The 72089-nt window shown below is 35.2% G+C and overlaps 3 protein-coding genes across 3 annotated transcripts; all 3 read right to left on the reverse strand.

The window, feature by feature from the left end:
- Window positions 1-358: 358 nt before the first annotated feature.
- Window positions 359-2533, reverse strand: LOC114167591 (Eukaryotic aspartyl protease family protein). Its single transcript, XM_028052697.2, has one exon. The coding sequence runs from the start codon at window positions 2352-2354 to the stop codon at window positions 957-959; it is 1398 nt and encodes a 465-aa protein (XP_027908498.1). The 5' UTR covers window positions 2355-2533; the 3' UTR covers window positions 359-956.
- A 1768-nt stretch (window positions 2534-4301) lies between these two features.
- LOC114166627 (uncharacterized) lies at window positions 4302-7831 on the reverse strand. The gene is made up of 3 exons (XM_028051381.2): window positions 6914-7831; window positions 6488-6585; window positions 4302-5015 (listed from the first exon to the last, which is right to left on the reverse strand). Exon 3 carries the CDS (start codon window positions 4989-4991, stop codon window positions 4605-4607), a length of 387 nt encoding a protein of 128 aa, XP_027907182.1. The 5' UTR covers window positions 4992-5015; window positions 6488-6585; window positions 6914-7831; the 3' UTR covers window positions 4302-4604.
- A 4865-nt stretch (window positions 7832-12696) lies between these two features.
- On the reverse strand, window positions 12697-27027 carry PRMT6 (protein arginine methyltransferase 6). Its single transcript, XM_028059576.2, has 13 exons — window positions 26621-27027; window positions 26474-26539; window positions 24392-24460; window positions 23865-23900; window positions 22950-23015; window positions 21342-21410; window positions 17381-17458; window positions 17059-17137; window positions 15804-15898; window positions 14436-14520; window positions 14058-14254; window positions 13187-13305; window positions 12697-13108 (listed from the first exon to the last, which is right to left on the reverse strand). Exons 1-13 carry the CDS (start codon window positions 26864-26866, stop codon window positions 13066-13068), a joined length of 1248 nt encoding a protein of 415 aa, XP_027915377.1. The 5' UTR covers window positions 26867-27027; the 3' UTR covers window positions 12697-13065.
- Between the last annotated feature and the right edge of the window lie 45062 nt (window positions 27028-72089).

The raw sequence follows: 72089 nt of genomic DNA on the forward strand, positions 1-72089 counted from the left end.
CATAGAGTTTGTTTTCTTACTTATAGGGTTAAAAAAGGGTTTCTAACCATACTTAAAAAGGTTATTCGGTCTTTGCATTTGTTTAAACATCAACCTTTTGATTTCACATTAGTTTTTGCTTTCTCAGCTGCCTTCTTTGTTCCTGTCGTCTTGCAAGATTCTCTTCTCTTCAGTAAGTCACTTTACACTCTTTTCAAGTGTATATTCAACTTGTTACCTTCTTCACTTAATTACATCTCTTTTTTAAGATCTCTTTCAGCTGCATACTTTAAGAGCTCGTTAATTAGAGGATGATAAGATATGTTGTCTTCGAGAAAAAAACAATCACTTCCTTTTTTATGAAAAAAAAAAAACCTCGTTAGTAAAAAGAAAACGTACATGCTTAAATTCCAAAATAAACTTAAAAACAAAGGTAGACCCAAAGCCCAGAATCACTATTACAAAGGGATTAAATAAGAAATTAAACTACCAAAAAGTCTGCATGCATTCTTAAATATTCTTAAATTATGTAAGTGACGGATTCAAACGTCTCAAACGATGGTGAACTGTGATTATTCAATTCCTGCACCCACCACCTTTATCTCTCTCTCAGAAGCTCACTCCTAAACCAGCAACATCAACATCAACATCAAAGCATGTTTTTCTATGTACACTTTTTTCTGCGTCGACCGAAAAAGCAACCTTTTTTTCTACTATAGTTTTTCCATGCTTCTTTTGACCACATAATTAGATTCCCCGGCGATGCAGCTCTGGTGAATTGCACTGGCTAGCATTACACTAAAATTAAAGAAGTGGAAAAAATTGGCAGTGACACTGAGGAGTTTAGTTATTTTGAGAGGTATAATACATGAATGAAGCAATGAAAATGAAAGGAGATGAGATGGGTAGGAGAAAGGAAAGGCGAAGACTTAACAAAACTCAGATGGTGGGTGCTCAAGAATCTTTGTTTCCCTAATTCAACAGACATTGGGTCCAAACCCCACAAAACCATTGTCACCATCAACCGAAATCTGAATACCCTCTTGCTGAATATTCCCTATAATGGAAAGCCCCGAAGGCGAAGCCGCAAAGGCAAAACAGAAAGTTCCGGCATCATCAGCCGGAATTAAAAAGTTTCTGGCCGGAAGGGTTAAGATCTGTCCACCGGAAAAGTAAAAGGAGACGGTGGGCACCCGAACCGTCACAAAGCCGTTCAAATCGTAGCAGGTGTCGAAAATGGAGAGTCCGGGTGCCCGAGGCAGGTTCGTGGTCTGCGCAAGAAAAGCGTCCCGGAAGGCATGGTAAGCCACCGTGGGAAGCCTGGTGACGGCGGTGCCGGTGTCCATCACGGCCCCTCCGTCGCCCAGATCAGTTACCCGGAAAACATCCTCCGATATGTTCAGCCGCGAGCCGCCAACTCCGAGACCCGAGAGCCCAACGTAGTAGAAGCTGGGGAAGAAGGGGTTGGGAATGAGTGGGACCCACGCCGCTCCCAGCGGCAATGCCTGCCGTCCGAATTGGAGCGAGCCGGAGGAGGCGCTGCCGCGAGAGAGCAGACAGTAAGCGAAGGCGCCGCCGGTTTGGCCACCGAGCTGGCCCACGAAAGACATGGGCCCGGCTCCCAGGCCCAAAAGCCCAGCCGCTCCCACGAACATGCCCTGGTTCCATGTGCCGCAGCCGATGGCCGTGTTCCGGATGAGGGTCCGCCCCAGCGTGATTGTTTCGAGCGCAAGCGTGCCTCGGGTGTAGGAGCCGTCGCCATAGGCCACCTCGTAGCGACACCTTCCCTGGTGGCAGCCGGCGTCGTCGAGCTGGTCGCAGACGGAGGAGGAGCAGGAAACGCCGGCGAATGAGGCGGAGAGGGCGGGGTTGAAGATGGGATCGGACTGGTTGTAGCAGTGGTCGCAGGGCTGGCACTGGACCCAGACGATGTCACTGCCTGAGTCTATGACCATGTACTGGTAAGTTGCAGGGCTTCCGATTCCTATTCTCACAAAATACTCTCCGCTACCTTCCTCTGTCCCCGAAACGACGTCGGATCCAAAGGACGCTTCTTCCGCCGCTTCCTCCTTGTAAGCATGGCTGATACTGATAACGATAGAGGATACCCTTTTGACGTCGCGTTTCATTCGTTGGTTGAAGCGGGTGGTGTGATCCTTGGCAGGGGTGGTGCTGATTTTGTCTCTGTGAAGAACCTGAACTTTCCAATCTCCCTGCTTTTCTTCTAACTCTTCTGTTTCTTTAGATGGGTTCTTGAGTTTAGTCGCTGCCATTTCTTCCTCCACGTTCAGCTGTTCGAAGTGGGAAGAAGCCAAGGAGCTGCAGATGGTTATGGTTAGAAGCAGGAAGAAGAGAAGAGTGTTGACAACGGCCATGGTTGTTGGTTGGTTGGTGAGGAAGGACTCAGCGCTCCATATTCACTTTCCGTTGTTCTTTCATTATATTGTTGTTTCGTTTTGGGGGAAAATGGTCCATTATGCAGAGAGAGAGGAAGAGTACTGTTATAATTGAAACCAAAAGTACACACATATCTAGTGTAAAGTCCCACATTAATTAATGTTAAGGAAAATGTTAATTTGTGTTTTTAAAAGATGGTTGATAAAACAAGAAAATGTGTGATTGATTAACAAGCCGACAGGAAAATCCTCTGCTACACGTGTTTGTGTTGTGTTTGTGATTTCCAGCAAGATGCCACACACAGACAAATTGAGGCACAGACATACCTCGTAAATCATGTTGGTTTTTTTTTTTTTCTTAAACCACTCGGATGAATATGCAACGAGGGGAAGACGACAAAAATGTAACACACAGTACAAGTGTGAAAAAAAGTCCATCCTCTATCTAATTCCATGTAGTTATACATTAGTGTGTAGTAAGAACAGAGGAATTGAAAATGATTTGGGTACTTTCGGTGGGGATGTTTCATTTGAATTGAATATATATAAAAATAAGGAGAAATAGGAACAGAGGTTAACGTTGTGGTAGGATTTCAAAAAGCACGACAGAGTGCGGATTTTGTGCATTGTTTGTTGGGCATAATGCCTCTTCCTGCTTCACCATCATTACTATTTTTTTTTTCTTTTCTACAATTTATGTCATTTTCGTATTTATACTAATAAGTTAGTGAGAAGAAACAGAGTAGCTGTCAACAACTTTGACTTGATATAATGTAATAAATATAAGAAATAATATTAAATAAAAGATAACTTTAACAAAATTTCAAATATGATATACCAATAATTTTGTTAGTCCATCAAGCTCATTTAACTTTGGATATTTAAAGATTAAAAAAATGTGTCTTTGGAAGTAGAAAAAATAATTGACATTCAAAACAAACTTCTTCTTTTTAGATGTACTAATTATAAATTATAGATAAAAAGAAAAGAAAAAAAGTTTCAGAGTAATTAATTCATGTAAACAGTGAATTACCTTTTTAATGTATGTAAAGTGTTTATTTTTTTAAAATGTTATGAGATTGGGTAAGATTCCTGTTACCACTATTTTTTTCAAATAAGTTTTCACACTAATAACGATTTTAAATTTTTTTTTTCTGTTTTAACCAAGTCGAATTTTGAGTGAAATTTTTTTTTTAATAATGAAATGGTCTGAGAAGACTTCGATTTAAATTCTTTTAATTTGTTTTCATTATTTATTTAAATATATTTTTAATTTGTTTAAAGTAAAATGATTTTATAATTTTATTTTTTTTATTTAATGACTTATTTTTTGTTTTTTTACTTAACTAATTTAATGTTTAAAATTAATTTTATTAATTAAATACATGTTCATTTCATTATGATCAAAATAAAGATTATTGAAATGAAAATTATTGATCAATCTATATGAATCAAAATTTTATTTCAGACCCTAAAATGCATCGTTTATAATTAAGAATGTAAAACTACCGTACTCGAATTCATAATAATAAAATGGATCAATCAACTAAAAATAAGTCAAAAAATTATTTTTACTACCATAAAGTCACAATCAGATAAATATTCGTTGATGTCTTATTATTTACCTGCACTCTATTAAACATTTTATATTAAGTCATCTCAATTTTATTAGCATAATATTCAATTAATTAAATTTTTCTAAACATTAAATTAGTTAAATAAAAAAATAAAACATAAATCATTAAAATATAACAGCATAAATAGTATAAATCATTTTACTTTAAACAAATCAATAATACTTAAATAAATGATAAAAATAAATTAAAATGAAGTTCACAATTAAAAAAGAAATCTAACACTAGTCTTCGCGCATCTGATAACTTAAGACCTAAAAAGAATCTAAAATGATCGTTCCTAAGACTTCAGTTGAAACAGAAAAAGAAAATTTTAAGTCTTCATTGACGTGTAAACTTCTCAGAAAAAAGAAAGAGAAAAGTACAAATCGTCAAGCGTAATACAATTTCATCTCTGACAAATATGATAACACTATATAAATTAACCGTTTCAAAGAGTCCTATGAAGAAGCTCCCATCGGGATGCAAGTTAGACTGAATTTTACACTGATATGAAATCAATTCAAAACTTTAGAAAGAAAAAACTAATATTCAGGGTACAAAACATTTTCCCCTGACGATCACTCAAACATATTCTTAGAAGAGAGGAGCAAAATCAAATTTTTCCCTTGTCTTCTTCCTTCATCTTCTTCTGCCACCTTCTCTTCTTGTAATCCTGCAACATCTGGGGCATCTTCTCCATCAACTTTGCAGTGTTCTCCCGCTTCTCGGCAGATATCCTATCACATTTGTGTCCTTTCCTCCTGGTCTTCATCTCCTTTCTTTCAGGATCATAGGGCCAATCTTCCCCAGTAAGGAGCACTTCCTTTCGCAGTCGGGCACGTCGTCGAGCACTGATACTCAGTGGCTTCCATGCCCCCAGGTCCCAGTATCCCCATACTCCCTTAGCAAGTTCATCCTTGTATTTCACTAACTTCTCACGCCAAGGATATTGATATTCTGCTACTGCCTTTGCCACCGAACCAACACCCTTGCCCGCCATAACGTAGCAACAAACTCTTTTGCTCTACACATGACAACAGCCACTCAATCAAGCAAATCTACAAACAACTTCTAGGCAAACATGTTTTCTATTTAAGACCAAATGATTACATACTACATTCATATCGCTTATTCTCTGAAAATAACATGTATAACGAGAGAAACAAAAAATTCCAGAGATCGGAACAACTGAAGAAGCAAACAAAATCCAATTTAGGTCATGATATCAAAACAGAAGAGATCGGATCTAATTCATAATTGAAGAAATTGGCTGTTTGCTCATTGCTAGGGATTTAGATAAGCCCAAATCCATGCTTTTATTTTTTTCATTTTCTTCTGCCATTGGTAGTTTCTCACCTGTTGATAATTTTGACTTTAAAACTTAGCAACCAAACAAAATAACTACTGAGGCCATAAAAGAATAAGAAGAAACAATAGAAGAATAAATATCAAATCATAACTCATCCAACAACTACCAAAATCCAATGGATGGGAGCTTGTTGAAATTTGTAATTCTTTTATAATAGTTATAAGTAAATTAAGAAATTAAACATTGAATTAAACATCTTCAACATATATCGGTAATTGACAGTAACCATGGAAACTCATCAGCCTTAAATACTAAAAAATTAATTCAAAACTTCATTCAACAGTAGTGACCATGTACAATTGCTGGCTGCAAAAGCAGATGACAAAAACATATTACAGAATGCTTCTCTCTATAACAACATACAGGTCTACTTAACAAATACTTAATAGCAATATGACATCATACAACAGCAACAACATTGCAACTTTGCAAGGCGTAAATAGAACACCAGATGTTGAACCCCAGTCCTGAATAAGAATGTGTTGTGTTTAAATAACCGCAACTACAATCTATATCATGCATTCGTAAAAGGCTAGTGGCCCCAATAACCAACGCAACATTTCCTTGTACAATCAGAGCCCAGTGAACACCATTGGCAATTACAACATTTTGGTACAAATCGTTATATTGATAATATTTACTCCAAAAATCAGACACTCAGACCACTGACAAAACTTTGCCTACGAAAATAAAAATAAATTGCCACCATATAAATGCATGAAATTTCCATAACATGCAAACACAAACAATAACTGTCACCAATAATAAAAATAACAACAATAATAAATGATTAATAACAACCTTAACAACTAGCTTTACTTCTAACTCTAGCATACTACTATAGCACGACCAGAACCCACTACAACTTCAGAATGTTTCATAAACGAAGATCGAAGTAAAAAGGGGTCAAAATTATTAGATTTAATCAGATTAGTCAAATCAAAGTTGCATCAGCAACGACAGTTTCCCTATTCCCTATTTCATCAGTCTAGAGGGAGCAAAAACGAGATATACAAATGTAACTTCACAAAAGCAATATCAAGTTAAAAGTACAGAAAACATATTTCACTCCATCAAGTATGGTTAGAGTTTGAAATATGATTAACAATGAAGGAAAAGACGCATACCAATACCAACGAATTGATCGCATTAGAATCACAGCCAGGCTTATTCGCAGGAACTTTGGGAAGACCAGTCACGTTTTCGCCAGAAGCGTTTTCCTTCGCTGAAACGACATTAGCATCAAAGGAAAGGAATGAGACAATCAGAAGCAGAAAATTAAACTCGGCACCAGCGAGTACAAAAAAATTAAGGTCGTAGAGCAACAGGAATCACGACGAGATTCATCGAAATCAAGGAAACGCGATTAAGAAAATGAAGCGGTGATGAGCTACTTTCTGTGTTTGGCGTTATTAATAGGAGCATAGATGTTTGCGTTAATTGAAGGTGCGTGGTGATAGGAGCGGAAATAAAAGAGAATGCGAAGGATGGATGAAAATAAAAGGCATTGAATAAGGAAATGGAAAGAAGAAAGTGAGAGAGAAGGTAGTTACCGAGAGGAGTGGAGGCGGTGCTGCGGTGGAAGAGATCGGTGAGGGGAGAGAGAGCTCCGATCTGATTGTGAGGGAGGTGATGAGCGGTGCGAGAGAAGGAAGGGAAGGTTCTGGAAAGTGAAGAAGAGGAAGAAGAGAGCAACTTAGACTTGGACCCAAGACATCGTGATATGGTGATGAATTCTGGGAGATTGAAGGAATGACGATTTGAGAGAAGAGAAAGTGACAGTGGGGTTTCGCGGGCGTGCGGAGCCAACGCGATGAACGGAGAGGATCTTGTAGGAGGAACACCTAAGCTGTTGTTCTAGGTTTCGGATCTCTCCTGTGGTATTAGCTAAAAACTTTAATTTTTAAATGATGATAATTCCTAATTTATACAATGTAAATACAAGTGCATTCTTTAAGATTTTTTAAATATGAATAATATTACAGTAGTAGTAGACGATAACAATGTAATATTATTAAGTTAATATATAAAATAAATGATATTTATTAAAAAATCTCAATTTGAGAAAACCTTAACCCTAGATTTTTCCAAATCCTACAAGAAGATGGACAAGTATTACGATTCGAACCGAATCGAATTACCCAACACAAGATCTAACAACCCGGACAAGGTTTCAGAAGGATCACACCCAAATCAAACATGTGAATCTCTAAAAATAGATCCAGAATATTCCTCCACGGAAACCCTAAAAACGGATCTCGTCAACCGATAGGACCAAAATTGGGACCGGTCGATGCAGAAAATGAAGACCTAGGCAAAGGCCGAGTCAATTGGAGGGATGGCGGCAAAATTGGGGGAGGAATCGAGGGAGGGAGGAAAAGAAATCAAGATCAGAAAAAAAAAAGCGTGGCTAAAGACGAAAGGGGAATATCGATTGGAGGGATGGCGGCAAAATTGGGGGAGGAATCGAGTGAGAATATCGATTTGTATGAATTTGAGTTAAATATGTGTGTTGTTTTGAGTGGATTTAAAGAATAAAGTAAATGAATTTAAAGTATAAAGTGAATAGATTTAAAGATAAATTTTATAGAAGTTAGTAAGTGATTTAAGTGATGTAATAGATTAAAAATATTATTTTAATAGATAAATGGTTAAATCATTCCAGAGGTTCCCATATTTGTAGCGGATTCTCAAGTAGGTCCCCCAATTTTCATTTGACTCAACTGGGTCCCTAATTTTGAAAAACAGCAACAATTCAGCCATAACCGTTAACGACCGTCAATGATTGTTAAATGAACAGTGACTGGGCATGCTGAGGTGTTGTTTTTTATTGACGTGGCTTGATCAAAATTAATTAATAATTAAGTCTTAAAAATTAAATTTGAAAAATGCATAATAGGAGAGGACGAGAATACGAAAGGACTTAGAGTTTTCAAATTGATTTGGGGGAAACCAGCAAGCTAGGGTTCTTGTGCGAAGAGAAGCGAAGCGAAGCGAAGAGAAAAGAAGGGGGAGAAGCTGCTGGAATTGAATTGCATTTGAGGTTTTGGATCATCTGAATCGCGATTTGCTTTAAATAGAATGGCAGAAGGTGAGTTTCTCTCTATAACATTTGAGAATTTGGGAATAAATTTTTCAGTGCATGTTCTGATGTTTCTTGTTTGGGGAACCAGAGTATTGATTGTGGTTTGTCAGTGTTTAAATATGCTTTATTTGGCCCACCATGTGTAAATGCTTTTGCGTTGTGGTCCCCCATGTTTAAAGTGTTGTAGTGGTGTCTTTTTCAGTGTGTTTTGTATTTAATATATGTTTTATATTTTTTTTTCAGTATTTGATTAATATATAGGTTTATGTATTTATCCGTATATGTGTTTGCGTTATGGATGAGGAATTTGAGGTGGTTTTTCACCATGGAGGTAAATTCATAAGTGATGGGAAGTTGCGGTACGAATATGGGAAAGTACTAGGTTATCGTTCGACCCAGACATGTGGAGCTACTTTGTTGCTTTAAGCGTGATAAAAGGGCTTGGGTATGTTGGAGAAAATAAATTATGGTTCTTAGTTGGAGGTTCTTTAGTATTAGATGACAGATTGCAGCTTATGTGTGATGATAGTGGTGTGTTGCATATGGTTAATATCGCAAGACTGAATGGTGAAGTTCATTCATTTGTGGAACACTCATTGTCTGAACCCCAAGTCATTGAAATGTTGGAGTATTATCCGGATGAACCTGACACACAAGAGGATGGTGGATCACGTGTTTTAGGTGATTGTGTTGAGGGTAAACCTCAAGTTGAGAATCAGAGTGTTCTTGTTATAGTAGATGGTATTGAATGTGAAGGTGGAGTTGGTGTTTTGGGAGATGTTATTGAATGTGAAGGTGAATGTGATATTGAGATAAGGGAAGAGGGAACTCAGGCTGATATTAGTGTTGTTTTAAGTGACGATTTGCAGTGTGAAGCTGAAGGTGAGGGTGACATGAGGGAGGATGGAGTTCAGTGTGAAGTTGAAGCTGAGGGTGAACTAAGGGATGTTGGAGTGAAATGTGAAGCTGAAGTTCAAGGTGAATTAAGGGATGTTGAAGTGAACTGTGAAGCTGAAGCTGAGGGTGAATTAAGGGATGTTGAAGTGAACTGTGAAGTTGAAGAAGATGTGGGGCAGACTAAGATAGAAGAAGATGGTGATGTTCACAGTTGGACTGAGTCTAGACCAGATGATAGCATGGATGAGAGTACTGACAACCTACTAGATGTTAATGTTGATTGTGATATTGATGATGAACTACGCACATGAGCTTCTAGCAAGAAATTCAGGATCAACAGTCAAAGTTAATGTTGAGGAGAATGAAGGGGAACCAATATTCAAGAGGTTTTACGCATGTTTGAAAGCATGCAAAGACAGTTTCATTTCATGCAGACCTATAATTGGATTGGATGGGGCTTTCTTGAAAGGGAAATACGGAGGTGAGTTGTTAACAACCATTGGTCGAGATGCTAATGACCAAATGCTGCCTATTGCATATGCAGTAGTGGAGGTTGAGAACAAAGATTCTTGGTCTTGGTTTTTAGAGCTACTTACTGAGGACCTTGGTGGACCTGTAGTGTGTGCATCCTATACATTTATATCTGATCAACAAAAGGTACATTCAAATTCAAGCTCTTATCCCACATTTATTTGATATGAAAATTTTTAACCTATTATTTTATTTATGATATTGTCAGGGCCTGCTACCAGCCATACAAGAACTCCTGCCTGGAGTTAATCAACGTTTCTGTGTAAAGCACTTGTATGCCAATTTCAGAAAGAAATTTCCAGCCAAAAGTCTAAGACGTCTTATGTGGAGAGCAGCTGCAGCCACACACCCACAAGCATGGGAAAGGGAGATGAGGAATATAAAAGATGTGAACGAAGATGCATTTAAGCATCAGATAGTAATCCCACCCAGGTAATACAATTTCTGTAAGACCCGTGAAAATTAGTTAATTAAATACTTAATTAATTAATAAATACGGGTAGGAAGAGCCTTTATGACATTAAATATTGTTTGATGTGGCATGGAAAAGTACTAGCTCAAGTGGTTGAGAGTACTTAGTTATGTTGAGAGGACTTGGGTTGGAGTCCTATGTATGCCTGTTATGTGTTATTTGATTTATTATCATTTTGTTAATATATTTGTGAATTGTGAGTGATATCATAATTACAGGAATTAACCTTTATTTTTGCCAAATGTAGCTTGGAGTGAAGGTGAAAAGGTAGAGAGAACCCTAGCAGGGGCAGCCAAGAGGGTCTGAAAAAACACCTTGTAATTACCAGTAAATAAGCATTAAACACATAATAAAGCCCAATTTTCGTTTTATCTCTTTAGACCAACATTAGGAGACCTATAAAAGGCAAAATCTGGGAGAAAGAAGGGTTTTCTACATTTTGGTATGTTTTGGCTTAAAAGGAGAACGAAATTCGGATCGGGAGTGCCAAGTTTTGGGTGCACAAGAGGTGAATTGGGAGAAGGCTTGAGGAGAAACATCTTTTTCTCCTCAAGCCTATTGTTTTATTTATGATATTGTCAGAGGGCCTGCTACCAGTCATACAAGAACTCCTGCCTAGAGTTAATCAACGTTTCTGTGTAAAGCACTTGTATGCCAATTCCAGAAAGAAATTTCCAGCCAAAAGTCTAAGACGTCTTATGTGGAGAGCAGCTGCAGCCACACACCCACAAGCATGGGAAAGGGAGATGAGGAATATAAAAGATGTGAACGAAGATGCATTTAAGCATCAGATAGTAATCCCACCCAGGTAATACAATTTCTGTAAGACCCGTGAAAATTAGTTAATTAAATACTTAATTAATTAATAAATACGGGTAGGAAGAGCCTTTATGACATTAAATATTGTTTGATGTGGCATGGAAAAGTACTAGCTCAAGTGGTTGAGAGTACTTAGTTATGTTGAGAGGACTTGGGTTATATATAACTCTAAACAAACATCTTTAGTATAATAATTGATTGTTATATTTCTATATTAACAAGTTTGAAGCTGAAATATAGAAATAAGAAAAAGAAAGTTTTATATCATTCTTAAACCTTAATTCTCAATTGGACACACACACACATAATATATATATATATATATATATATATATATATATATATATATATATATATATATATATATATATATATATTAAACAAACTAACAAAAATAATAAAAGCGAAAATTGTTTTTCCTTAAAAATTCCTTAAGTCGTCATTTGTTTGTTCTTGATGATAGTTAAGTTGCCCTGTTACTTTAATTCAATCCAGAAAATATAAAAGCTTTTAAAATTCTTTCAAATTTTTCCTTTAATTCATGATCTGGTTCAATACTTCTAGTTGTCCGTTGGGGAAATTTCAAACTAGAAAAGCGCATACTCTCTGTTCATACAGTTTTAGTTTTTCTTAATCTGATTTTCTTATCACAAATAATTATCGTTTTTTCCGATTTAATAATATAATAACGAGTTAAAATAGTTCGTACAGAATCATAAGTTCAACTATCCTCACTTTATAAATTAAAAGAACTTTCTTCGATCTTAAATTCAAAAATAATAAATCTATGAGAAATTCTCCTTATTGGCTAAGGCCAAAATGTCCTTTGCATACACATTATCAGTTTGCAGAACGTAAAGATTGAAGCAGACAAGGGTTGGGATGATGGAGGTGCTTAAAGACACAAGGATGGGGTCCTAAGTTCAAGCGTGAAGTGATAAAGGTAAAGTGAGCAAACTATGAAAACATGCACATATACGAGATACAAAGTACGAATTTGTGGACAAAATTTGGACAGCAAATGACGAAGAATTCTAATACCCTTCATTGTGTGGTGTACGATGCAACTGCATCACTTTATATGAAGATGTGGAACAAACCAAATTTAGATTTCCTATGTATCCCAGAATTCAGTTACTGAAACGAAAAAACAAAATTCCAAGCATATTTTTGGTTCAGTATACGCTCCACAATCTAGTTTCTAAAATGTTGAAACTAAATTTCAAAGCTTTAATCATAAAACTTCCTTCACTCTGCAAACGTAAGAACCTGAAACTATAGTAGTCTAAACTTCAAAGATTATTTTCCAAGAGTATAGCCTAAAATATGGACCCAATCAAACTCAAACATTTAAAGTTAAGTTTGGGGGACCAGCTTCCTACATCTCAAAATTTCAGCAACACCCTCTTTCATTTCGGAAAAAGTACTCTGGAAAGTGCAACAAATTTCCAAATGAAAGTATGGTTAAAGATTGAATTTTTTAGTCTTAGAAAAAGAATACTAGTTTCATCTTAAAATGGGTACACCAAACATGGAAACGATGCTCAAAGATGATACATTGAAGTCTATATCAAGACGTACGCGATGTACAGTTCAAAAACAGCTCTATGTTACAATAAGAATCCAAGAGATATTAAAACGCGAAAGCCCCACGATAAAGGCTTATAGTAATCCGCCTCAGTGATGTATATTACAACAAAATTGCATTTGATTGGCCTAACTCTATCGTTGACAAGTTCGTCAGTTGCTACATTCTAATCTAGCAAGCAGAGATTAGTGATTTTGAAGAACAAACACCTACCCACAGTTCTCTAGGAGAAACGGAGTCAGAAAACATATATGCAGAAAAGTCCGAGAATGTTGATGCGAAAGACAATGCTCACGTACATGAAATTAAACTATCATCTCATAACAGACTCTTTCACATGCGATCGACCACCTGAACTGCAATGCCAGGGAAAAAAGTCAGAAATCCATTAAGAAAATTACCGTATTTAGGGAAACAAAATTGTTCCGACTCACGTATATTCAAGGTGAATATTCATAAATCGAGCATTTTCTCTGCTTTGCGACAAGGTCACTAAACCTTCAATTAGTTGATCTTGTTCCAGCTCTATGGGATCATAAAAGTATATCAATGTCTGCAAAATAAATCAGCAAGATCAAGACGCAAAAATAATGTCATAAAAGAAAATGCAATTTTGGATATAATATTCCAGAAGTCAAAATAACAATAATATAAACCTAGCATAAATAAGAAAAGGGAACTGCCATGAACCAACTATTCCAAAAGCTCAAGCTTTGATTTCACAGTTCCCATACAATCCTCCAACGTATTTGGATTTAGGAAAAACATGCTTTCCAGTTTTCACAACTACCCTTGTCAATATAAGTTATATACTCTAGCAACACGCTCACTACTAATAAAACAGAGGGTGCTCAAATTTATGAGCCCCACATAAAGTTTATCTACAAAAAAATTGCTTTAGGAACAGTATTACCAACATATATATACTACTATACCCTCAATCTGATCTACAAAAGATTTTTTTCAAGGGAAGTAGGATAGGTGGCACTTAGAGGATTAAAAATCTCTAAAACTATGTTACAAGTATACTTAGCAATTTTTTTTCTTATGCCTGCACTTCAATGTAATTTTGGACCGAATGTGCTACATCGTAAGGTGATAGGATATAGTGTGACAAGCAAGTAGCTGGTATTCAACTATAGAATTACTCAAGTACTGGATACAAAGCAACCATATCATCTTGTACATTTTTAATTTTTCATTGATGCTAAGACAACCATTGACAAAAACACTTGTGTATACATTCATTGAACAATAAAACTAGAACAACATTGAAATTGGAAATTGAAGAAATAAACACTGCACCTGCTGCCAATGTGTTGGAGGGTCCTCAGGCGCAGTGGACAGGACCAGTGCTTCATTTGGATTTGTTCGCTTTTTCCTCTGACTACCATTCATCTGATGATTGTCAATAAACGAAGTTGTTGAATTGTAATTGGTTGATGCTATTGCATTCCCATTAAATTCAACATCAAACCAAAATGCAAAACCATGTAGTGGTGCTGGAGAAAACAGGAAACAAATTTCAGTTATCATCATCACACATTACACGAAATTCAGAATATTTGTCAGTAGCAAATTGGATGAAAACAGAGCACTGTGAAATTAACAAGCCTAGCAGTAAAGAAAAAATGTAGGAGGCCAATAACCAGTGAAAAGGAAGAACAAAACAAAGGAAGATACCTCGCATCATAGAATTGAACTTAAACTTGGTTGTTACAGATTCCAACTCATTGATGGTAACAGAATAACTATCGATGTACTTTACCTGTAATTGTAAATGAACGATATTTTTTCAGAAATAATACTGAATACTGAACAGGGGAAATTTTGAAATAAAGAAACAAACATGCAGTACACAAACAAATGTCACATGCAGTAAATAGAGTATTTACAACAAAGACTACGAGACATCCTGATCAAATATTGCATTTAGTGATCTTAAACATCACACAATAGTCAAATAAATGGTGTAAAATCAGTATTATTACTGCTGACCCTGAGCAAATATAATAAATCAATAGAAGTAACAAAGGCTCAAAATACTTGAGGAATTAGGACAAAATACGGGAAGATAATGACCCTTCCAGCTAGTTGTCCTTTATTGGAATGCCATCAAGAAGTACCACTGTGATCCATCACTGAAACGTGTGGCATTCTCAACTTGAGAAAGAGGAAAACATCCCTCGCCCTTTAACTTTCTTTTTTCCCCAAATGAAAAGGACAACAAAAATCTAAAAGAGAGAAAATAGATACAGTACAAAGCTCAGCATATTGACAGATAACTTCCAGAAAAGGAGAAAACACTTTATTACCAAATAACATTTGACATAAGAATGTACAGGACTTGTAGCTGAAAATTCAGAAATTTCTCTTCAAGCCTCATCACTGAATGATTTACTCAGTCCATTGGGCAATTAGAGACATTACTACATGTTGATTTCATTACTGCACATTCATTTAAGATTTCACTATCAGCCTGGCTACAATCCACTTCAACCAGTCCTTTTGGATTTCAGACTGTGATACTTAAATAAGACAAAAATCGAAAGAAACATACAAGTGGGTGGTAATGCACGTCAGATATTCCTGAGACTGAATGATGCTATACAACTTCCTGTGAATTATTTCTAGTGCCATACTCGCTTGGAATATTGTAAGAATAGGATAAATGATTTGCATTCTATTGCGTCTACAATAACTAATGCTGATTGCTGAGACGCTATTGTCTCTGATTTAATTTTTATTATAAAAAAAATAATTATTGAGACACGAATGATCAAATAAAAAGAAAAGTACAACATAATTCGAAATCTAACAAAAAAGGAGAAGGAGAAAGCTTCTCAGCATATTGTGAAATATACACTATTATCAAATACTAATAATGCTTATACAATGTATCATGAAAAAGCTTACCAAATCCTTATTCCAACCACAACTCTTGCAGAAATCATAATTATTAAATAGACAAGCATGTTATTTCAACATCTTACGGTTACAAAGAGAAGTCAAAATATATACAGCCTGCAACCACAACAATTGTGAGCTTACCACATGTGGCCATGTCAAAACATTTTCACCAGTTATTGTCTCTACTGAAGGTTCTTCAAATGCACATTGTTTAGCTAATGGTACCATGGCAGACACTGCAACAGAAAGCAGTATTTAAAATGTGATAAGATACATATCTTATTCTACTTTAATCAGTTTATGAATATAAAGAATATGATTATCTTATTCAACTACTATTTCAATCCTCTTGGGATAGTGAAGTTCTTAGCCTACAAGGGGAGACGATGGATCAAGAAACAAAAATAGGATAGTATGCATTTATAAGATTTACATATATTATAATATAACATATAATACTAATAATAATATATAACTACATTCATCTATGATGTAAATAATGATATATTATATATAAATTTACATGTAACATATTATATAAAAACTAAGGAAAGATTTTTAAGTCCATGCAATTTTCATATGTATGAATTTTGTTCTCAAAAGTATAAAAAATATGAATTTAATCCTTCTAAATTTTAAAAACATAAGATGAATTCGTAGTGAAAAGGAACTAAAATCTAGAAGCATTTTAAAGTTTAAGGACAAAAATCTTGAATAAGAAAATTTAAGGACTTCAGACCAGAAGTATAGGGGACTAAAACCACATTTTCCCCCTAAATCTTGAATAACCCATACACAAAATAAATCACATACAAAGTACATACAATAATATATATCATAAATACTATTTATATTCAACAAATTATGCCATAAATATTTCATAAAAAATTTTCCAAATAAAATTAAAACATAATATTCATATAAAATTTAAAATTAAAGTAAATAAACACAATTCAAAATATTTTATAAAAGTAATAAAATTACATATATTATAATTACAATGTACTAAAAAATCATATTAATTATTTACAACATATTATAACTTATTTGTAAATACTTATCATGTTTATATGTTTTTTGTTCTCATTTTCCTTACAAATTTTTTTATTAAATCTTATACACTATTTCTCTTTTTCCAATTAAAAAGGAAATAATGTATAAAAGTAAAAAAGTGAATAATGCATAAAAAGTTTTAAAATATATATTAAAAAACAATTTTAAAGATATTGCCAAATTACAATAACTGCAGATATACAGTACCTGGCAATATTCATTACGAAGAGTAATCACAAAGAAAAAATAAGCAAAATAGAGTTTTAGGTCTGCACAAGTACTGATTTCCAAACCTCCATAACAATCTCGTATGCCATATATTGTCAACAAGTAGATCACTCACTATTAATTCCATAAACATTGCGCCAGAAGTCAACACTGTCGTTGTATCTGTCCGTATGCGTGACAGGAGCCATGTACAACTGGAGAGAAGTACAAGTATCAGCATTTTTTATAAGACACCAAAACGTCAAATCATTATTAAAGATAAACTAAATCATGTAATCAATGAGTCCCCCAATCACATTCAGGCAATTCTAGCTTCCATGCATAAGGAATCATATATATGCATATGGTCACGCTTCTACCAGACAAAATAACCTTTTAGAAGCATTCCCGATAGCATAAGCAAAAATATTTAAAGCTAAAATTTTAAATAGAGATACCGTTGCACTTGAAGGAAGAATAAGACCTCCAGGTTTGAGCCATCGATCTCTAGCATTAATAACACTTCCAAGCATACTCTACAAGAGAAGAAAAATCTTCAAACCAATATAAATCATAAAATGCGGATTTACTGTTAGAAGCTAAGAAATTTAAGTTTATGCTGAAGCAGCCATCCTTTACCAACACCGACTAAAAAAATAAAGAGGAAAAAGAATGAAAGGAAAGCATATTCTAACTGACATTCAATGTTTTGGTTCTTCCACTCAAAAAGACAGTATATCAATAAATCACAAGCACTGTTTTTACATCTCCATAGATATTATATTACATTACCTGGAGATATTATGCATCGACCTTTTCTTTGATAAATCCAAACACTAACATGAGATCAAATGAAAACTTTGATAGTTACAAAAAACAGAGTGGACCATCTAATTTGATTGGAAAATCATTGAACCAGTCAAATTCTAGCCCATTCAAGTTAATAGGTGAACACTGAGACCCAGGCCAAAAAATAGGACAAATATTCTCCTAAAACTCTTAATTGGCTAGAGGTTAAAAAGGAAAAAGAACAAACAGGATCCAACAATTATGAAATGTCTTAGCATTCGGATTTAAGTTTGACTTAACCCTACTAAAACACCAATTTGAGACAAGGGTTTTTATATGCATGATTTGGGTTATTTCCAATAAAAATAATATTCTCCTAGCTGTACGTATCACAATCAACCAGACAAATCAGTTTAATGCTGGAAATCTCAATGAATCTCATAAAAGTAAGATCCAATCACCAAAACTATGGCATTATAAAATGTCTCAAAACAAGTTGCATATCATCAGGGCGTTAATCGATAATATGTCAACTATCACAATCAACTGATTACATGTCAACTACCCTTGCTCTCTAACATGTTTTGTGCATGAGTCTGTGTCCGTGGGTCAAATAAGCAGTAGTCATTTGGTGCTGTTGATGTATTATTGCATAGTTAAAAAACATTTACTAAATTACATAAATATAATAACAATAGGAAGCTCCAAGGAAAAACAAATTTGGATTATCTGCAATATCATACAGATTCCACAGCTTCCAAATAAAACTCAACAATAAGCTTGTGGTCTATCAAATTAGATAATTGTACATTTTTTGTTTTTCTTCAACTATACCAATCAAATGACAATATTTTTTTCTTAAGCCATTCATTGGAACATGCATAACCTAGTACAATCAAAATATTAGAAAATATTTTCACTTCAATTTATATTTTATATAATTGTACATTTTTATGTTTTTCCACAATTATACTAATCATGCGGCAGTTTCTTTTTTTCTTTAGCCACTCATAGCCGCCACTGAAACATCTTAAGAACCCATTACAATCGAATGTGAGAAAGAATTTTCGCTTCAATTTATATGACTGTAAAATTTTTGTTATGCCAATCAAGTGACAATTTCTTTTTCTTTAGCCAGTCACTGGAACATGGTATAGAACCTGTCACAACCGTGAAAGTTGCTGATGAAGTTTAGGAAGTATTATATCATCCTTGGTGTATTTTTCTTCCTTCTATATCGTTTCAGTATCTTGTTCTTACTACTAGGATTGTATATGCAAAAACAATCTCATAATCTGGTGGGACAAAAAGGGCTTTATCCCGTGTTTATTGAATTTCAAGAAAAAACAAGAACACAAAGGCTATTCCTTTCACACTCAACTATCCAGTTTGTAACCAACCAAATAACTCCTCCCTCCTCAAACAGAAACCTTATTAAAAGAAGGCTGGTGTAAACAACTTAACCAACTAACTAACTCTTCCATAAATCCTAACAGATAGGATAAAGAATGGAATAGGTTTAATTCCTATTTCTACACCCTCTCATATAATACACTTTCAACGTTCTATTGGTATCATGTAGTTCCTGAGGTCTAACATAATCATAAGGCATGATCACGGTGTGACTTGGCAAAAAATCTGGTATATTCAAGAAAAAAAGTCATTCCAGGATTTGTCGTTGCCTAAGAATCCAACCAACATCATTTACATGAGGTAGCCTTTTCTAATCTTATGAATATGGAACCATTGGAATGTATTAGGCAAGGTTGGTGGTCAAAGGATTCACTCAAACCTATGGAGTGACTACTTGGAGACATTTGTTCCATTTGCTAAATTGAGCACGATCAAAGTAATATTGTAATTAGCATCAAACCATGATTGGGATATGCAGCAGGTCAATGTAAAAAATGCATTTTCTAAATTGAGACCTCAAAGAAGGAGTAGTCACCTAATTATGGCAAATAGGTTGGTGCCAAAATAGTTTACAAGTTAAAAGAAGGCACTATACAAGTTGAAACAATCACCAAGAGCATGGTTAGGAAGATTTACCATAGTCATGGTATTGGTTACAAAGCCAAGGGGACCACACTTTACTTATCAAACATTCATCATTGAGGGCAGTAACTATATTATTAGGGTACTTATATAAAGTAACCAGAGATGACAAAGAGGAATAGAAAGTAATAAGCCAGTGCCTTGTGAAGGAATTTGAAGTCAAGACCTTAGGAAAGCTCAAATATTTTTTGGCAATTGAAGCAACCCATTCCGAGATAGGAATCTTCATATCTCAACAAAAATACATTCCTGAAATTGATAACACAACCTACAGACCAGCAAATACACCAATTGATCCAAATACAAAGTTGGGAAGTACAAAGAAGAATGTTGTTGTGGACAAGGAAAAATATCACAAACTTGATGACAAACTCATTTACTTAATCTCACACTAAGCCAAACATTGCCTTTGTTGCGAGCCTATTCAGACAGTTTATGCACAAACCAAAAGAAGCACATTTACAAGCTGACCTTAGAATTGTACAGTCTCTAAAAGGGACAAGAATAAGACGGATTTTGTGCAAACACAACAGAGTAATCCTTATGGCGTACACTGATGTTGATTATGTAGGATCAATTATGGATAGAAGGTCAACTGATGAAATATTACAACTTCCTCAGTGGAAACCTAGTGACTTGGAAGAGCAAAACAGAGAGTGTGGTAGCGAATCTAGGGCTGAAGCAAAACTTCAAGCAATGACCCAAGGAATGAATAAACTTTTACGGCTCTAATATTGGAAGATTTGATGATAAGGTGGAATAAACCTATGAGGTTATATTGTGACGATAAATCAGCCGTTACTTTACTCACAACCCAGTTTAGCCCACAACCCAGTGCAGTATGATAGAACTAAACATGCCAAGATGGATAAACATTATATCAAAGAAAAGCTAGACACTGGCTTGATTTGCCAACCATATGTATCCACTCAGTCAACTTGCAGATATACTAACCAAGGACCTGAACAGCAACAACTTTGAAAAAATTACATCCAACCTAAGAATAGATTTTAGGAAGTGTTAAACCCATGATTGTACTTTTATTCTGTATCATATACTATTGATACTAGGAGTGTATATGTAGAAACAATCCCATATTCACAAGAATTTCTACCCAAGAATAAGTTTTCACAACTTCCTAAAATTGTCGTAGGCTCCTTGTATACTACTAATCTGATGTATCTCATAAAACAACACATCACAGATACTTAAACTTCAGACAACCTATTACAATTGAATATGAGAAAACATTTTCACTTGAATTTATACAATAGTACAATTTTTTGTTTTTCCACAATTACACCAATCAAGTGACAATTTCTCCTTTTCTTCAGCCCAATCACTGGAACATGTATAGAACCTATTCCACCACTGACATTTTAAATTCAATTTTGTGTACAAAATTGTAGGGATTTCCATTTTTCTATTTTCAAAAGTAGCCATACAAAATTAGGCTTTTCCTAATTTCAATTTCATTTATGGTGTGGCTCTTCTAATCTTATGAAAAATTGATTTAGCTTTCGACATTCAAAAATACATATTTGATCAAATAGCCAGAAAAATCCTAATAAGCACCTCATATAGAAGCATATAGCCCATCCATTCCGAAATTATAACATCCACCTCTTCATCAATTTCAACATCCTGCATAAAGCATATGGTGAATTTAAAATTATACAGCTTGTTCTAAATAAAAAATATTAAGTTAGAAAAGGAAAAACCAACAAATTTCAGAGTAGAATCTGCTAAATGCCTAGATTAATATACACATTGTGTTTTGAGAAAAAGAAAAAAAAAATAAAAAAGAGGAGAAACTACAGCTATAGAACCATATAACCAATAATAGCCTTTGTTGTAGGAGAACCTACGGCCACCTAAATCCCACATTTCATTTTGTGCAGGATGGTGGAAAAAATATGAAGGAAAGAAAAGGCTATTCACAACAGATATATGTAATCACAGGATCATACTTTTGATGTGGGATGGTAATAAAAAAAAGATAAATATCTGAGCAAATCACAAAGTGGGGCTGCCAAAATATACATAGAGAAATTGGCTTGCTACTCAAAGAAAGAGTTACCGAGTAACATGCACCTATTCTCTCCTCTCTTCTCACCAGAAGCCCCCTTCTCCAGCAACTGCCTGTCTCTAGTGACTCCCTCTCTCCAGAAACCCAACTTCCTTGGTGACAAGTATTTTTCTCTTCAATTCTTTTCTCTTTCTTCTTTCTCTTTTTGTTTCCTTTTCTATTCCGTTTTTCTAAAACCACTGTTATTCTCTCCTTTTTCTTATTCAGTCTTTTGGTTTTATTATTTAAAAAAAAAAACTCATCTTGTGTTTCTAATTCAGTTTTTGTATTTATTTTCTTGTTAGTCTTTCGTGTTGCCCTTGCCTATATGTTAGTTTGTGGTTTTTAAATTTCTTAATTAGTTTCTGATTTTTTATATCAATTTTTTATTCATAATTATATATATATATATATATATATATATATATATATATATATATATATCCTTTGCATTCTTAATCAATTTCTAATTAATTTTTTTGTTCTGCTTGCCTTTTTCCCAGTTTCTGGTTTTTTAATTTCTTATTTATTTTGTTATTTTTTATCAGTCTTGTTCTGCTTCCATTAGTTTTTATTTTTAGTTGAAGTTTCAATAATTTTATTAAGTTCCATATTTTTTTATTCTCTTATTAGTATTATTAAGAATCAGTGTACTATAAGTTGACAATTTAGGTTTCATATTTATTTTATCTTGACTCTATAATCTAGGTTTGTTAAGTACTATGAGTAGTTACTATTAATTACAACTATTGTATGAATTTTGTGTTTTCTTTTCTGTTTTTCAGCTTATGTATACTTCTAATACATATATATATATATATATATATATATATATATATATATATATATATATATATATATATATATATATATATATATATATATATGCATGTGTGTGTGTGTTTGTGCACATAAAATATTATAATAGTGGTCATCCCCGTATCTCCTATCCAGGGTCAGCCGCTCCTCTCCGCTATCTAGGAATGACAACTATAGCATGCACCCATTACACACACTGAAGAGTATCGCAAACTAGGTAAAACTATGGTATAAAATATAGTGTTAATGAAAAAATAAATAAAAATAAAAAGCATATAATGGCCAAAGGAGCCTACCTCGACTCGTCCATGCAATACAACAACAACATCAGACAAGTTATTGGCTTTCACAACCTCATTTGCCTGCTCCCAACAGAAAGTAATTAATTGAAATCAAGTACTCAAGGTAAAAATGTGCTACTAACATTTAAACAACTTATTCACAATCTCAACCTTTAAATTACAGAACACATCATAAGAATTCAACTCTTTTCTCTCTACAGCCTACCAAACAAAGATGAAATTAAACAAAACTAGAGGAACTGCTGGTATTACAAAATGTTATACAAAGTAATGTAATTCTACAAGAAAAATTTGTAATGATCCTCCAAGAACAACTGTTATTACAAAAGCTTTATGGGTAAAGGAAACAGAAAAGGCTTAAAAAGGATTCTTGCAGTGTTTCAAAGACAAGTTATTAAAAAAAAAAAACTAATATATTTCATGACCTCGGGAAAAATGATGCAGAGAGAAAGGGGATCAGTTAGAATTACAGGTCGGGTTGCAATTTGGCCAGCTATAGATGAGTACTCTTCATTCTACCGTAAGTCATAATTATGGTTATCGTTGCATGGATACATATTGTAGATTACATATACAGTATCAGCTACTGATGCTAATATAGTATAAATTGAACTAAAAAATGATACAATAGCCCAAATATTGTATTCTTATCACACATCCATTGGGTTATATAGCCCTTTAGAACTCAATCTGGCATGGAAGCCAATACACAGATAGCTTCCCTTAGGTTTTGTGCTTTTTTGAAAAGGAATAGTGTGGCTAGGAAATCCATGGATGTATCTAAAAAGATCCAAAAGAAAGGCCCATTTTTGTAATAGTGCTATAGGAACAAATAGAAAATTGAGTATAGTTTCAACCTCAAGAAAACTAAATGGGGTCCAAATGAAAACTATGATCATTGACAATTACCTGCAGGGCAATGTCACTGGCATCAATTGCATACACCTGGCAACACAAACATCCACAATATCATGCATGTCAAATGCTTTAGTGATGGAAAAAATGTTTGAAACAAGCAAATTAAAAGCTTAAACAAGGGTATAAAGTTCCAAGAATATAGAAGTATATATTATTAACCCCAAAGATAAAAGTGCATAAGATCTTCCTCTGTATAAAAATATAGAACAGAAGTTGAGATACAAAAGAAAAAATGAAGAAATAGAGCGCTAAAAGCAACCTGTGCATGATGCATACAGTATCTCCAAATTATGCAATCTAAAACATGCATGCATGACCTTCACAGCAATAACACCGATCAATTTTGTGGCCGAATCTATCATGAAGTTTAAATGTTGAATTATTGCTGTGAAGGTATAAGAGTTTAATCGTTTGTATAATGGCAATTCATTAAAAACTACATTTATCACCAAAAATGTATAATGGCAATTCATTTGTATTAACTAAAATGACATGAACATTATTTTGAAAGACTATACCCGTTTTGCACCAGCCTGAGCACAAAATATAGAAAGGATTCCAGTACCACATCCGACATCAACCACAACCTGAAAGCAGATGATTAAGGAGCAGGGAGGACACGAAAAGCCATAAGAAACCTCAATCCAGAAGAACTTAGCAAAACAAGCAAATTATGAATGACAGCATGAGATACCAATGATTTGATATATAACACAAATATCATTTATGTGTTAATGTACAATAACACAATCCCCAACAAGAAGCCCTCCACATAGGTTCGGCCAGCAATGTACTGACCTACCTCAGTTGAAAAAGGTCCTCCATCTAGGCCAAGAGTCTATAGCAGTGTAGCAGAGAGGGGAGGTCCCAGCCTGCTAAAGGGACTGTTATTACAGTTGTGGCAGTGCCAGCAACCATTAAGTGTTTATTTTAAAAATACCTTGTAACAAATACATTAAAGATTTTTTGGAGGGATATTTCTGAGATTTAAATTTCCAGATTTGAAGTCCAAAGATGTAATTACATGATGACTAGAAATGTAATCTAGGAAGCTTGTATTTTCCTATTGTTCATGTTTACTTGTATCTTTTGTTTAAGACACCCATGAAAATTTATAGTTAATTATAAAAGTTATTAATTTTGAGCAAATTTTACAAATTTTGAGTTTACATGCATAGCACACAGATCATATAAACTGTAAAAAAATGGTTGTAATAACAATTAAATAGAAAATAGATGCATAATGTTTTTGCAATTATCATTACTATATCTCGTATAGAAAGTATTCCAAAATGAAAAACAGAACCTGCGTATTTGCGTATTTAATAGTTATGATAAGTAGATCTTCATTAAAAAAAAAAAAAAACTATGTACTCCATTCCATTAATAAGGCTTATAAACGGGATAATTGAATGCAAGGATAGGAACTAGCCTCCCACTCATCAAAAAGAAAAATGTTCTTTAGGATGAAAAAGGCAAGGGCAGCAGGGAATTTAAGGCATTTAAAAGAAAAAGAAGGAAGTATAGGATTGGGTCAGTTTGGGGAGTAACCATCAAACCTGATTCCGTTAGTAAAATTGAATAAAAAGATAAGCAAGGTTTGAGGGACAATTAGGAGATACGCAAGCAGACAATTAATGTTAGCTTTTGTCTCCATTTTGGTAAGTGTGAGTTTTCTATTTATTTACGTATAAAGCTTGATACAACATCATCTTATAGCATAATTTTTAAATTGCAAGTGCCGTTTCCTGACAATAGTGACAAGAGAAAACTGAAAGAGGAGTACTGGGGATTTGCAATAGACGCGATTCCACCGGCAACCTTTCAACATATACTTCGTTCTTTTATTGGAAGTGTATCAACCCTTCACAGTCCCAAACTCCTAACACGCCTTTTAAAGGCATCTCCAGAAATGAGTTTGGTCAAAGGGTCAGCACATTCCTTTCAAAGGCAGAGATATACTTCGTGACTAAATGAAATCAGGTGTAACGCATGAAACCATGATTAGTAGCAAGGGGTGCATTCCAGTTAAAAAGAATGCTACTACTCTGATTCCAGTTTCCTATCAATAGGGTTGCACGTTCTATTGGAATTAAGATTGGTAGTGCTGGACCACAGACAAAGTATCAAGGAAGTACTCCTAATACATTTTTGTTGAACTACGAAATCTCTCCCTCAATCTTTCTATAACTAATTACATAGAAGCTGAATTCCAGTTCTCACCAAAGTTTTGCATTTCTGTAAGTACCATACTAGCATTAGGGTTTCAAAAGTCCTGTCTGTACAGGGATTCGGCAATAGAAGTTCAGAGCTTTTACTTAGTAGGTTTAACTAAGGTTCAATTAGTGGAGTAGGGTTATTCGAGAATCATTCCTGGTGCGGCTGTCGTAGTCTTGAATCTTCTTGAAAACATGAGATGGTACAGACATATGCAGAGCACTATTTATTAATTCATAATGCACATTGTTGTGTGAAGAAACAGAAATGAACATTTGCAGAGTAAATAAAAAATAAAAAAAGCGAAAACATATGAATTAAATTGCAGTGACAGGAAATGGTGGTGGCGTGGAAAATAGGGAAAAGGTAAAGAGATGAATTACTTTGCCCGCAATGAAACTCTGGTGCTGCATGATTGCTTCCCTGTAAGTTTCAGTACGCACGCGATCCTGCATCGGAAAGCATGAAGTGAATAGAGAGAGAAAGAGTGTTGGTGAGAGAGGAAATGAGAGAAGAAGAGGAAGAGGAACCTTGATCATCTCCTGGTGGATACCGAGGTGAGCGTAGGAATGGAAGTAGGCCAGGTCGAAATCGGTGCAGGGAGGTCGGTGGTGGTGCGGTTGTGATTGCTCCAAAACCCTAAGAGAGTGAGAGGAAGAGGACCCACGTGACCTGCGAGCGCCGCGACGGACTCGCTCTCTGTGGATGTGGGAATGGGTGTGACCCATGCCACCCACCTGCTCATAGCCGTTACTATGATTCTCTCTCGGAAACATCTTCCCTCACTCACCCCTCTCTCCTAACAACTGCGCCTTCTCAACTCAACTTAGCTCAACTATTTATATATATAAATAAATAATTCCTTCTGTCATATAGTCTTTGTCCAAGACCTCATTCTCCTTACTTGTCTTTTCTCTACATGGACCGTTTGTTTGTGTGCTCAGGCCCTTACAATTCAGCTTAATATCCGTTGCTTCCTAACAGTTTAATTTCATGCCCATCCAAAAATAAATAAAATAAAATAAACTGATGTAAAATGCTTTGCTCTCTTATACAGGGAGGATTTTGGTATAATTTTTTAGTGAACCAAATCGAGATGTGACTTTTTTTAACAAGACTACCAAATAATTGTTCTTTATTTTAAATTAGTGTTTAATTGAGCATTCCACACTTAACACAGTTTATGTGTAAACCGTTTATAATGTAGACCAATTTTACAAAGTTTTCTAATGCACTGTATTGTCTCTTCATATGAATATCAATTAGGAATTCAAGCATTTCCTTCCACTAATAGTATTATTTTTACTTTTAAATGGAAATGGAATGGAGTAAATGTAGATAAAATGTAGTTAAGAGAAATAATCAAGATGAACGACAATGGTGAAGATGGAGATTGATTAAACTAAAAGTGTTTGAGAAACTATAAACATAAAGTGTAAAAATGTAGATGCAACAAAATAAGTTACCAAGGTAGACCGAAAATTGTGTAAACTAAATTGCAATATTGTAAATACAATTTGTCACCCCTCTTTGAACATAATCAACTCCACGTGGTGGGTGGTGGAAATATCTCAGACCGTCAAGTATATCTCAGACCAGAAGGTCGAATACACTCCAGCCCAAGAAACGTAGTATATGCAATAATCAAGAGGAATCCAGTATGTCCGAATAAGAGAAGTGACAGTATTACTAAGTGACGATAGTAAAGTGGAAGAGGAAACATCGACATTGTCTAACACAAACAAGGGGTAAGGTAACGTCGACTCTAAAGGTGGCTAGCATTCCTCTACTAAAATATAATGAATTATGGTTGTCGGTACAGATCCCTACTAGCAAATGAAAGAATAAGAGAAGGATTTAGACTAATAAAGATCAATTAAGGAAATCTCAAAACCAGTTAACATCGCAAACCCTAGGCCCATGAAGTTAGGCTCACCCAAGTAGTATAAAAGGCATTGTTCACGAGGTAAGAAACACATGTTCATTTTTATTCTATCCTATCTCTTTTGTCCTAAAACTAGCTTGGGCGTCGGAATTGCTTTGCAGGCTTCCTTGCTGGCATCGTTTCATCACATCGGAAGAGTTTTGGAGTAGACTACACATTGGAAAAGAGGAGAGAAAAGTAGACATGTGTGATCTTGGAGTTCCTTGGCTCAGATATAATTTGTGTTCTCCTGGGTATATCTTTATCCAGTAGGAACATCAACCTGTTTATATTTTTCTACCCAATTTTTGTAGCTAAGCCAAAATAAAATAAAAGAAAATTACATAATTTGCAATGATTGTTCAAAAATTGTCTACATTGTATCAATAATGTATGTTAAGCCCACATTCTTCAATTTCCACTTTTATGTTGTCTTTATTTTGATTCCCATTATAATCATCTCTTTCTTAATATTATCCTTGATCTTTTCATTTTTCAATGTACCCAAAGAGAATGATGATTCATGATTCTATTGGAAAACGTATTCTCTTGATGCTTATCGAACATCTTAAAATAAATAATGTTTTACATTCCTTAACATGCACACCTATGCATTGATAAATCAGAAACTTCATCTATCATTTCAATAACCTTGCATTAAACACACTCACCACATGTACTTCAATGTAACTACCATAAATTGTTATAGAAAATATATAATATTCATTTTTTTCGGCTTAGGCTCAATGTTACTTTGAATTTCCCATAAACCCTTAAAAAACCCATTTGATTCATCTTATGATCTTTACACTTTTTACTCTTGCTATTCTTGCTCCTAGTACATTCTCGTTCTTGCATCCTTTCACACTTCTTATTTCTTTGAGTGTATTAGTTATTTTTATGTTTTATGTGCCAATAACCATTCCTATTTTATAGGATGTATTGGGTTAGTATTTTATTCCTTGATTTACACCTATAATGCTACCATAACAACTTGTAAGCTCGGTATTTTGTTTCTAAGTCTGTAGGCTATACAAGTCAACATCTTTGCATTTGAATAAACACTTGAGTTTTACGCATATATTGAAGTTATAACAATTGGTATCAGAGCTCCACAAGGGGCCTGATATAATGTGAGCTAAACATCCTCAAGTGAAAATCGTGAGTATACAGTCATGTCTATCTTAGAAAAATTTGTTCAACCTGCCATCCCAAGATTTGATGGGCATAATGATTTTTGGTCTATGATTATGGAAAATTTTCTATGAAGCAAGGAGCTATGACAGCTTGTGGAAGATGGCATACCAACGTTTGATACCACACCAACTGAGGCACAACAAAAGATTGAAACATAGGCACATCTTAAAGATTTGAAGGTAAAGAATTTTTTGTTCCAAGCGATCGATCGAAAAATTCTTGAGATAATGATGGATAAAGGCATATCACTGGAAATATGGAGATCCATGCAATAGAAATATCAAGGTTCAACAAGAGTGAAACGTGCTTAACTTCAAGCACTTCGACGTTAGTTTGAACTCCTGACCATGAAGGATGGTGAGCAGGTTAACATGTATATAGGGCGTACATTGAGTATCATCATTGAAATGAAATCCAATGGTGAATCTATGAACTCCAACAGAGTGATTAGTAAGATTCTCATATCTTTAACCATAAAATTCAACTATGTAGTGTGTGCCATCGAAGAGTCTAATGACTTGAGTACCATGAGTCTTGACGAACTCGACAATAGCCTACTTGTGCACAAAAAAAGGATGCAACATGCTCAACAAGAAGAACATGTACTAAAGGTGACATATGATGATCGTCCAAGCGCAAGCCATAGTTGTGGTAGGGAAGTCGTGGACGAGGAAGAGGTCGTGGATGACAACCTTTTCAATAAAGCACTTGTTAAATGCTTTCAATGTCACAAGCTTGGTCATTATCAATATGAGTGTCCTGGAGTATAGAAGCAAGTTCATTATGCAACATTTGGAGAAACGACAAAAGACGAAGAAGATATCATGTTGGTTGCATATGAAGAGGTAACACAATTTGGTCCGGTGAAAGACTGGTTTCTTGACTCTGGATGCAATAATCATATGACTAGTAATAAGCTCTGGTTCACTAAAATCTATGAAGAAGGACTCAATAAGATTGTCAAGCTTGACAATGATACTACACTAAAGGTAACTGCCAAGGGAAGTATTCAAGTCTAAATCAATAATGTGGCTTATGTCATTTCAGATGTATATTATGTTCTAGAGCTCAAAACCAATATATTACGTCTCGCCTAACTTCAAGCGCATGGTTTCACCATTTTAATCGAACATAATACATGCAAGATATTTCACCTACGCAAAGGTTTAGTCATCCACACTACCATTAGAGGAAATTGAATGTTTCACTTGTCAGCTTCAATGTGCTCTTAACACTTTCAGTGCTTTCAAGTTGAAGACACCACCGCAAAAAAGGAGACACAACTATGGCATAAGAGATTCAGGCACCTCAATTTCAAAGGACTTCCACACTTGCCAATAAGCAACTGGTGGTTGGGTTACCTTCACTGAAAATTCCCACAGTTGTGGGCACTACGTGTCTCATTGGCAAGCAACACAAAAGTGTCATACCAAAGCAAAGCTCCTAGCGTACATCAACTAAACTTCAATTGGTGCATGCTGATTTATGTGGTCTTATTTCTCATGCCTCAAACAATAATAAAAGGTATATACTAAGCTTTGTTGATGATTACTCTCGCAAAACATTGGTTTACTTTTTACATGAGAAATCTGAAACATTCAACACCTTCAAGAGTTTCAAAGCATGTGTTGAAAAGGAAACTATATCTTTCATAGCTTGTCTAAGAACTAATAGAGGTGGAGAATTCATGTTTAAGGACTTTTAAATCTTCAGTAGTCAACAAGGTATTTCTAGGCAATTGACAGTTGCTTACACCCCCAACTAAATGGGGTTGCAGAGTGCAAAAACCACACTATCATGAACTTTGTAAGAGCAATGCTTCATGAAAAACAAGTACCAAATCCTTCTGGCCTGAGGCAGTAAGATGTTGTATTCATGTTCAAAATAGGAGTCCTACCACTACCATAGATCATGGAACGACATAAGAGATGTGGAGTGGACTCAAACCACATGTTGATTACATTAGGATATTAAGATGCATTGCCCATGTTCACGTTCTTGACCAAAGACGAAGCAAGTTAGATGACAAAAGCCACTAATGTGTTCTCTTGGTTGTGAGTGATGAAACAAAAGCTTATAAACTTTTTGATCCTATTACCAAAAATGTTATTATCGGCAAGGATATGATATTCAAAGAAGACAAAAGTTGAAATTGGGATAAAGGAAGAGTAGAATCTACGCCTACTACTCTTGATATGGATTACCAAGATGAAGAAGAAATTGGCCAAGAAGAAGAAGAAAGTGACAATGTAGAGGTCACACCTCAACGTGTAGAAGAAAGTGGAAATGTAGAGCTCACACCTCCACTTATAGCAACCATTGAGTCTCAAATGCAGCAATCAGAATCTGTAAGACCCGAGAAAATTAAATAAATAAATAAATATTTATTTAATAAAAAAGAGAGTAAAGGGGTCTCTATATTAATTAATGCGAAAAGTTATGATAAAGAGCGATGGTAGGTGGTTGAGTGTATAGAGTGGTGTTGAGAAGACTTGGGTTCAAGTTTTGTGTATGTCATTAGTGTGTTAATTTAATTATTTAATTGTTTTGCATGTGTGCATGACCGTAAGAATCATGTGTTGGTATGTTGGTTATTATTTTGGCCATTGAGAGATGCTTAAAAAATCCTAGTCGTCATTGAAGGAAGCTAGAAGGGTTGAAAAACCACCATGTTAATGGCATTTGATGGTCATTAACCTTTTGTTTTAATTTTCATATTTTAATTTTAATAAATTATTTAATGGAGTATGTGAGAGCCATGAAAACGGAGCCAAAGAGAGAGTGAAAAGGGTTAGAAAGAGTGCCAAGTGGGACAAGCTAAGGATAGATCAATTCTGGGCAAAGAAGAATATTAGGAGCGCAATTGGAGCGGAAATTCCAGATAAGGAGAGCTAACTAGATCATATTATTATGTGAGTACGTGTTCTTTTGTGACTTTATTTTGATATTTCCAGAATTGATGTTGATGACTATGAATTTAAGGTTGAATATGTGCGAAATAGTTTGAGGTATTGTTCTTTTAAAAGATGTTGCGATGGAGGAATGCTAGTGTTACTTGGTTCCTTTTTGGTATCATTATCATATGAAATAGCAACATAATGTCTTTAAGAGTGTTGGGTTAAAATATTTAGTTTCAGTTGGTTTGATTTTAAAAGTACTATTTTGAGTTTGATTTTTTTTTTTCACCTTAGAAAGTCCAGTTTTGCATTACTATAAAATAAATACCATAGTAAGAATTTCTTTGTTCTCAGGTTACGTGTTTTAGGAGTTGATATTATTATATTATATACTATATTAAGGATAAAAGCTAAAATGATTTTTGTCTTTTCTTTACCAATGTACGATTTATTTTTTATGTGTTAAATAAAATGACAGCAATTGCATTGAGTAGGTTTGGAGTAGAATTTTAAATTCTATGTGATTAAATTTTCGGATGACACTCTGCAATAATTATGGTTTTATTAAGTACAGTAAAATTTTACTATTTTGAAACTCCATCATTTGGTTTTCCATTTTCAACCCTCCTTTCAACGGCCCACTAAGTCTAATTTGTTTTTATTATCTATATTCCCCCACTTTCTTTTCATACCCCTTCTCTACTTTAAGCTAGAGTTGGCAATTTAGCCCCATCCATAGGGCTTGACCCTGGCCCACGTGGGCTGGTGCTAAAAAAGCCCACAAGGCCAAAAAGCTTCCCACTAAAAAAGCTCACAAGGCTTAAAAGCCCACAAAAGCTTTGTGGGTCAAGGCCAGCCTATGGGCTTTTCTATAAACATGAAAAAAAATTATATGACAAAATTCAAAGCTTCCAAATCCCACTTAATTGACTAGCCATTGCAAGAGAAATAAAAACATCACTCACTGAAAATTGTACATAAATCAGAACAACCCATGCCAAAAAGAGATATGACTTCATACAATTCACAACCCTATCATTCAATCATTCCCAATCAAGAATCACCTTATATCAATAAATGAAGGCACCACTGCCAGAAAATAAAATATATCGACAAATACTCTTACTCACACCATGCACCCAAAGTCCAATAAGAGCAATACCACATTTCATAAATTAAGTACTAAATTAACTTCTTTGATGTACACAAGTTCCAGTTATGACCAATCTAAAACTACATTGAAAGTTCCACAATGTTTGGACTACTTTTAACAAAGACAAGCTCACTAGCAATAACACTTTTCAAGTGATCAAAAAGCTCCTTAGCTTGACATGAACCAAAATCTTTGTCTGCATACTCCTTAGCCTGATGAATTGAACATGATTGAGAAATTTGGTCTCACAATGCTAATAAGTAAGCATTTGCTAGCTGTCATACTTAAAATTAAATTAGGAAAAGATGTTTTTTCAGTTACTAAACTTCATACTATTTTATCTGCATGAAAAATTATCTTTATGAAAGCAATAAATAAATTTTTTATTCTAAAATAAAAAAAAAAATAGCCGAAGACATTTTTTTCATCTTCAAGGACTGTCATTTTCTAGAGATATGTTTTGACATTTTGAATCCATTGAAGATCTAAACATATATTTCACACATTTACATATATTATAACTATGTAAAATATTTGAATCTAAAACAGCAATGCTTTTCAAAAGCAAACAGAAGCTAAAAGCATGTTCTTATGAAGTAGTAATTGAACCTATCAATCTTCAACATCTTCAAGAAGTTTAGACTCATAAATGATTCCCTCATGTCCAAAAATATCATGCACAACTTCATCTATCTCAGAAACAATTAACAGATAATCAAACTACTAGTCTAGAGTTAATTATTCAATGTAAAGTAATTTTGAAAACAATAATATATAAACTTACCACTAGGATTTTCAGAAAGTTCGTATAACCAACTTTGAGTACAAATCAACATCTGCACATGATGAGGAAGAATAGAGCTTCTATATTTGGAAAGTACACGCCTACCTTTGCTAAAAGCTGACTCTGATGCCACAATAGTAATGGGAATACTAAGCACATCTCGAGCCATTATAAACAATATTTGAGTCTTCCAATATTTGAGTACATCAAAATCTTCACTTTCTTCATCATCTATTGTTGGTTCATCTAGGTAAACATCTACCTCGCTCTTGCCAATATGGATTTTGATTCATTTTGATACATTTTAAAATCCTATAATGTATTACATATTAATTATCAAAACAAAACAAGAAAAAAATGAAAACAGTGAACACCAAGTATAAAATACTTACCGAAATAATCCTTGATCTTTTGGCCTTACTCTCTTCGATATTGGATTGAGACATGAAGACGAATTCCGTAGGAGATTTGTTAACACCCAATTTTGTCCAAGTTATAATGTATTTTACCTTTTTTTCCTCATAATTTTATTTTACTTTTATTTTGTTTTTTTTCTTTTCATCTTATTTTACTTTTATTTTATTTTTTATTTTTATTTTTATTATTATTCTATTTTTATTTTATTTTATTTTTTATTATTTTTTATTATTTTATTTTATTATTATTATTTTTTCGTTTTAATCTTATTTTATTTATTTTTATTTTATTTACAATTTTCTTTATTTTCCTTTTTACTTTTTATTATTTAAGAAAAAAATGAAATGAAAAAAAAGAGAGAAGACCAAGAGGTTAACGTAAGGTCTCTTATAGTTATGGGTGATAGTTAGCTGGCCATGGTCATGATGGCTGAACAAGGAAAGAGCAGGAAGCAACATCTGCTTTAAACCTTATCTCACGTCTCGAGGTAGGAAATGAACAGAGCAGACACAACAAATATCATCAAGATCCCTTCATTCAAAGAGACCTTCACCTTCTTCACTTAGGGGGGGCTTTTTTTACATTCTATTCTCGACAAGATGAAAAACAACACCTTCACTCATTCTATTCACTAACTTCCCAACCAAACTCCCATGTCCACACATTCCCTCCATTTATCCTTGCCTTCTCCATTCCAATCTCGCACCATCCCATTCCAATCCCGCCGAACTCAACACGAACACCATACCAACACACGAACATAACCCAATCATCTTTATCTTCTACCTGCACCAAAAAAAAAAATAGAGATCCAGAACCCTCATTCCAGCACCAAACATTCACGTCTAATCTTCCACAATTCTCGCGCATCCAACATGGGACAACAAAAACAGAGAGGAACTGGTGGTCTTGGTCGCGACGCCCACAAGGTTTCGTATTTAAGTGAGCCACTTCGACGCAAGAAGAACTCCGTGACAACTGGTATCTCCGGCAGTGCTCTCTGTAAGCGGCAACGGCGCCGTGGCGGTAGTCTAGGTCATGGCGGTCTGAGCTGGCAAACGCGAGGTTAGAGCGGCGTGGTGTGCAACGACGGGACTCTAAGACCCAGCCTACCTCGCGCGCAGGAGAAAAACGAGAATGGGGACGATTCAAGGAGTTGGGTTCTCGCCGGCGATGCTTCCGGTGGTGGCTAGCGTCGACGACGACGCGTCTCGCCGGCCGTGGAACTTGCGATAGTGGCACCTACGACTAGAGTCTTGATGGCTCGGTGGCTCGAGACATTGGAGAAGGAAAGGGGCTGCCGTGAGGTTTAGTTAATTGGGGTTTCACATTTCTTTCATTTGGGCCGAGATTGGGTTCATACGCCTTTGCTTCACGCACCCTGCTTTCAATCTTGCACCCCTCTTTTGTGTGCTGTTTCCATTTCATTTATACACCCCCTGCAAGCTATTCCCGCTCCCTTTGCTTTGCATTTTCGTTTTGGGGCTTTATTGCTTGCAAACACCACTGCTCTTCACTGGTTACTTGCTGCACCCCATATTTACTGACCCCCACTCCCTCTGCATTTTTATTGTCACTTTTGGGCTTGTTTTATATTTTATTTGTTGCACCCCCATCTTAACCTCTCCACCCCTGTTTTCACTTCATACACCTCCATAATTGCTAACCTCGCACCCCTGCCACACTTGTTTCACATTTTACTCTACACACCTTTTTTTTTCTTTATCCCGCACCCCTGTTTTAATTTTTTGCTACGAGTACCCCGTGATATTTACTAACCTCGCATCCCTGCCACACTTGTTTCTCTTTTAGTGTCTGCCCGACCGCTTGCGTCGTATGACACATATTTTCAAGTAATTCAAAAAAACACCAAAAAAGTACAAAATTTTCAAAATATAAAAATATCAACATTTTAAAAAGGAGTCTTTCTTAAGAACTACGTGATCCTTGATTCTCCCATGTGAGATACGTAGGAACAAGGCTAGTCCTTGTCAGGTTTACCTCAAAAATTAAATCATTTTCCAATTAGTTTTTTTTTTAAATATCTTTTAGAACTACGTAACCCTGATTTCTCATCTTTAGTGAGAATACGTAGGACCAAGGTCAATCCTTGTCGGGCCCAAAAAATTAAAAAAAAATATTTTTGTTTCTTTTTAGTTTTATTTGTCTCATTATTTTTGGGGAAAATTAATATTTTGAAAACCACATCAACTTTGCATTTTTAATTAAAGGTACCGTCTTCGGGCGGGCGCATAGGGTGCTAACACCTTCCCTACGCGTAACCGACTCCTGGATCCAAAATTTGGTTTTTCGCAGACTTTCTTTATTTTATGGTTTTCCATAGTTTTCCAAAAATAACTGTGGTGGCAACTCCTAGTCTCTTTTTAAACCCGTTTTCTTTTTCGGTTCGCCTTCACGTCGCAATTCTGGTTACGACAAGATTAGAAAAGAGAACCACAAGAGATAGACAAGTTCTTTGCATAATCTCCAAACAACATCTTGAACTTTTCTAACACTTTCTTAGTTTTCTCTTCATAAGTTAGAAGATCCAACTTTTTATAACAATACATTATAAAATCAACCTTTAGTCGTGGGTCAAGAATAGCTCCAAAAGCTAACACAATACTATACTCCTTCCAATACTTTTGAAACTTCTCCTTCATATTCAAAGCCATTGTCTTTAAAATGACATCTTCATTCAACAAATTCCCTTCAATGATTAATTGAATCTTCCAAATTTCCATAAAATACAATTTTGAAGTGGGATAAGATGAACCAGACATCATGTTTGTGATTTCATAAAATGGTTCTAAGAATTGACACATTTCCTCTCCCCCTATCCCATTCCTCAAGAGATGGACAATTTTTATAACTTCTATCAACCATTTTGAGAATTTCAAAAGCTTTTTTATATCTTATTGCACTTTCAAGCATCAAATAAGTCAAATTCCATCTTGTAACACATTCTTTGAATTTGAGAGTTCTTCCATCCGATGATTTAACATACTTAACACTCTCTCTAATGTTATGAAGTGCTTTGTCAACCACCTTTAAACCATCTTGAACTATCAAATTAAGAGTATGAGCACAACATCGAACGTGAAAAAACTCACCATCACATAATAAATTTCTCTGAACACAAAGATGGCTTTTTAAAATATCTTGCAAGGTATTATTAGCAGAAGCATTGTCCAAGGTAATGGAGAAAATTTTCTTATCAATACCCCATTGCTTTAGGCAATCAAATACAACACTTTCTAGTTCAGCACCCGTGTGTGGTGGTTTCATTCGACAAAAGTTCAGAATCTTACTTGTCAATTTCTAGTTTTCATCAACAAAATGTGCAGTTAGGCAAATATAACCCTCAGAAGTAATTGCAGTCCAAACATCAAAAGTTAAACAAATTCTATTAGGAATCCTAGACATGATTTGCTTAACTTTATCCCTCTCTTCAATGAATTCCTTCTCCACATTTAAAACAGTGGTGTTCCTACATTTCATGTCAACATCTGGATTAATGTATTTTATCCACTCCCTAATTCCTTCGTACTCAACGAAATTATAAGGAAGACCATGTTTAATTATGGCTCTTGCAAGTAACTTACGATGAACCTTTTGATTGATTTTCCGTGTCCCAAACTTTCCTTCTTGATCAAGACTGAGATCCACATATAAGTTTGCAATACTTTTACATGAATAGATATGGTGACTTAAATGTGAAGTCCCATAATTGTTTTTGGTTTTAGGGTTTTTGCCAACTTTATAGTGAGGACCACAATACTTATACGTAGCCTTTTCAATTCCATCCTTGTCTTTACCTATTCTTGTGAAAAAGTTCCAAACATTTGATACTTGTTTTTTATTTGTGGCATCACTTTCAGATGGACCAGGAGTTTCAGATACATGATCATCATCCAAATTCAAAGGGTTACTCTTAGAGGGATCCATATTTTAAAGTTATTCCATACAACTGCATAGAATATTTTAGCACAAATGATTTAATCCTCATTGTAATGGTTAAAATTGCTAGATAATATAGATAGCTAAACAATATAATTAGACATTTTTCACTATGAAGATGTCTGTATTGGATAATCTTGAAAGGTATCAACTAATATTACATTACATCTAAGATCATGAATTAATATGAGGAGTGATGTAAGATAAGGGGAAGAGAGGGATAGTGATAAATGGGGAAGGGAGAGATAGTGATAAATGTAAGATCATGAATTAAGGAGGTTTGGCACTGTCACTCACAACCATGTTCATTATTTTCCCTTGTCATGAACCCTTTCATTTTTACTGATGTTTCTTATGTTTCGCCTTCTCTTACTTGCATTTAATTATCATCTTATGATAGTGTTAAGTGTTAACTTTAACTTCTCACCCTCATTCACCTCTAAGGAAAATCAATGTTATGCTACTTATTCATTCAATGAACCCACATCTACAATAAATCATTATCTCCTCTTCATAACACTCATAACAATTAATATTTTTTTCATAAACTCTTAATTCTGAACATTTTCTCTCATTATATAAATCAGAGTATATTTTCAAAGAGAATATTTATAAATATTATTCTATAATGATAACATATTTGAAAATTTTCTTCAACCAAAATATCTTTAAGAATATTCCTTAACCTTTCATTCATTTTCTATCTGGTTTTCCCTTTTGTTTTAAACACTAGTATATTTAAAATTGTAGATTTTATCTTTTTGGTGTATACATGAAAAAAGTTTTTGCAGTGGTATGGTTTGCAGTAAAAATGGTGTACAAGACTATGAAAGGTAAGACATGCAATCTATTAATTATATATTAATAAATCAACATTTGTGGTATCAACTAATATTACATTACATTACAAAAGTTACACAATCCCTTTGTCCCCATTTTTCTAATCCATTTCTTTTACCTAAACAAGTTATAAAATAACAAGACATTTCCAATAATATGCTGAGATTATCCATAAAACACAACTTCAAGAATTAGTATACAAAATCAAACTACAAATAGTTTTACTTGACTACAAACTACCTTAGATCTTTAACCATTCTTTTGTTAATCTTTGTTGTTGAGGATGTTCTAAAATAATTGACTCGTTGCATTTATATCATCATTTATTAGAAATAACATCTATATACACATAAGATCAGAAAGTTTGACTTCTTAAAGAATGAATAATGACTTTGTCTGCCAATCAAATATTTAGATGAAACAAGAAAAGAATTCTCAATAATCCATATTGTAGTCTAATCACAGAAGAAAGAAATCACTAATTCATCAACAGATTTTGCAGAATATAAATATTTCAAGCATATTCTCCTATAGACAATAATATAGCTAAAATGGATATGTTAACATAGCAAACTATTCTTGCTAGACACTGTAAGACACATAAATGGACCCTACAACTGAGATTTATTCCCTATATCCCTCGGATCAGTGAAATATGAAAATTCTTTCTCTTATAGAAACTTCCCATATTCAAATTGTTACGATATATTCATATAAACATGCTACCTGAATGTTAATACTTCCATAAATTCTAAATCAACTTGAAAATTAAGAGAACCCAGAATAGTTAGGCTTGAAACAACCATAAAATTTACTACTAACACTTAAATATATAACTGATTTCAGAACTAGCCACGTTTGATTGGTACAACAATGAGATTACTTACCCATGTTTCTTCTTTGACCTCTCTTACTGTTGCTATACAAATATCTTCTCCCTGTATAGATTGAACGAGTAGATTATATGCATAAATGTTAGACTTTTAGATTGTAATGAGAACTATATCCAAAACATCTACCTGGTCAACAACTCTAGTAGGGAATTTCCAAATTCTAGTTCCTTGAAATAATCTACTATTCTCCTAAACAACCAGGACCTAAGATCACAAAAGAATTTAAAAGTTGCTCTATATCAGAATTGCAGTCCCAAAACTGAAGAAAAAGAATTGCAAAAGGGGATTTGTAGTTAGATTTCAAAGAGGTATTCTTAGTCACAGACAAAAGGGTTACCTTTGATATCACTTTTTCGTTGACAAATCACGATTCTCCTCTTCTATCACTATCACCACTGCTCTACACCGTCGTATGTTACCGTCAAGCTTCATCGTAGACGGTGGCAGTCGAAAAATGTTAGATATAGCTTGAAGTTGGGTGAAAGAAATTTAGGAAGAAGAATAATTGTTGAGGGAAGAAGACGCGTGCACATTGTTTTCTGAACGAAGAGTAGTTATGAGGGGGCTACCCGACCCTGGCTTGTCCCAACCCAATGCTTGGGGGGCTTTGGGGTCAGGGGCTTTAAAAAAGCCCCCTGATAAGTGGGCCACAAAAATAGGGCTTAGTTTTATAGGGGGCCAGGGCCAGCCCAGGGGCTAAAATAAAAAATGACAGCTCTATTGACATGAGAAGCCAATGTGGTTTACTTCTTGAAGATTTGATGAAGATTGAATGAAGCTCTTTTGACCTATCTTGAAGCCATTACCATTGGAATGAAACCTACATTGATGAAGGAAAGGAGATTTGATGATATCCATGTTGATCAAGGCTGAAACGTATGCTCTCCATGTAGTTACATCATTAAGAAAGTGCATTTGAAGTTTGTAATTCATTTTGTAGACCATGTAGCATTAGTTAGATGTATTTGGTCTTAGGTGTGTCTTTTAATCTGTTGAATGGGTTTTTAATAGGTTAAAATGTCTCTTTTAGTCTATTGAATGGTTTTTCAACAAGTTAAAAGGTTGGCTGCAGTAGTCTTAAACTGCAAAAAATTCAATCAGTTGATTTATTTTTTAATCGACTGATTTCACTTAAGTCAAGTGAAATCAACCGATTGATTTGAAAATCAACCTGTTGAATTTCGTAACAATTTGACTATATAAGCTGTATTTTTCGAAAGAGAGGTCTATTGATCATTTTAGAACGCGATTTTGTTCTGGAAACTTGTGGAAACTCTCTGCTTCGTGATCATACAATTTGCAGCAGTTGAAGATTGATCTTGGATCAATTCTTGGAGCTTTTGGCTTGGTTTGAATCTTGGAGAAAGTGGTTTGTGGTAGGCTGGGTTGTGCTACCACTAAAGTTTGATCTTTCTCAAGCTTTGTGTGTGTGCCTGGTGGTTTTCCACGCCTGCAAGAGGGTTCTTGCTGTGCTGGTGTGATTCTTGTGTGATTCAAGAGTCTTTTGTGGTGTTTTTGCATATTTTGGAAGTGTAAGGGTGGATACTTTGTAAATCTTTTGAAATAGTGCAAAGTCAAGCTCAGGTTGCCTTGACAAACTAGATGTAGCTCAGGTTTGAGTGAACCAGTATAAAAATCGCGTGGTGCCCTCTCTTCTCTAACCTTTCTCTCTTGCATTTTCATTTTAAAGTTTAAAGAACTTGTGCTTTAATCATCTTTTTCATGTTCTTGCATGTTTTCATACCATCTGCAACATTGAGCATGTTTACATAATCATTTGGAACCTGTCTTGATCAATCTTGTGCATTGTTACTGGTTTAAAACTCGAATTTGCATTTATGCATTTTTCCCAATATTTCAGTCGACTGTTTTTCTGTTTCAATCAGTTGATTATACCAAAACAGAATTTGTTTAGTAAAATCAATCAATTAACTCTGTTTTTGATCGATTGAAAGTGTACAGTTCAGTACTGTTTGCATCCTAACCTAGTGATCTATTTAATTTAATTAAAATGGTTTTTAGCTTGCAAAGATAGCCTAAATTTTTAACTAGCCAATTCAACCCCCCCTTCTTGGCTTTTCAACCATTTCAAAACTAACAATTGGTATCAAGAGCTAGGTACTTGAAATTTGCTCAAGTAAGGTCCTAAATCTGTTTTGAACTATTTGAAATGGCTTAAAACAAGTTACCTTTTGCTGAAGGTGCCTCAATTCATAGACCCCCTATGTTTAGTGGCATTAATTACCAGTTTTGGAAAATTAAGATGAAAATATTTATTGAATCAATAGATCAAGGGATATGTGATGCAATCATAAATGGACCATATGCTCCAAAGCATATTGTTGAAAATGTGCAGGTTGATAAGCCATGGACTCAATGGAATGAGGAAGAAAGGATGAGAGCTCAATATGATTGCAGTGCAAAGAATATCCTCACTTCATCTCTCAGCATGGATGAATTTTTTCGTGTTTCACAATGCAAGAGTGCCAAGGAAATGTGGGAGGTTCTTGAAGTGACTCATGAAGGAACCAATGATGTTAAGAGAGCAATAAAGCATGCCTTGATTCAAGAGTATGAGCTATTCAAGATGAAACAAGGAGAATCTATAGGGGATGTGCAAAAGAGATTCACTCACGTAGTCAACCATCTCATAGGTTTGGGTAAGGAATTTGACAAAGAAGAGTTAAACATCAAGGTGCTGAAATGTCTTGATAGATCTTGGCAACCAAAGGTCACGACTATCTCAGAAACAAGAGATCTATCCACTTTGACTATAGCTGCATTGTTTGGAAAGCTTAGGGAGCATGAGATTGAGATGCAAAGGCCTAATGAGCTTGAGTCAAGTGAGCAAAAGATAAGGATAACTTTGGAGTCTAGCACCAAGACGAATGAGGAACTCGAGGATGAGGTGGTTGAATCAAGTGAAAGTGAGAACTTAAATCTCCTTGTCAAGAGGTTTGGTAAGTATCTGAAAAGGAAAGGTATGAAAGGTAATCCCAAGAGGTATACTTCCGAACACAATGAATCAAACTCTTCTAATTTTACATGTTATAACTGTGGAAAACAAGGACATATCAAAATTGAATGTCCAAATGCTAAAAAAGAAAAGGAGAAGAGTGTTGATAGGAAAAAAGAGAAGAAGCCAAAGGAGAAATGTGCATACATTGCATGAGAGGACAATGATGATTCAACAACAAGTAGCTCCTCATAAGATGAGAGTGAAGAAGCCAAATTGTGCCTCATGGCTGGTTATGAGTCATCCTCCTCAAGTCAAGTCATAAAAGGTGATAAGAAAGATTTGTGGTACCTTGATAGTGGCTGCTCGAGACATATGACAGGAGATAAGACCAAATTTGCAAAGTTAGAATTGAAAGAGGAAGGGTTTGTAACCTATGGAGACAACAACAAAGGAAGAATCCTTGGAAATGGAGTCATAGGCAATGGATCTTCTTTCAACATCAAGAATGTGCTGCTGGTAGAAGGACTCAAACACAATTTGATAAGTGTTCCTGCAGAGAACAAATAAGAGATGTCAGACACGAATATCACCTTACCTCAATCCGCAATCTCTCTAGTAAGCTTTCTTCTGGCTTGCATATGCTATCTGCTTGTCTCCTGGCTTGGACCGATTTGGACCGAGGAGGGGTTACCTGCGGAGGAGACTCCGATGCTCAAGTCAGCTAAGAATTCTCAGAAAGTTAAATATCTATGATTAAGGGATTAATGAATGTGTACCTTTAATTACTAGTGTCCATGCATATTTATAGTTTATTAATTATGTCTGGCCATGTCATGGGTTATGCCCTTGTTTGAGCTGCAGGTGGGCCCTAAGTGGGTATGGGCCTAACCCAGGCCTTTAGTTAATGCTTGTTGGTGCTAGGGGCCTTGTCTGTAGTATCTTAAGTCTAGAGTGATCAACAAATGTCGTCCTAATTTCTGAAGTAAGTGGCCTAGGCCGCTATGTGCTTTCGATTGTCCGTTTACTGACTTAGTTATGTCTGCTGGGTCTTGTGTAGGCGGACTTAGTTACTAGTCCGCCTAGGTGTAGTACAATAAGTATAAGTTAACTATGTGATAAAGACTTTAAAGTCATGTTTGAACCAAATAGTTGTTTGATATATGATGCACATGGTAGTATTGTTTTGATAGGCAAAAGAGTCAATCATATATATATCTACTTGACCTGCATCATGCATCATTTGGCATCCATTGTTTTCTTACAAAAGAGGATGATACTTGGTTATGGCATAGAAGACTTTGTCACATACACATGCAGCATTTCAATCGGCTGAATAGAAAATAGCTGGTTGAAGGACTACCAAAACTCAAGTTTGAGAAGGATATAGTGTGTTAAGCATGTCAAAAAGGAAAACAGACTAAGGTCTCTTTTAAATCCAAAAATGTTGTTTCAACTGAAAGACCTTTAGAGATGCTTCACATGGATCTATTTGGTCCATCTGGAACCATGAGCCTTGGTGGCAATCTTTATGCATTAGTCATTGTTGATGATTTCTCTAGGTACACATGGACTTTGTTTTTAGCTACCAAAAATGACACTTTTCATGCCTTTAAAAGACTTGCCAAGATGCTTGAAAATGAAAAGAATTCCAAGATAGTGTCTATTCGAAGTGACCATGGTGGGGAATTCCAAAATGAAAAGTTTGAACACTTTTGTGAAAAGCATGATATTAACCATAATTTTTCTGCACCAAGAACCCCACAACAAAATGGTGTTGATGAAAGGAAAAACAAGTCACTTGAGGAACTAGCTAGAACTATGTTGAATGAAAACTCATTACCTAAGTATTTTTGGGCTGATGCAGTCAACACTACTTGCTATGTTTTAAATAGAGTGTTGATTAGGCCAATTTTGAAGAAAACCCCCCATGAGCTTTTCAAAGGGAGGAGGCTTGTTTTAAGTCACCTAAAAGTATTTGGATGTAAGAGCTTGATCTTAAATAAAGGCAACGAAAGTCTTGGCAAATTTGATTCAAAAGTAGATGAAAGGTGTTTTTCTAGGCTATGCTACACAAAGTCATGCATATAGAGTCTATAATAAGAGATTGATGACTGTTGAAGAGTCTATACATGTTGTATTTGATGAAACTAACCCAAAGTTGCAAGATCAATTGTCAAAGAATGCAGATGAGGAAGATCTACTACAGGAGCAGATTTCTGCTGCAAAAAAGCTCACTGCTGTAGGAAATCAATCGACTAAAAAGGAAAAACAATCGACTGAAAAAGCTGCAGACAACAACTTGCCCAAGGATTGGATCCAGCCTAGAGGTTTATCAAAGGACAACATCATAGGTGATATCAAACAAGGAGTATCTACTAGACGTAGGATTGTATTTTGTGAACATGTTGCTTTTGTATCTCAAATTGAACCTAAGAATGTGAATGATGCTTTGAATGATAGTAATTGGATTGTGGCTATGCAAGATGAACTCAATCAATTCATAAGAAATCTTCTAGTGCCTAAAACTGATGATATGATAATAATTGGAACCAAATGGGTTTTTAGAAACAAAATGGATGAAGATGGTAATATAGTAAGAAACAAAGCTAGACTAGTTGCTACAGGTTATAATCAAGAAGAAGGCATTGATTTTGATGAAACTTATGCACCTGTAGCTAGGCTAGAAGTTGTGAGATTACTCTTAGCATATGCTTGCATGTGTAACTTTAAATTGCATCAAATGAATGTGAAAAGTGCATTCTTGAATGGTTTCCTAAATGAAGAAGTTTATGTATCACAACCTCCTTGATTTGAGGATCATCTCTATGCTAACCATGTTTTCAAATTGAAAAAGGGCTTATTTATGGTTTGAAACAAGCACCAAGACAATGGTATGAAAGACTAAGCTATTTTCTCTTATCAAAAGGCTATGCTAGACGTGCAGTGGATAAAACACTCTTCATTAGAAAACATGATAATGATGTTATACTTGTTAAAGTGTATGTTAATGATATCATCTTTGGTTCAAATAATAACACATTATGTGAAGAGTTTGTTGCAGCCATGCAGGGTGAATTTGAGATGTCCATGATGGGTGAGCTTACCTACTTTCTAGGGTTGCAAGTCAAGCAAATCAAGCATGGAACATTTTTAAACCGATCAAAATACTGTTTTGACTTGTTGAAAAAGTTCAAAATGGAGGATTGCAAGGAAGCTGCCACTCCAATTGCAACAAATTATCTTATGGATGCAGATGAGGCTGGCCAATCAGTGGATTCAACCAAATATAGAGGGCTGATTGGGTCTTTGCTCTATCTTACAACAAGTAGGCCAGATATTCAATTTGGAGTATACTTATGTGCTAGTTTCAAGCAAATCCAAAGGAATCACACTTTAAGGCTACAAAAAGGATTCTAAAGTACCTCAAAGGAACAACTAATGTTGGTTTATATTGGTTTATGGTATCCATGTGATTCTAACATAAATCTTAGTGGCTTTTCAGATTCGAACTATGCAGGGTGTAAATTGGATAGGAAAAGCACAAGTGGTACTTGTCATTTGCTTGGATCAAGTCTAATCTCATGGAATAACAAAAAGAAAGCTTGTGTGGCACTTTCCATAGCTGAAGCTGAATATATTGCTACTGGACATGGCTGTGCACAAATCATATGGTTGAAACATCAACTTTTGGACTATGGTGTAAGGCTAAGCAAGGTACCTTTGTATTGTGATAATACTAGTGCAATCAACTTAACCAAGAATCCAATACAACATTCTAAAACCAAGCATATAGAGATTAGACATCATTTCATTCGTGATCATGTTCAAAAGGGAGATTGTGAAATCAAATTTGTTAAAACTGAAAATGAATTGGCGGATTTGTTTACAAAACCATTAGCTAGAGATAGGTTTAACAAGCTAAGAACTGAACTAGGCATATTAGACATCAAGAATGTGGTCTAATGTGTTTGTAGCATGTTAATCTTATGTACTCATGCATTGGTTTCATAAAATTTGGTGTTGCATGCAAAAGTTGAAAACTGTCATATTCAACCTGTTGATTTTGCATTTCAACGTGTTAATTTCACTCAAATTTGCATCTGTTTGCAAAAACATGATCTGTCAACCTGTTGATTTTGTATTTCAACATGTTTATTTCACTTAAACTGCCACTGGATGCTGAAAAATGGATCTGCTATGATTTTTAATCTACTGTTTTCACAATTCAGTATGTTGATTTCATTAAAACTGAATATGAAAAAATAATGTTCAATTTTACGATTTTCAATCGATTGATTTTCAAAATCAGTCAGCTGATTTCACTTAACCAGATTTTGTTTTTAATCTTTGATGCTCTAATGTTGTTTTAATTGACTGATTCTGTTTTTCAACGTGTTGATTTTACTTAAATTGTGCATTTACTCACGAATTCAATTGTTAAGATGACCCAGTCAAAGAAAACATCTTTTTGTTAGGTACTATCTGCTCTTAAAATCCCATTTCATCAGCCATGTGTTGCTTTTACTAATTTGTTTGACCAAAAAGCATTTTAGTGTACAATTCCAATGTGCATGCAACTCACATGATCTGAACTGATTGATTAACTCATAAAAACACATTGAAAACATCATGAATGCATGAGATACTATTTTGGACTGCATTAAACTGGTTTGGGTAACCTAAAACGAATTAATTAGAAAAATCTGCACTATTTAATCAACTATTCTGAAAATCAGCTTGTTCAATTATAAATACCGCACTTGTATTGCTGCATTTGCATCATACATCTCTTAGAAACAGCCAAACCAACACTCATCATGCCTCGTCGTTCCCAAAGGGCTATCCAATCTCATGATGAGCACTCCACTCCTCCTACCCAGAAGGTCTCCAAATCATGAAAGCCATGGAAGAATTAAAGCATGGTTTGAGGATCATGAGGACAACATTCAAGTGTCCCTCATTGAGATGAATATGAAGTAGATCAACATTCCTAAGGTGCCGAGGTTCTCATGGCTAAGGGCTGAAGGCTTTGAGAGTCTATTCCAACAACTAAAGCATCAAAAGTTGAAAACATTCCTTGAACTTTCAGGGAAAATCTATCCAGACTTGGTGAATATGTTTTTCACCAAGTTGGAGTTCAAAAATGATGTCCTGTTGTCTAGCATCAAGGGTGTTCAAATGGAGATCAACAAGAGAGCTTGGAAAGATGTGGTTGGACTCAAATCGAGAGGTGTGCAAGTGAGGAAAGGTGAAACTGGGCTGTTCCAAAATTCAACAAGATGCAATACTATGGTCAATGCTTGAGGAATCCTACTGCTGAAATCAGGCACTTCCATGTTGGTGGTCTCAAGGTGGATCAAAGGTTGTTTGGTATGATTGTCACAGAAATCCTTGTTCCACATGGTAGCAACCATTGAATGAGGGAGATTTGATACTCATGTACTACATTCTAAACAACATCCAAGTGAATTGGATCTATGTATTTCGTGATCACATGCTCATGGCCAAGAGGCTCATGGATTTTAGGCTGTGGTTTTGGTGTCTAAATTCATTGAATACTTTGGAATTGATGTAGAGGATGAGCTAGAAGAGTCAATTGGACTGTTGAACCATACCTCCAACAAAAATCAGCACAAAATGGGCATTCTCAAGGTGGGAAATGGATGGACAAGTGTTGAAGCTGTAGTTGGTAGTGCACATGACCATGAAGTTAGCCCAAGTGGTGCAAATCAAAAGGAATAACCAACTGTTGGACCCATGGACTTGATTCCTTACAAACTCCCAAAGGATAGAGGCCCTGTGTACTCACATTTTGATAGGATGGTGATGAACCAGCTGCATGAACTGAATGTGTCCCAACATGCACATCACAACTATTACAATGACAGGTTCAATGCATTGGATGACCAAATTCATGATATCCATGATATGCTGAACTCATTCTAGACCAGAAATGATCGTAAGAATGACTGAGTGTGGTGGTTGTTTAGGATCATGCATTGCATCCTTGTGTTTGTGATTTTTCAGTTTGAGTTCTGTCTATTTCAGTTGGTTGTTTTTATTTTTAGTCGGTTGATTATACCAACTTTATGCATTTGTTCTCTTTTTTAGTTTCTATTGGCTGTATTTTCTTCCAATATTAATGAAATGATATGCAATGCTTGTTATCTTTATGCATTTGTTCTGTTTGATGAATCCAAAGGGGGAGAAAAATTGGAAAATGGATAATTGATCACATTGAACTAAGTATAAGCATTAAAATTGGAATTTCAAATCTGAAATTGAACCCATATTATTGATAGGGGGAGCATGATCATATTTGTATACTTGTTAGCTTGTGTGTATTGCTACTATAAATGTTTTTCAGGTTCACAAGGTTCAAGCTAAGATGTCACTTCATCAATTTAATGGTATCCAACAAATGGAAGCATTTTATAATAAAAGATAGATGGAAGAAGATAGAGGTTGGCTTCATCAAATCAGGGGGAGATTGTTGACATGAGAAGCCAATGTGGTTTGCTTCTTGAAGATTTGATGAAGATTGAATGAAGCTCTTTTGAACTATCTTGAAGCCATTACCATTGTAATGAAGCCTACATTGATGAATAAAAGGAGATTTGATGATATCCATGTTGATCAAGGCTAGAATGTATGCTCTCCATGTAGTTACATCATTAAGAAAGTGCATTTGGAGTTTGTAATTCATTTTGTAGACCATGTAGCATTAATTAGATGTATTTGGTCTTAGGTGTGTCTTTTAATCTGTTGAATGGTTTTTCAACAGGTTAAAATATCTCTTTTAGTCTGTTGAATGGTTTTTCAACATCTTAAAAGGTTGGCTACAGTAGTCTTTAACTGCAAAAAATTCAATCAGTTTATTTATTTTTTAATCGACTGATTTCACTTAAGTCAAGTGAAATCAACCGATTGATTTGAAAATCAACCTGTTGAATTTCGTAATAGTTTGACTATATAAGCTGTATTTTTTGAAAGAGAGGTCTGTTGATCATTTTAGAACGCGATTTTATTCTGAAAACTTGTGGAAACTCTCTCCTTCGTGATCATACAATTTGCAGCAGTTGAAGATTGATCTTGGATCAATTCTTGGAGCTTTTGGCTTGGTTTGAAGCTTGGAGAAATTGGTTTGTGGTAGGCTGGGTTGTGCTACCACTAAGGTTTGATCTTTCTCAAGCTTTGTGTATGTGCCTGGTGGTTTTTCAGGCCTGCAAGAGGGTTCTTGCTGTGCTGGGGTGATTCTTGTGTGATTCAAGAGTCTTTTGTGGTGTTTTTGCATATTTTGGAAGTGTAAGGGTAGATACTTTGTAAATCTTTTGAAATAGTGCAAAGTCAAGCTCAGGTTGTCTTGACAAACTAGATGTAGCTCAGGTTTGAGTGAACCAGTATAAAAATCGTGTGGTGTCCTCTCTTCTCTAACCTTTCTCTCTTGCATTTTCATTTTAAAGTTTAAAGAACTTGTGCTTTAATCATCTTTTTCATGTTCTTGCATGTTTTCATACCAACTTCAACATTGAGCATGTTTACATAATCATTTGGAACCTGTCTTGATCAATCTTGTGCATTGTTACTGGTTGAAAACTCGAATTTGCATTTCTACATTTTGTCCAGTATTTTAATCGACTATTTTCCTGTTTCAATCGGTTGATTATACCATAACAAAATTTGTTTAGTAAAATCTATCGATTAACTCTGTTTTTGATGGGAGGCACATTTGAGTTGGTGTGTGGTGCAGGGGTAGTGAAAGTCATGTGTCCGTAGTTTTTGTTTTCTTTGCTGCCACACTAAGTGTCCACCCTAAATGTATTGTTTAACATTGCTTTTCTGTTTCTGTTATGTAGCCATGCATTTATCTGACAATTTGAAATTGTGACGTGAAGCATTGCACGTTCTCTTTGCAGGGGTATTAGTTTTCTTTCTAGTTTTCTCAAGACTAGCATGTTGGTTAATGCATGGGTGGGGTCCGCATGAAAATAAAGTTCTCTTTCTTTTTATTCATGGTGGATGTCTTTCTTCATTTGCACCCATATTGCTTTTCTCTTTCTCCCTTCTCTATTTTTTTCACGTAAATGCTTTGTCTTGTGTTTAGTATTATTTAGTGTTTTGTCTTGTTTTAATGGGATGAAAAGTTTTTCACAATTGTTACACCGCAGCAAGCCTAGGAATAACTTTTCTCTTTCTTCCTTTTTCTTAGCTCTTTCACATAAATAAGAGTGCTTTCATATGCATGTTGGAAGAAGGCATGGGCCCACACATAAAGTCATCTTCTCTTTCCTTAGTTTTTGACCTTTTATTTTATCCAAATGCAGTACGTACACGTTTTTTTTTTGCATTGGTGGGAGGTGGTGTTTAGTTGAGATAAAAGTTATGTAACCATAAATTTTGGGTGGGGTCCACGTGCAAAGTTTGGTTCTCCTTCTTATTCACCTTCACGTATGGCTCTTAATCATGCATACTTCCTTTATTTTGTTTTCCTTTTCCTTCATCACGTAAATGCATGTGCAGGTAAGGGATATGTTGCAGCTTTTTGTTTCTTGCATTTTAAATACAATCACAAGGGATTAATCTTATAACTTATTATGGATCACATTAATATATGAGGTTATGTTGTTTTGTGAGAGAGAGTGATGTGAATAAATGGTTTAAGTGATTGGTGGTATTTCTTGGTTTTCATGGGTTGCATGATATGGAGTTTAAATGGTGGTTTGAGGATAATTACTTGAGTGTAATGTTATACTGTGTTTGAATGAATGTTACTCGTTGGAGTCATTGTATGAATGTATTATTGGATAAGTTAATGGGTTTATGTTATGGAACTTTGTTTCTCATGCATGATGTGGTGGTGAGTACTTTGTTGGCAATATGTAATTCTCATGTGTTGCATGTTGGGAGTGTTTTGCCTTGCTTGAAAGCTCTTGGTGGAATTTAATGAAGATTTTAGATGAATGTGATGCTATGTTTGGTTTAGTATGATTGTTTGGATTTAGGGTTTGTGTGTTCAAACCAAGAATGGATTGTGTTCATAATGTTTCTGTGTTACTTGAATGTGACGTTGAGTATTATTGGACATGTTTTATTTATGAATTTCTTTTATGAATATCATTGTTTAAGGTTAGCTTACTGCTATTTGTTTGTTTATGTGTTTGTTGTATGTGCGATGATCATATAACGTGTGTATTATACGGAAGCAGATCATATTGTAGATAATCTTGGCATGGAGTAGATTGACGAGAGGCTGGGGTGGATTCAGGAGTTTTTATAATTTATTTAGTTATTTTAAATTAGATACTAAAAGCTATGTAATTTTCTTTTATTCGAAATTGTTATTTGGATTTTTTTTGACAAGCTAACACTTTGAACTACGTAATTTAAATTAAATTATAAGTTTTTTTTATTAGTACATTTCCAATGATAATCCTTTTTCGCCAAATGAGAAAGTTTTCTAACGTCCTATGACATCCCAAAATTGGGGTGTTACATTTTTCATATGATATCTAACCAAATGACCCCAGTTAACCTCCCTTCCAGTCAGCATTGCCCACATTAATATAATGTCTTATTCTGTAGCTTGGGCAAGGTTGTTGTTCAGGGCAGCAGGAAGCGACATATGATGTAGTGCAAAATACGTGTTTCTACTTTCATTTGCCCTGCAAGTATTCTTCTCCAATGTTGACATTTTCACAACAATTCATTGATTTGGCATCGACTAAAATAGTCATCTCTCCATTCCTCTACCATGTTTCCCTCATAACACACACCTTGAGTCCCCAACTTAGTTATACGATAAAACATATTTATATCCATTCTAATCGGTATATTCTTAACTTCAATAATGATAACCCCTTTAGTAGTAATTTGCAAGTTGGAATAAAAGACTCTAACTAATTCCAGATTATAACATTGATGATTAGACAAAAAAGGTAATAATCCCAATTTATCCATTATATCATAGAACTCAAAGCTTTTCTACACAATAAATTCAACAGGGTATCTTGGTTCAATAATATGTCTGTTACAAAATTTGAAAGAATACCTTACATATTGAGCTACAAAAGAGAAGAGTCTTTGGGGTCGCGACGAGGGGATAATTTCATCAGCTTGGTTGGCGGTGGCATCACGATGGTGGTGGACACTAGTTTGAGTCTTGCATTTTCTTGATGATTCAACTATTTTTGGGGTTTTTTTCACGATTTTAATCAGTGAGTTTTGTGGAGAATTGAAAATAAGAAAAATTGCAATGAACGGGACATGATTTGGTTAAGTAACGAAGCAAAAATGGTGAAAAAATAGTGTAGAAAGTGGAGTGCGAGAGGGTTTTTGAGTGGCTGGCAGCGACGGAGAGAGAAATTGCTTTATTTATAGGGGAAGACGACCTCGATTATAGGGTTTGTGTAATCGATTACAGGTGTGTTATTTTTAGGAAAAACTCATTTTAATCGATTACAATCACAAGTAATTGATTATTGTAAGGTATTTTAAAAAAAATAAAATTAAGTATTAATTGATTACCGTATGGACATAATCGATTAAAAAATGATTTTTGCATCATAAACCTACTGTTAATCGATTACTAGTACCTCGTAATCGATTACATTATTAAATTTTGTTTTTCCAATGATTTTTACTCCATTGAAAGGGTCCCTTAATCAAGTCCATTGAGGGTCAGTTTGAATTCATTAGTCAGAGTGGCGAGTGTTAGAGCACTAAATTATTTGAAGTCATTCCACTAATTAAATAAAGATAAAATTATTAAGAACTTCCACATTTGTTGACATCACAAGCAAAAAAAAATAAACAAAATCAATTAGGGCAACCATCTATATTTTGTATTCTCGCGCTCATCCACATACCATTCAGAATTGATATCTTCATATTCATCGATAGGTGTTGATGGTCTCATATCTCTACTTTGGATGAAAAGCTCAACATAGGAAGAAATATAGGGTTTCACGGATCGATCTAGACTTTGAACGTGATTCCAACGACTCATCATTTGTGATACGTCAAAGTCACATTTGATTTCCGTGGTATCATGCACTAGTCGGTTGTTCCACTTTGTTGTAGGGTGATGATAGAAATTTCTTTGACAATTTTGCGGTCACCACACTACACTAATTCTGTTATGGTTTGTAGTAATTGATTGTAGGTACAATCATGTCTAATCGAGAAGGTTTTTTGCGCATCCGAATTAAACTCAAGACTAAAACCATATGGACTCTTTGTGATACTTACACCCCTCAAAGGTCCACATAATAAATAATTGTTGGTGAAGTTGGGACGGAGTTTGAGGACGAGGATGTCATTTTTGGAGTTAAAAGAGAAAGAATTTCTTCATTTGATTTTGTAAACGTCACATACAACTCAATCATTATGTTTAAAAGGAAAGAAGACTTACATTGCAACATTTGAAAAACATCTTCATCCGTCTTCAATTCAAATGCCTCATACATAATATGTCCTTCAAAAGTGATGGTGGGTCATCTGAAGTAGAGGTTGTTTATGCATGTGTTTGGCATGAACTGGTTGCACAAGCTTTTTGTATGGAATGTGAAATATTTTAGGACTCTCACATATGAACTTCACCCATCCTATAAAGTTTCATTTCGTCGTTTGCAAATAAGGCCGCAATGTAAGAATTTGTGAAATGTTGAGATTCAATGATGCCAAACATTTAAATGGAGAAAATATTCATGTATGGATTTTTGAATGAAGAAGTAAGGGCAAAGGAGATGGAATGAGATCAATTAAATATTTGAGAGTTGAATTTGTGCAACTAATAGAGTGCATGGGGTTGTTATTTATAAGTATCATGGATGAATTATTGAGTGATAAGAAAAAAAATATTTATTGCATTGTCAACGTAGATATGAATTGGGAAAATTAAAATAACATTAAGTCAAAGTACACGAAGGCCCTACAATTACATAATTTTATTATACAATTACATTCATCAACGATGGTCGCCTATGCCACATGTTGGCCTCCGTGTGGATCGTCAAGGTCATCTTTCGGGTTGTGGGGGAGGAGGGGGTGACTTACGTTCGTCGTCAGTTTCTTCCATTTCGACAGATTGAGAACCTTCATGAGAGGCATGAAATGGAATTTCCAGTCGATAATCTTGTTGTGAAGATGAAGGCCTCCGATATGCCGATGATGGAGTCATTGTTGATGTCCCAAAAATCTGAAATGGAGCACCACCATAGCTGGAAAATTGTGGGCCAGAGGAACCACCATAGAAATGGGATGGACTCGCTCCAAAGGTAGACGGCGGTGGGAAAAACAATACGAAGTGGGAACCTGCATTGACGATGAGACGATGCTGGAGGTTGCATTCTGTGGTCCCAGTTTCCATAACCAGGAGTTGGATTTTATGAGTGAATGAGGCTAGAAAGGGCGTATCCATATGTTGTTGGTGATGGGAAGGCGAATCATGATATGGTTCAGGCATGTCATACTATCACAAGAACAATAATTAATTGACATGTTTAAAATTCAATAATATAAATTATAAATTATGAAAGACAAAAATATAAAATTCTCACTTCATCATCGGATGACTATGTAACATCCCGGACGGATATTACGAATTTAAATAAAATAAAATAAGAATAATAATTAAACATCATATATTATACTGTCTTTTCCCAAAACCGCGGGAAAATTTAAACATTTATTTGTTTACCAATTATTCAAAATCCGCCTAGATATAAAAAGTCGCATATACAAAAATCAAAGTTTGATAACATCTGTTATTACAATTCTTCAAAACTATAAAGCAATAAAACTATAGAAAATTCCCAAGATAGCCCAACGTTCCGGCTCTATGCCTCACTAGATCCACCTGCAACATCATCTGCTCCTGTGTACCGCGTACACATCATCGCCAAACACAAACAGATATGGTGAGCTAACACTATATAAACACACACACACACACACACACACACACACACATATATATATATATATATATATATATATATATAAATCAAATATATCAACACAACCACATCAAAGGAACACTATCCTTTGATTCCACACAACATGGCCACCACCATGCCATCCATGCTCTACGTGTTTAGATGAATGCCTCAAGATGTCTTGCTGCCACACCTATAAGCCACAACTTGTAGAACACATGCGGGAAACTTGCTACGGACCACACTCCGTAACGCCAGGTGGAGTTCCCAATACAAACATAATTCGTAACGTCCCAAGACTACCAAACTCATAAGCTAAATACTGAGGAGGGCAATCTATCTGGACCCATCTGTATGAGCCACAACTTGCACATTCATACTGGCAACACTCGCCAACCCGAGCCATAACTCAAAAGTTCCTCGTGTTCATTCGCCATCCCGTGCCACAACTCAAGAGATGTCATTCTGAGCCATAACTCAAGGAATGCCACGTGTTTAACCCCTATCCCAAGCCAACATTCAAGGGATACGTTTAGGGATGTCAACGGGGCGGGTAGGGTACGGGTACGGGTAGTAGCTCCCCCGTACCCTACCTGCTGGATAAATATTCGCCCCGTACCCGTACCCATATCCATAGGGTATCCGTTATGTGGGTACCTGCCTATTTCTTTCATATTTGCGGGTATCCACAGGTACCCGCGGGTATTTACAAAATTATTTAAAAAATAAATAATTAATCATAAATTCAAATAAAATAAAATAAAATACATTACTGTAATAAATTTTACATAAAGTTCAAATAAACTCAAGTTCATACAAGTCCATATAATTATAAAAATAAATATAAAATAACGTTCAACCCAATGGAAATTCTTTAATTAGTGTTTTGATCAACAAGCCCACTTTCTCCGATTGATTCCTTGAAAATAAACAAAATAAACCTCAACTGCCACGTGCCAAGTATTCTTATTTTGATTCCATCATTTGACAACAAGCATACCATGGATGTCATTATCTATATAGGGTTTGATGTATATGCCCAATTTCAAAGAAAGGAAAGAGAAGAATGTCGAGCAAGGGGTGTACCTAGAAAAAGACAATGTACCAATACTTGAAGTTGGAAGAATAAAGACAAAAGACAAGATGTGCAACTTAAAAAAACTTAGGTCAAAATGTTTATATATATATATATACATATATATATATATATACATATATATGTATACATATATGTATATATGTATACATATATGTATACATATATACATATATGTATACATATATACATATATATATATGTATATGTATATATGTATACATATATATATATATACATATACATATACATATATACATATATATATATATATATATATATATATGTATACATATATATGTATACATATATATATATATATATATGTATACATATATATGTATATATGTATATGTATATGTATACATATATATGCATATGCATATACATATATACATATATATGTATATATATATATATAAAGGTATTTTTGTGAATTAAAGTTTAGCGGGTACGGATATCCACGGGTACGAATACTATGATACTTGTACCCGCACCGTTAACATGTGAGTATAAAAAATACCCATACCCGCGGGTAGCGGGTATCCATTTTTAATATTCATTTCCTACCTGTTACGGGTTTTATCTGCGGATACCCACTGATACAGATTTTTTTGACATCCCTAGATATGTTCCAAGCAACAACTCAAGGAACACTCCAACAACCCGACCTTTGAGGTATCACCAAAGCCTTATAGACCACGCACATCAAAAGCAAACAACAGTCCTAACTCTGTATTTTCACCTAGCGCTACTCCAAAGCCGCCAGACGAAATTCCATTCCAGACCGCCTAGCGGGGGCCTCGTGCCGCAAGCACCAAACGCCTCTGATGCCCTACCTTACAGGTATCGTCTGATGGGACAACCATTACCGCCAGGCGCCATGCGTCCCGTGGCTCTCTGATATTGTACAAATTTTACTGGTTTTATACACTTTTAACCAGTTTCCAACACCTCACTCCTGCAATATTAGGCATCCAGATTGCTAAATCCTTTTATTTATAAAAATTTATATCTCTCCTAATTCACACACCCTATACGATGATATGTTTCTTCCCTTGCATGCATCTCGAACCTCTACTTCCTTATTCCAATTCAAACTAGCTTCTCTTTTTCCTTTGTGCTTACCCCATGTGCTCATAAATACTAAGTCAAAAGCACTCTATTCACTTAAGAACCATATTCATAATGCTAATAGAACTCAAATTGTCCTTTTCCCCTCCTAACTATAACTTCTTTAGGATATCAAATTCCAGCCATGGCATAACCCCAAATAACAACTTAATATTCATAATGTTGAGTTAAGCACTAACACCTCCACCCTACTGATACTTCTCTAAATCTAACTGCCACCAACACTTACTCAGTCCATTTACTTCTTAATTATTTATACCAATTTTGGATTAACACCAATACCTCTCACCATTCATATATTATCACAAAGCTAATACATAATTTACCCATTATCTCATCCCCTCTACTTTAAATCAACTAACCACCAACAATACTTTGATCTCGCCTCCCTCGTGTTGCAAAACCATGAATTGTACTCACCTTTGTGATAGCGCCTGACAGTAAACTAGGTACCACCAGGCGGTGCATCCCCTCCCGGAAACCTTTCCAGAATTTTTAGCACCTGCTCGCAAATCTAACCAATTTCTACTTTATTTCACCAAATTTCATCCAATTTCGCATGTCAGTCATACTTCCCTGATTATAACACTCCAATTAGACTCAATTTCCCATCAGATTGTACTAATACATAAATTAAAATCTCGATTCCTAAGAATTCAAATCCTCCCACATATTTTCCCCAATTTAACACAACCTTAATACTCATTTAATCGCTAATTCATTCAATTAAGTCAATTCACAGCAAAATTCTACGATTATTCATTATCCTCAACTCATTATCATGCACAAATCCTTGTTTTCCCAACCAAAATAACCTAGAATACGCAGAAAATCAAAGTCGAGCCAAAACTGCTCGCGTCGTTTGACGGGTGTTCTCTACCGCCAAACAGATCACATAAAAACCTAGAAACTAGGTGAGGAGAGTTGTGTCGCCTGGTGGCTTGTTCTTGCCACCAGACGGTTTCTGGGGAAAAACCTAGAATTACGCTGAAAAGCACATGAGTCGCCTGGCGACTTTGAAGGCCCGCTAGGCGGTTTCAGGAAAAGTTTCAGAAACCCAGAATTACGAGTTGATTCGAGGGGAAACATGTAATTTTATATCATACACCATGCAATCTCATAATAACATAACAAAATTATGGGTTCAAATCCCCTAACCTGGATTCCTTGCTCAACTTTATAAAACCTTGAGTTCTCCCTTCATCCACACTAGTCTCATTTGCTCTTCCACAATTATGCTCTTCTTCTCACTCACAAAGTTTCTATGCATAGTTTTCTCTCCTCATAGTGCACACTAATGGCAGACTCAAAACTAGCCTCTCTCACCCATAATTGGTCGATTAAGTAAACCTTAATTGTGGTTAATGGCGAGAAAACGAAAAGGCCATTAAAATTAGGTTTTAATTGTCACTCAATGGTTGTTCCATGGTGGTTTTCCAACCCCCTGGGTTGCCCCTTCTGACGACTAGGGCTTTTTACCTTTCTCATCTATGCCAAAAAGAATTTTGGCAAAAAGAAAGTTTACTTTATGTCTACCAAGATTCGAACCCACAACCATGCCAATGTCAAGTCAATACACAACCAATTCAACCAATTCATGTTTCATGATAATTCCTACAAATCTAGGATTTTATTATCACTCAACACGATTAATTATATTATTAAAAATATGCACAATTAAAATAAAACACAATTGGGCATACACAGGACTCAAACCCAAGTCCTCTCAACATAACCAAGTACTCTCAACCATATGAGTTAGTACTTTTCTACATCACAATAATTAACATTTAATGTCATAAAGACTCCCACTACCCGCATTTATTAATTATTTATTTATTTAATTAATTAAATTTTGCGGCTCTTACAAACTGGGCAACAAGCGAAATGTAACGAATGGTATAAGTGATGTACCATTGCATGTACGGACAATTATCACGCAGATGACCACTCTTGTTGAATGGTTCGCCTTGAACAAGGGAATTGTGATGATTATTCCACAGTATTATATATCGATGATGATATTGTCTCTAATTAATATCCACCTTTCCTCGGAGATCAATTTTGTGAACCTTATCTAGGTTAATCGGGTCGGTTGGGATGCTTTGTCGCCAACCAAATTGTCTGACGACCCGGTCACTTGGTGAAATTCCACAGTCGCAAAACATATCAGAGGAACAAATGCCCAACTTGTGGGAGAAACATTTATGGTGATTAGCGACTCACCAGTGGTTGTCGATATAATGTCCATAAAAACTACAACAATTAAGCTAAATATTAAACAACAGGAAAAACAAAGCTAAGATGTACAAAAATGTAGTGGAGAAATTGTGATAATGGACCTGTTTTGGTTGAATTTTATCAATTTTTTTTTGAAACTCAACCACAATTGTTTGGTCATGGAAGCTGAAACGCGTTGGTCAACACCACCTTACGCTTAGAGGGAATGCAAGACCAGCCTCAATCTCGTCATCCATGACTAGTTCTATTTTTTGAGAGATACATGTGAATCTCTCCCACGCCCAACACTACAGTAGTAACATGCATCCCGTCATCTTGTCTTGTTGGAACTTAGTACCGTGATCCAATGCACGGTATAAAGAAGCCAACATTGTTGATCCCCAACTGAAGTTTGAAATATTAGTCAAGTCTCTTAACAGTGGCAAATACATAAAATGCACGAGACTATATGATGTATCTGGCATCAATATACTGCCAATTAGGATGAGGATGTGAGCATGTGCATACTGTGCAATTGTTCATAGGTTGACATTAGTTGGTAATTCCCGGAATCTGGTATTTAGCCACAACAACTTTATGCGGTTACCTGTGAACATATTTTCGGGTGGGATGTCCCCCAATAATTCTTGGTAGAGTTCCATCAGGTTCCTAGAACTAGATCCGGTGATAGGTTCGCCATCTATAGGCACCCCCAATTGGAGTGAAACATCCTCCAAGGTGATAGTTATTTCGGCAAGTGACATGTGGAAGGTGTGAGTTTCAATCCTCCACCTTTCACAAAGTGTTGTTACCATGAGGTGGTTAATCTTCATATTATCAACCTTCAAAACATGGCCAAAACTAGCTTGATCAATTAAAATTCTGACCCTAGGATCAACCTGATCAGTATGTTTCAAAATCAAAATTGAAAGTCGTCTTGACCAGAGTGCTCTCTCGTTTCCTTACCAGATGTGGTTCGTAATGTGGTCGTCTTGATGACACAAGACTGACATGTTTGTTGGAAGGTTGGTGTTTTCAGTCATAATGAACTACATTAAAAAACAAAATGAAACAATTAACAACACATTATTTCAACTTAAAGAAAATAAATATTAAATAAAATACATTCACAAAACTCACTGTACCGATGAAATTGATGGATGACAATTATAACTTTTTTTCCTTACGCTAATAGTAGGTGTTGCAACTTGAAATAGAACTTGGAGTATGGAAAGAGTTCTATGTTTTGTAGTCCATGGTGCAAAATGACATTGCAGTCTTTTCATCTTTCAGTCACATAAACCAAGCTTTTCTAAAACTCTATCACTCTAGGCATATATTTCATCAAACATGAATGTGTTTGTGATTTCCAGCAAGATGCCACACACAGACAAATTGAGGCACAAAAATACCTCGTAAATCATGCTGGTGTTTTTTTTTTCTTAAACCGCTCGGATGAATATGCAATGAGGGGAAAACGATAAAAATGTAACACATAATACAAGTGTGAAAAAAAGTCTATCCTCTTTCTAATTCCATGTAGTTATACATTAATGTGTAGTAAGAACAGAGGAATGGAAAATGATTTGGGTACTTTCGGTGGGGATGTTTCATTTGAATTAAATATATATAAAAATAAGGAGAAATAGGAACAAAGGTTAACGTTGTGGTAGGATTTCAAAAAGAACGACAGAGTGCGGATTTTGTGCATTGTTTGTTAGGGATAATGCCTCCTCCTGCTACACCATTACTATTTTTCCTTTCTTTTCTACAATTTATGTCATTTTCCTATTTATACTAATAAGTTAGTGAGAATAAACAGAGTAGTTGCCAACAACTTTGACTTGATATAATGTAGTAAATATAAGAAATAATATTAAATAAAAGATAACTTTAACAAAATTTCAAATATAATATACAAATAATTTTGTTAGTCCATGTAAGGTCCATTAATTTTGGCTCACTATTTTCTGCCCTAGAGTAAACGGGCTGCTCCTTGTGCAAGGGGCTATAGTGGGCCCAACTGATAAAACTTGTTTCAGGATTGCCCTAACTCACACTACTCACTCTTGCAGAAACTCAATAGCCGTCACCTTCCCCCTTCCGCACTAGAGCTCTGCTAGGGTTAGCCTTGTCGTCTCGATCTGGTCCGCTCAAAGCTCACGTTCTACTTTCTGCACAATGTAAGTGACCCTAAAACCTACTTACTTCCCTTTTCGTATTCCACTGTTTAATGTTAGTTGATGACCCTATTCTTCCTACTGTTCTGTTGTTCCGCCAGTTCCCGGTCCGTCTTTCAAAGCTGCTGTGCTCCGAGGTCCCGTGTCGAAGTTCTGGTAGCCTTTTTCCAAGTACGGGAAGTTAGGGTTTTTAGTTTCGAGTCATTCTTCTAAACCGTGTATGAGTTGGTTGTTGATTTTATGGTGTGATATTTCGTTTTGATGCGTGAGAGTATATTGCATGAATTGTTTGGGTGGAGAACATGGCTGCTGCAGGTGAAACAGTGGCGAGACGTGTTAATCTCGCTCAGGCGGGCCAGGCTCGCCTAGGCGAGACAAACAGGGGCTCGCCTAGACCAGTTTATGCGAGTGGTCGCCCAGGCGACCCGCTCCTTATTTTGAGCGAGCGAGCATCTCGCCTAAGCGAGAGGGGTCTCACCTAAGCGAGATCCCGCGTTGCTCCCTGCTTCCCCTTTCGAGCCCTCGCCTAGGCGAAGGGGGGCTCGCTTGAGCGAGCACGTCTCGCCTGAGCGAGACCCCTCAGCCTGAGCGAGGGATTGAGCAAGGCAGTGCGCTGTTTGGGTGTTCGTTTATTCTTGGATGATTGATATTGGTTTGGGTGTGAATTGTATGATGAGAAACATGTATATAACAGAGTACTATGCATGCTTGGCATGAGTCACGAATTGTGGATGACAGGTCTAGTATGAAAGTTGGCATGTGAACTAAGTGAGTTGGTTATTGTTAAAGGGGCATGAATATGAGATGAGTTGAGATCCTATGAGCACGAATGGTTATGATAAATTGTAATGGGTTGGGTCTGGAACATGAAAGGCGTTGGCTTTAAAGGTTGGTACAATTAACGTACACGTGCATGGTGAATATTGTTTTGGCTGCGTGATTATGTTCTGTATGTGTCAGTGCATAATTCCTTGGGGGTCTCTAGGTGAGGCTTTCAGGGTCGCGCTTCAGTGGTCGGGACGTAATTCCATGGCCCTTGTTAGTAGGTGTCCATGGTGGTGCCCCATCTGTATAACTAGGTAAGGATTCAAGTTAAGGTTGCATCTTGACACTCTAAGGAGCCAGTTAGTCTCACTTAGAGCGGACTGACTCCTGTGGTGAGAGTAGCAGGAGGCCTGAAATTCATTAAGGGCTAACCTTGTGGTGAGGGAAAATTGATCCATCGTAACACTTGTAACACATAGCTCGGAGATGAGCAGCTCGGGGTTGAGTAGAGGTATCCACCACAAGTGCAAGCATCCGCTGAATCCGACTAAGTTATACGTATCCGGATGAGTCGAGTCGAGTCGTAGTGTATTGAATAAAGAGTCATAACATGCTTGGTTGTTATATGAATATGGGATTATGATAATGTATTTGACTGTATGATGAATATGTGTTGGCTCTAGCTTATCCGTTTTGTTGCATGGTTGTATTGTATGTGGTTGTTCTTCTTGCGATGATCATCAATTTGATTGATGGGAGCAGATTGGCGAAGTTCTCGTGGTCAACAAGGGAATGGCGAGTCTGCTGCTTAGCCATCTGGGCTGGAGTTATTTTATTCACGATTTCTTTAGGGTTACGGCCCCTGTATCGTTTTATGCTTTCCTACTCTACACTCTTTGTTAGAATTGTATCTGGTTTACGTTGGCATTGTGGTGTGCCCAGGTTGTAGGGGTTGTGTTAAGGACCCCAAGATTACGCTGCTATACTTTTATCGCATGACGTTTCCTTTAATTTCGTTGAATAATTAAATGGGACGTTATAGTCAATCAAGCTCATTTAACTTTGGATACTTAAAGATAAAAAAAAATGTGTTTTTGGAATTCGAAAAATAATTGACATTCAAAACAAACTTCTTTCTAGGTGCACTAATTCCAAATTACAGATAAAAAGAAAAGAAAAGGAGTTTCAGAATGATTAATTCATGTAAACGATGAATTACCTTTTTAATGTATGTAAAGTGTTTATTTTTTTAAAATATTGTGAGATTGGGTAAGATCGTATTACGTGTTACCACTATCTAAAGTTTTCACACTAATAACGATTTTAATTTTTTTTTCTGTTTTAATCAAGTAGTATTTGGAGGGATTTTTTTTAGTAAAGAAATGGTCAGAGAAGACTTCAATTTAAATTTTTTTATTAGAATTTTTTTAATTTGTTTTTATTATTTATTTAAATATATTTTTAATTTGTTTAAAGTAAAATGATTTTATAATTTCATTTCTTTTATTTAATGACTTATTTTTTGTTTTTTTATTTAACTAATTTAATGTTTAAAATTAATTTAATTAATTGAATACATGACCATTTCATTATGGTCGAAATGAAGATTATTGGTCAATCTATATGGGTCTGAATTTTATTTCAGACCCTAGAATGTATCATTAATAATTAAGAATGTCAAACTACTATACTCGTATCCATAATAATAAAATGGATCAATCAACCAAGAATAAGCCAAACAATTATTTTTACTACCATAAGGTTACAATCAGATAAATATTCGTTGATGTCTCATTTTGTATTATTCATACACCATGATACATTATAATATATTAAGAACCACCACCAATCAATGACATTGCAACCTTTTCATCTTTCTGTCACATAAACCAAGCTTTTCTAAAACTCTATCACTCATAGGCACATATTTCCTCAAACACACATACATATATTACTAGTTGTCATATTGCTTTAACCACACATTGCAATTTCAATGAATAATAGAGGTTAGGGAATCTCTACAATGGAACCCATTTGTGTATGTGCGTGAATAGTAATAGGCAAAGATTCCTTTCATTATTTTCAAACTGGCAGGGAAAGTGAATATATAGTGTGGAAGGCGTGAAATGGGAATAATATTGTGCCAGAAAAAAACGTTAAAGAGTAATGGAGTGGTGTTGGAAACCAAAAATGTGTGGGAGGGTGTCGTTATTTATTTGGAACACGGGGGGTGGGTGACATTTTGTAGGGACAAAACGTTAGGGGGCACGTTTTCTATGGAAAACGTGAGGGGGCCACGTTTTCTAGTTGAAAACGTGTGGCAGTCCTATGTTTTTTGGGACAAAACATGTGGCGGGGGGCACTTTTTTAAAGGGTTTTGTTTATTTTTTCTTTATGCGCCTCCCATCCATCTATTTTGGTTCCAAATCCTCATATTCCTTTGTCATTAATGTTATGTGAACCTGCTTTTAAGTGTTTATATATTGAAAAACACCACCATTTGTTCTCTCATCAAATTTTCTTTGCATACACGCCAAACTTCAATTCTCTTATCACTTACAACCCATTTCCATATCAACATTAACATGATGAGTTCATTGAATTATGGATGGTCTTCTTCGTCTAATCCAATCGAAGATGAAGTTGTAATTTCAAACATCGTGGACGAGTTTTGTTTTGATGATATTTATGAAGACAATCCACACGATCAGGAAATTGTTCCAATCCCTACTATGGATTACAATCCAACTGTGGATGTCGAATTGTAGGAACGCATGCATTTCGATTCAAAAGAGGCAACTGTATCTACAATAAAACACTATCACATCACCAATGGATACAACTTCAATGTTGTGGAATTATAACCCTATCTTTACGTTGCACAATGCATCGATTACAATAATGGATGTCGAGGTGTCTAAGGGCTAGTTACAGCAAAATCAGACATCACTAGAAAATCAAGTCCATTGACGACCACATACATGTTTCTCTACATTAATTTCGTAGGATCACTGCAATATGGATTCGACTCAAATTGCTTCGATTGTTTTCCATTTAGTTTGGACGAACTTAGGCATTTGCATCAAAAGCTTGGTCGCAGACATCAAAAGTCATTACAGATATATTATGACATATAGAAGAGCATGGATAACGAAGGAAAAAGTAATTACCATGAAGTATGGCAACTGAGACCAATCTTATAATGAAGTTCCCAAATGATTAAAGCTGCACAACACACTAATCTTGAGACAATTTTCCAACTTTCTGGTCCTCTAGTTAATGTTAATGATGAGGATGGGACATATAGATACATTATGGAATGTTGCTTCTGGGCATTTAGACCATACATTGAAGGTTTTAAGTATTTTAAATCTATTGTTCAAGTGGATGGAACTTTTTTAAGAGACAGATATCAAGCGACCTTGCTAACTATAATTGCTCAGGACTAAAATAGAAACATATTTCCTTTGGCATTCGCAATAGTAGAAGGTGAGACAAAAGAGACACTGATTTGGTTTTTTCAACTACTATGAGAGAATGTAACTCCTCAACCAAATTTATGCCTAATTATTGATAGGGGAAAGGGCATTTTGTCAGCCCTACGCTCAGAAGAAGTTGACTGGGTATCAGACAATCTTCACTCTGTCTACTACATACGTCATTTGGCTTCCAACTTCAACAATAGGTTCAAAAATGCAGATCTAAAGAAAGATTTTGTTAATTTGGGTACTAAATTTTCTTAACCTTACATTCCATATCCAGAAAATTTTTTCCTTCAAACTAAATATTATTTCATTTAATTTGTAATTTCTTCAAGCAAAAATTTTAGTTATGAGGTCCCAATTCCCGCAAGCAGTGGCTTGGATTGATAAAATCCCTTTACACAAGTGGTTTCAAGCTTGTGATGAGGGGCAGAGGTACACCCACATGAAAAATTTTATCGATCTAGTTTACAGCCTTGATTACATAAATAAGGCTTATCAAGTCCAATTCTACCCTCTATGAAATAAGGACTATTGGTCAACATATACAACTCCAAATTTCATTCCAAACCCACAAACTAAGCGCAAGGCTTCCAGACGACCAACAACTACAAGGATCCACAACGAAATGGATCAACCAATTCCAGATAAACCAAAAAAAATGTTCTTATTATCACACTGAGGGTCAACATAGGGGCCAATGCCCATTTTGCCAATAGTTTGTTCATTTTTAATTTTAATACCTTAACTTTTCAATGTTCTATTCTTCTTTCTTGAATGTGAAAATTAATACAAATTTTATGGCATTACCATATCTTCTACATTCATCCATTATAATTTCATATACTTTATCCTCTAATGGATTACAAAACTCTATAAAATCAATTTATACATCTGTAATCAATTACAATACTCAAGTAATCAATTACATATTCCTAGAAATTATACTCCGAGATTTGTAATCGATTACAGTTCACATGTAATCGATTACACAATATTAGAAAAATAAATTATTCGAATGTAATCAATTACAAACGTCATATAATTGATTACATGTTGATATCATGTTAGGGTAACATGTTTTATATTTAGAAATCGTTTGTGTTGTGCACGTTTTCTCTTTTAAAATCGTCATGGGCCCACCATAATCCATTTTAAGAGGAAAACGTGTCGGGGTATACGTTTTCTATTTGACAAATTGTGTGGGGCAACATATTTTGCCTAAATCTGTAATTTTTTAAAATGTTGCCTAATTCCGTAATTAGCCCGAGTGAATTGTCAAGTATGAAAAAAAACAAGTAAATTAATTATGGACTCACCATCATATGCAACCTATCCCCTACATTTCTTCTTATTTCTACTAAACAATGGCAGAACCATCATTATCATTTTTCATCATTTGCCCACGGCACCATAATGACAAGGATTAAAGCTTCATTTAATTTTTTTTTGGGATAATCACAAGAGGTGACGAATCTCAAGGGGCTGGTGGAGGAGGAGAGAGAGGCTCACAAAAAGAGAACCAAGGTTTCATCTTCCAACCTTCATAATTTCACCCACGAGACTTTGCTTTGGCTAAGCGCCATATACACTATTTCCCATCTTTCTCCATACTGAAGCCTAAACTCCCACCACACCAACTTCTTTTCGAACCACACCTTCCATTTTCTATTCTCAAGGGCACTCATGGAGGAGAGACACTATTCAGGGTAAGGGAGACATCAACATAAAGAAATATCAATCCTTTCTTCATCATATGGTAAAATCATTATGGTTCTTCTAGAAAACCTGATTCCTTGGGGCTCTTCGGTTTCCCCCACCATCCTCAAATCCCTACACAACAATGCCAACTTCTCCAGCAAAGGTTCAAACCAATCTCAGCATTCAATCTTGATAGGAACAAGCCTCCTGGTCACGTTCCTAATTGCCAAACCAATCACTATTCGTCAAGAAAAAGAAGGCTCAACTTTGGTTTTGTAGGTGGCAACTGTTGGACTCATAGGAGCTTTGGTACATCTATTGGCACTCGTGTTTTTGTTTTATCTTATCCTTAACCTTTTATATGGTGCCCTTGCATGTATAGATGCTCATCTTTATGAGTTGCACGTCTTTTGGTTTTTTGTGGCTGGGTCATGTTTGCTTTTATATGAATAAGTGCCTATAAGTGTCCATCTGAAAATAAGGTTAATCCATGAAACTCGTGCTCAACGATTTCATGACTTTCTGAGTGGTATCGTAGATGGATTCCTGGGCTAGTGACACGTTTGTTTTGCACGCTTAAAGTTTAGTTATACACAAGACCATATTTCACTTGCAAATGTTTGTTGAAAGCACACGTGGGATCTTTACTCTTGTTGCATTTGTTGAGGATAGTGGGTGCATTGCTCGATGGTTGTGGTTGGAAGGGTTGATTTTTATGCATTCATAAGCATATAATAATTGTTTATATATGCATGCTGCGGAGGGAGTCGCGAGTTCGCCCTTAATGCTAGGTCACTTGGGGGACCTTTTGCATGATGGGTTTAATGGAATGGGTTGGTGCGTTGGGAGTGATATGAGTTGAAACTACTTTTTACGTGATGTAGTTTGGTAGCTATCATCTTGCCATTTGAAATACTCATTCCATATTTAATGCATTGAATCAAAATAATCAATTGCTAGCATGTTTGGCTTTGTCTAAATGATTAATGAAGTATTTGGACTCCTCTTTTGGCTGGCTTAGTCTACATAGGGGCGCCCTCCACTTCCTTTTTTCCAATTCACAGGCTGTGATTCAGGGTCAAGTGGCAATGCTCTTAGTTTTGGTTTTGATGGTTGTTTCTTGGGTTCTATATTTCCTTCATGGACGTGGGTCCCTTTTCATTTTGATGAAGTTAATGCAAGTCCTGTTGTTACTCTTTTTGCACAAATGAATCTACGAAGAGTTTGAACCCTTTGTTCATGTGTTTCGTTCCATGGATATTGAGAATTTTATGGTTTTAATATTGTTAGTTTAATGTCCCTGATGCCCTCGCATGTGAGATTCCTTTGTTTTGGTGTTATATGTCTAGGGTACTATTTCATTGTAAACTAATGGTGGGGTCCATTGCTTTTATAAAATATTCTATTAAAAAAAGTCATTCGTTAAAAACCAATGGATCATGTTTTTTTTAATACATTGGACTAGATTCAATTGCATAATCACTTTGGTTTCAATTAGCAATCATGCTCGCGGGTCATGAAAAATTCAAATATATATAAATGCATTGGTGTGACATGAGGATCTTTTTTTTTTCTAACTAATGAATATGACGCAGGTCCCATCTTGAATTGGTATTTGGATTCAATATTATATGTTGATTTCTTTGTCTTTTATGTTTCTTGGTTAGTGTTTCTTAATCTATTTTATATTTCAGTTTAACTTATATTTGAAAATTAGTAGTTGACATAAAAAATAATTGTGCGTATCTCTTTTAAGTAAATACCTTTTTTAGAAAAAAATCTAAAAGAATATTTTTTATAGACTTTTTCTTGTTTTGGGGAATTTGTAGGGTCACTCACGTCATCTAATATTTCACAAAAAAAAGGTATAAGTACTTGTGTGCCTTTCGCATTGTCCTAGTATTTAATACCTCTAAAAGTTTCTTTTCAAAAATTCCAAAATACGTTTTTCTTTTGGATGTTTGTATGGTTTGCCGTCTGACATTTTTATAGTAAAGGTTTAAGTACTTGTGTGATCGTCCATGTCGTCCTAGTACTTAGTACCATTTTTTTAAAAAAATACAAAAGATTTCATATTCAAAAATTAAAAGCATCGACGTTTTCAAACAATAGTTTTTCCAAAGAACTACGTAATCTTGATTTCTCATTTTTAATGAGAATATGTAGGAGCGATGATTCATCATTGTCGAGCCCAATAAACTAAAAGAAATTTTTTTGTTAATTCATCTTTATTCTTTCGGGGAAATTTAAGCATTTTAAAATCAACATTAGTTTTGCATATTTAGTTAAAGGTACCGCCTTCAGGATGACATTGTAGGGTGCTAATACCTTCCCTACGCGTAGCAGACTCCTAGACTCCAAACCCGGTATTCACAAACCTTATTTTTTATCTTTATGGATTTCCATAGTTTCCCAGAATAAACTATGGTGGCAACATTTTATCTTAAATCCTTTAAATTATTTTATTTTCTTTTTGGTTCGTCGTCCTACCACGATTTCAGTTGCGACAATATAAACATTATTTTATTATATCATTAGTCATGTTTGATTAGTTATCAATAATTAATAGGATTTATAATTGTTCAGTAGGATTTAGTAAATTGGGTGTTGTTAATTAGTGTCAATTAAGTTCGACTTTAATTTTAAAACAATGCATAAGGTATATAAAAGTTAAAGTTTATCTTTAATTTATAAGTATGGCTTGTTATGGTGTTGTAGCAAAAGTACAAATTTTAGTTCATGGTGCTTGATTGTTTAGTTATTATTACGTGTAGATGGCAAAGGAATATTCGGGGTCAGTAGTTTTATAGATTTGGACAGTTCATAAGGGGTTTGTCATTATATAGTTTTTTAGTCGGGAGGATGGTATAAAATTTTAATAATTATAGAAGTAACCAAGGTATATAATGTATCTGCAATGGTGGAAATCTAAAGTATTTAAATGCTATTAAGTTGCTTACACTAGGTTTGATGTGGTGTTAAAATGTGTAATTCCTAAAAGTTAAAGATTATGCCTTATTGTGCTACAATTGCGGCTTTATTTAAAATATTGAGTATTGGTAGTGAAATTGTGCATTATTGATTACATGATAAATTATGACTTTGCATGAGTTGTATGCAGAATGTAGTTTTTGGTTTTACATTGCATAATTTGAGATTAAAGTGAGATTACATGACTATGTGTTGATGTTAATTTTGGATTGACATGAGGGTTGGTTGAAAGGGGATTTTGTAGGTACTGTTTGAGATCAGTCTTGGATTTTTCATGGGAATATGCATTATTGGGTTGCTTCTTAGAGTTCCTATGAGTATGACAAACTCTTGGTTAAATTCAAGTGTTGTCATAGTCTCAATTATGAATGCATATGTATATGAATATATAATTGAGGTATAAGATATGTGGTTGCGCAATTGAGTTGAATTGAGGTATGTGAATTTGTACGGAAGTATTTGGATGTATGT

The sequence above is a fragment of the Vigna unguiculata genome, chromosome 2 (genome assembly GCF_037176805.1).
Source record: "Vigna unguiculata cultivar grain cowpea cultivar isolate G323 ecotype 2 chromosome 2, ASM3717680v1, whole genome shotgun sequence".
In the NCBI taxonomy this organism is placed as follows: Eukaryota; Viridiplantae; Streptophyta; class Magnoliopsida; order Fabales; family Fabaceae; genus Vigna; species Vigna unguiculata.

What these genes read in the sequence shown, in the direction of transcription:
- LOC114167591 (XM_028052697.2), bottom strand. Translation starts at nt 2,354, where the DNA reads ATGGCCGTTGTCAACACTCTTCTCTTCTTCCTGCTTCTAACCATAACC.
- LOC114166627 (XM_028051381.2), bottom strand. Translation starts at nt 4,991, where the DNA reads ATGGCGGGCAAGGGTGTTGGTTCGGTGGCAAAGGCAGTAGCAGAATAT.
- PRMT6 (XM_028059576.2), bottom strand. Translation starts at nt 26,866, where the DNA reads ATGTTTCCGAGAGAGAATCATAGTAACGGCTATGAGCAGGTGGGTGGC. An exon ending in TCCACCAGGAGATGATCAAG is followed by an intron (nt 26,540 to 26,620) that starts GTTCCTCTTCCT and finishes TTTCCGATGCAG; the next exon opens with GATCGCGTGCGTACTGAAAC. An exon ending in GCTATATGCTTCTATATGAG is followed by an intron (nt 17,459 to 21,341) that starts GTGCTTATTAGG and finishes CTTCTCTTGTAG; the next exon opens with AGTATGCTTGGAAGTGTTAT.